Consider the following 72,089-nt stretch of genomic DNA (forward strand, 5'->3'; position numbering starts at 1 on the left):
CAAACACATCTGGTTTTCTTGGAGAATATCTGAACTGTGTATAATTGTCCAGTAGATCCCTTACTACAAAATATCCCATTTTAGGAACGAAAGAAATCCTGTCACCGGATATTATATCCTTTGACTTGGCAATTTTAGTCAGAATTGATTAGAATCCTCGGGGTCATCTGTAACACAGAACTCACAGTTTTTAATTTATCTGTAGTTACAGACAGAATTTGAGTGTTGTTTATATTCATCAAAAGGAATCAGTAAGTTTTGGTCTCCTGATTTAAGAGTAAAATTCCCTAAACCGACTTTGCCTCTTCTTCCCCATGGTAGTGTAGTTGTAAAAATCAGAAAGACAATACAACGGCATCTATTGTTCCTTCATTCCAGTTGTTAAGATCTTTCATCAACCAATTAAAACCCTCGCTCTGGTTAGATGTAACATCATTTTCGGAAGATTACTTGCAGTTGACTAAATTTTTCTACAAAAGCACGAGCGAAATTCTGTATCTTGGAGTGATTATGGGACTAAAAATATTCCACAAATCTTGGACTGCTTTCTTTGATTCAATTTCATTCTCAATAACTTTTTAGATTGCTATCCGTTTTAATCGGTCGTCGCTCGTCGTGCGTCATTCGTTAACATTTGAACATTTTCAGCTTCTTCTCTGAAACCGCTGAACCAATTCCAACCAATTCTATAAGGGGAACAAAAATTGTTAATTTCATGGTCCCTGCTCCCCTGGGGCCTGGGGGACGGGGCCAAAACCACTAATATTATTGCAATCTTTAAAAATCTTCTTCTTTACTCCTGGACATCAAGAAGTCAAACTGTTGGTATGATTGTAATCAGCATTGAGTCCTCTAACAAAATTGTGAAATTCATGGCCCCAGGCCTAGGTCAGGGGCTATATAAATATAGATATAGTGAAAATGCATGAGTCTTTGAAATTCTTCTTCTTTCCTCATGGGCATTACATAAACTAACCAAGTGCATAGTTATGTTAAATAAGGCTGCCTCTTCCAAAATTGTGAATTTCATGTCCCCAGGGTCAGGGGTTCTAATGCTAGGGCGGGACTATAAACATTATATAGTGAAAATGAATTTTTTTTTTTACATCTTTTTTTCTGCGCCTGGGTATCTAACCAATGAACTATGTACATAGTTATGAGGAGGAAGGGTGCCTTTTTTAAGATTTGTGAATTTCAGGGCCCCTGGGTCAGAGCTTCTTGTGTTAGGGCGGGGCTCTGATGTTTATATCATGAAAATGCATGACTTCATTAAAAATCTTTTCCTTTGCTCCTGGGTATTATGCCAATGATCTAAGTACATATTTATGACGAAGAAAGCTGCCTCTTTCACAAAATGGTTAATTTCCGAGCCCCTGGGTCAGAGGTCTTTAGAGGGGGGAGGGTACATAGTCTGAAAACAAATTAATGCTTTGAAATCCCCATTTTGAAATTAATGAACAATTTATTATGCACAACTGGTTACAAATTAAAGTGGAAACGCATTTCTCTTTGTTACTGTGATCTACCTCTGGGTAGTAAGTAACCAAAGTAAGCATGCTAAGTGTATAATTATGATAAGCAATGGTGCCTCTATCAAAACTGAAATCCATGGCCTCTGGTTTAAAACGCGAATCAAATTCAATTGTTGGAAAGTTGTTACGGTACTCAGGTGACCTATAAGGCCCGTGGGCATCTTGTTTGTTTGATAATCTAAGTATCGTATGTATTTCCTCAACATAAAAACTTGCATCTCACCAAATGAGAAAGTGTACCTTGTACATCTTTTCTTAATTGACGCCAACAACGTACAACTTTCAGATTTGTCTCAAGCTCAATGGCCTTTTATTTTCTTAGAGTGTCAAAGACAAGTTCATGGTGAGCTTGAACTTTTCTTTCATGAACCATGAACAGGACAGGAAAAAACAGGTTTTTTCTTTGAGAGCTTGGTGTTTGAACAAAACAGCAAATACATAAAAATCACCCATAGAGTATGTAGTGTCATAGCCCAGGAGTTCTTCATTTTTACTGCTTATTTGGAGACGGTCATTGAATTCTTTAAGCATTTCCTCCATTCCATTAATTGGAATTAGGTCTGGGAATGTAGCAATAAAATGAACAAATTCTTTGTTTTCATAGGCAATAGCTTTTAAGTTTATCAATGCATCTTTTGTTGGCCTTTCATCAAATTTCATTTTTTTCCTTTGTATAATAAATCTGGCGAACATTTCTTGGCATTTCAGTAATTTCAACATGTTCATCCGTATCAACGGATCCTTTAAAAATGTTCTGCGCACTTTTATTATTGGTCCTCACGTTTTCTTGAATTTTCCATGTCAAATTGAAGGCCGCAGCAAGTCTTTTCTTTTTTCGCGTATAAGATTTTGGACAAAGTCTGCTTCATATGATTACAAATAACGGGGCGCAATTGGTACCCATGGAAATTCCAGTAAATTGTTGGAGGACCTAGATCCAAAAGATGCTTTCATGATTGATATATACTAAACCAATATATGTTACACCTCGGGTATTCTTAGAATGATGTCTGCTTCTTTCTTGGCTGTTTACACTGACCAGCTTCCTTTTTGGGCTCTTTACACTAACCACGTCATTATTTGTCATCTTTAATCTAAAAAACGTCGCGTGTTTGAATCCCACTGTTGGACGTGGACACTGGTGTTTAGGATGAGACCGTAGAAACGGAGATCCCGTGTCGCAGTAGGTGCTGGCAAGATCCTTCCCTGCTCAATGGCCCGGAGTGCCAAGTAAAGGACATAATTTGCAGCTCTCCACCAGCAAGTGGTGGCGTCTCCGTATGAGTGAAAAATTCTGCAGAGGGACATAAAACAATATACAATCTAAAAATAAATCATTTCAAAATGTCATGGAGAAAAAATCGTCCATGTGCACCAGGTTGTCTTCACAAATCGATTGCTAACGATATTTAAGAATGATATTTGTTTTAAGAACGTTCCAGATTTGTTAACGATGTTTTTAATAAATGAGCACCTCGGAGGAAGCATTAAAGGGGCCTGGACACAGTTTCAGTCAAACATTTTCATACCATTTTTTATGTTTACAAATACTTAACTAAGGTACCGTATAAGTGGAAATTTTAGCGAGACGCAAATTTAGCGATTTCTCCTTAAAAAATGGTAATTTATTTTTAGCGAGAGGAAATTTTAGCGATTTTAAAATGCTTACTAACGAAGCTATTACAAATAAAATGCGACTAATTTTTAGCGATATCTAATTTTAGCGATCTCAGGACCCTCGCTAATAATGCCAAAATTAAATCCTCGCTAAAAATTCTACTTATACGGTATTTCGAATGATCAGCAAATTTTTGGATTTTAGTTGTCGAGTTACAAGACAGATTTTGAGCTCCAACCTTTGTTTTGTAAACAAGGCCCGAGCCATGTTTTTGTTTACATAGGTTAAATATGCTGATATGTGTTCATCAAAGCAGATTTTTTCAATAAAGAAATTAATTCTAAATACAATTAGACATTTTCTAATGTTTTGCTGAATCTCGTTTTGTTATAAACATGATTTCTAAATGTAAACAAAAACAAGGCACGAGCCTTGTTTACATTATGAAGAATTCTCAGTCCTTTATCCCCTTTGTAAATCAACAAATGATGTTCAAATTTTTATTGATCATTAGAATTGCCTTAGTTAGGAATTGTAAAAATTATAATTGGTAAAAAAAAAGATTCAGTTGAAACTGTGTCCATGCCCCTTTAAAACAGCTCCGAAAACCAATTGAAAGAAACGGCTGAGGGATTGTCTGATCACGAAGTTAGCGCACTGCCGACTCAGTTACCATAGCGACTTTTCTTTTAATTATTTATTCACAATGTAAAAAAACCCAGCAATAAGATGTGCATACCTTTAATCAGGAATATTATTTGCATCATGTAAATCAATTTAATACTCATTTGTACAGTATATGAAAGCAATGAGAAACACAACAACCATTGAAATCAAAGTTCTTAAATGCGTTCCTTAAAATTATGTGTCTTCCTTCTTCTGCAACACATGTACGATATCTCTTAGGCATATATAGAACGGATAAACTGTCGTATTCGGACTAAGCTTGCAGTTTATTTCTCCAGTCTGCATGCAATGCTGCTTTAATATTCAGCTGTCGACGTGTCTGTGGCTGCGAATGACGCTGTCTTACCGCCCTACCAATGCTCAATTGGATTCAGATCGGGGAAACACGCCGGCCATGGAAGCGTGGTAGTGCCTTGTTGGCGTAAGAAGGCAGGCGTTAGACGTCGCACATTTTCCTGCTGAAACTGAATGACATGACGATGGGCAGCAAACTAAAGTACGGGACAACTGCAGGCTGTGAAACCTCATTGATGTAACGCTCTGCAGTGAGAGTGTCATCAAAACAATGACGATAAGTGCACGATGACGAAACGATATACCAACCCATACCATTACGCCATCACCTCCCGAACACAATTTAACGTATCCGTCCTCACCATATACTGATACACCTATCATTATCGCTTAAATAAAAACGGAACTCATCCACAAATAGAACTTCTGCCCATTGTCTGTGTAACCATCGCTGACGCCATTGGGTCCACTGCAGTCGATTTTTGTTGTCCGATTACCGTCAAATTATTAGTCCCTAACGGGTGAAATCGGAGGTGACTATAGATTTCCTCCAAGTTTGTCCATCCGTCTGTCTATTATGTCTTACCTGGTTTTCCGCTCTATTAATGCCCCTCTTCGAAAAAGGGAGGGCATATTGCTTAGCTGCTGTCTGTCGGTCACTTTCCGTTCATTTTCTTCATAATTGCACAAATTGAAATTATATTTAGTAAACAGATTTATCAGATGAACATTTAGGTGAAATTCTGTTCTGGGTACGATCGCGCCATTTTCGACAGAGTTATGCCCCTTGGACTTAAAAAAATTCCAGTTATTTGCAGTTTCCGTTCATTTTCTTCACAGAGGTTGCACATACTGAAATGAAATTTGGTATACAGATTTATCAGATGAATATCTAGGTCGAGCTTTAGGTACGATCGCGCCATTTTTGACAGAGTTATGCCCCCTGGACTTCGAAAAATTCAAATTTAGGGGAGGAGGCATGTGTGTTTTACAAACATCTCTTGTTGTCTATGGAAAAGAATGTACTCTGTGTGGACTCGTTTATGTTGGTGAAACCAAAGGATCACTTAATAAAAAATAAAAGAATATCAGGTCATCGATTTCAAATAAATCATGGGGGTCAGCAGCTTTTATACAAGCTTTTAAATTTACTTGATCATTCTATTTTGGCAATGACAGTTAGAATTCTCGAAAAGATTTATCACCACACAAACAGTCCGTTATTGAGTACACCTTTCCGTAGACAACGAGAAGAATGTATTGGAAATCTTTCCAGTCCACAGGGTAACAATGTAAATGGATGGGACTTTTTAACCATACACAGAGACGTAAGCGTAGTCATGGGCGTCGGTCTTACAATAAACCTGTTATACACGATGTCTCTTTTGATTCATGACTACCTTTTGTAAATCAACAGTTAGGTCTAGATCATATTCGCAACTTAACTCTGTCCCATAGTCTTCTTGAAAAGGCCAAGGAAAGTCCAATTTTTGATTCCTCGGCACCAGAATAGTAGTATAGGCTTGGATCTGTGATTATGAATATTGCAAATCATAGGCTTTTTAAACTTACACGTTTTACTGAAGAAAATGCAGCTAAAACAATCCGCCTTTCCTTAAACTTCAATATGCCAACTAGTGCTAATTGTAACGGGGACCGTTACAGATGTTCCCCAAACGCTCCCCAACTCCCTTTTGGTGCCATATTCCCTGTAAGCTTCATTAAATAGGACAAACTCTATGCATTTGAAATTTTAACAAGATTTACCCAGAAGTGAACCAAGTTCATTCAAATTTTAGCATTGCACGCGTGCGCATGTGAATGCATATGCGTCATGACCATATCATCATGTCTACACAATCTGTATATTTTAATACACTGAATATTAAAGTATTTAATCCAAAATTATTTAAAAAATACGCTCATTCAAGTGTATTTTTGATTTTACTCATATCACGTGCACGCACGTGCATACATGAGCATGGTGACCATACCTTCTTGTAGAAGTCCATTACATCTATCTATGTTCTAAATTCCACCCCGCTTGATTGAGTTATAGCTGTTTAAAGTTTGAGCCAATCAGATTGCAGCGCACGTACACGCACGTGTATGCATGGGCATGGTGACCATACCTACTTGTAGAAGTCCATTATATCTATCTATGTTCCAAATCCCATCCTGTTTGGTTGAAAACCAAGAGAGTTATAGCTGTTTAAAGTTTCAGCCAATCAGATTGCAGCGCACGTGCATGCACGTGTTTTCAAGATAATTGCTTTATTTCATGTTGTAGGATATCATAATGCATGGCTATGTTCAAAATTTCAAAGGATTTCGTCAAAAAACAAGAAAGATATTGAGAATTTAGTATCAGCCAATCAGAGCGAAGCGCACGTGCATGCGCGTGAGATCTTGCTATTTTGACCATATCGTATTGTCTATGCTACTAATATATCATCAGATTATGAGTTTCAAAGCATTTCATCCAAAAATAGAAAAGTTATGGCTATATCTATTATATTGGTCATTTCACGCGTTGCACGTGCACGCTCTTGCAAGCACGTGCGTGCAAAATGACCTTCATTCCGCAAATCTACATAACATGCCTACTGACCCTAAAAAGGTTTTACCTAAGTCGGATGTGTAGTTTACAAGATCACTCCCGGACAAAAAAGTACCCAGGAAGAAGAAGAAGAAGAAGAAAAATAATAATAACTAGTGCTAATTGTAACGGGGACCGTTACAGATGTTCCCCAAACGCTCCCCAACTCCCTTTTGGTGCCATATTCCCTGTAAGCTTCATTAAATAAGACAAACTCTATGCATTTGAGATTTTAACAACGTTTACCCAGAAGTGTACCAAGTTCATTCAAATTCTAGCATTGCAAACATGCGCATCTGAATGCATGTGCGTAATGACCATATCATCTTGTCTACACAATCTATATATTTTAATACACTAAATATTAAAGTATTTAATCCAAAATTATAAAAAAAAAAAAAAATACGCTCATTCAAGTGTATTTTTGATTTTACTCATTTTACGTGCAGGCACGTGCATACATGAGCATGGTGACCATACCTTCTTGTAGAAGTCCATTACGTCTATCTATGTTCTAAATCCCACCCCGTTTGGTTGAAAACCAAGGGAGTTATACATGTAGCTGTTTAAAGTTTCAGCCAATCAGATTGCAGTGCACGTACACGTACGTGTATGCATGTGCATGGTGACTATACCTTCTTGTAGAAGTCCATTATATCTATATATGTTCCAAATCCCATCCTGTTTGGTTGAAAACCAAGGGAGTTATAGCTATTTAAAGTTTAAGCCAATCAGATTGCAGCGCACGTGCATGCACGTGTTTTCATGATAATTGCTATATACCATGTTGTAGGATATCCTAATGCATGGCTATGTTTAAAATTTCAAAGGATTTCGTTTAAAAACAAGAAAGATATTGAGACTTTAGTTTCAGCCAATCAGAGCGAAGCACACGTGCATGCGCGTGAGATCTTGCTATTTTGACCATGACATATTGTCTATGCTACTAATATATCATAACATTATGAGTTTCAAAGCATTTCATCCAAAAATAGAAAAGTTACGGCTATATCTATTATATTGGTCATTTCACGCGTTGCACGTGCACGCTCTTGCAAGCACGTGCGCGCAAAATGACCTTCGTTCCGCAAATCTACATAACATGCCTACTGAACCTAAAAAGGTTTTACCTAAGTCGGATGTGTAGTTTACAAGATCACTCCCGGACAAAAAAGTACCCAGGAAGAAGAAGAAGAAGAAAAATAATAATAATAAGAAACAGAGTAAAAACAATATGTTCCCCAACTTTGTTTGGGGAACATAACTAGTGCTAATTGTAACGGGGACCGTTACAGATGTTCCCCAAACGCTCCCCAACTCCCTTTTGGTGCCATATTCCTTGTACGCTTCATTAAATAGGACAAAATCTATGCATTTGAGACTGTAACAACGCCAAGTTCATTCAAATTTTAGCATTGCACGCGTGCGCATGTGAATGCATGTGCGTATAATACCATATCATCTTGTCTATACAATCTATATATTTTGATATACCAAATATTAAAGTTTTTAATCCGAAAGAATTAAAAAATACGCTCATTCAAGTGCATTTTTGATTTAACTCATTTCACGTGCTCGCACGTGCATACATGAGCATGGTGACCATATCGTCTTGTAGAAGTCCACTACATCTATCTATGTTCTAAATCCCACCCCGTTTGGTTGAAAACCAAGGGAGTTATAGCTGTTTAAAGTTTCAGCCAATCAGATTACAGCGCACGTACACGCACGTGTATGCATGTGCATGGCGACAATACCTTTTTGTAGAAGTTTATTATATCTATCTATGTTCTAAATCCCATCCTGTTTGGTTGAAAACCAAGGGAGTTATAGCTATTTAAAGTTTCAGCCAATCAGATTGCAGAGCATGTACACGCATGTGCATGTATGTGCATGGTGACCATACCTTCTTGTAGAAATCCATTATATCTATCTATGTTCCAAATCCCACCCCGTTTGGTTGTAAACCAAGGGAGTTAAAGGTATTTAAAGTTTCAGCCAATCAGATTGCAGCGCACGTGCATGCACGTGTTTTTATGATAATTGCTATATGTTATGTTGTAGGATATCCTAATGCATGGCTATGTTCAAAATTTCAAATGATTTTGTCAAAAAACAAGAAAGATATTGAGACTTTAGTTTCAGCCAATCAGAGCCAAGCCCACGTGCATGCGCGTGAGATCTTGCTATTTTGATCATGTGATATTGTCTATGCTACTAATATATCCTTATATTATGAGTTTTAAAGCATTTCATCAAAAATGTAAAAAGTTACGCCTATATCAATTAAATCAGCCATTTCACGTGTTGCACGTGCACGCTCTTGCAAGCACGTGCGCGCAAAATGACCTTGATTCCGCAAATCTACATAACATGTCTACTGACCCTACAAAGGTTTTACCTACATCGGACGAATAGTTTACAAGATCATTCCCGGACAAAAAAGTACCCAGGAAGAAGAAGAAAAATAATAATAATAACTAGAAAGTCTGCTATTGCAAGCAATAGCATATGTCGCCCCGTTTTGGACAAGACTTTCATTTTTATCATCACTTAAACAATGGTCCATTAGCTAAGCTTTGACAACCATCCAGTCGTATGATCAGTTCTTTCCGTTAGAAACGGAAGACCTTAATTGGGTACATCCCACTCATTATTTTTAGAATCTGTAGGAGAAGAAAGTAGTGCAGGAAAAAAATTACAAGTCCAAAATTGCAGACTTGCATACAAGAAATTGGGCAGATGTACTGAACTGAGTCTCATACTTGTTAATTGGCAGTATCTTTCCTACCAAAAATGCTTGGCAAATATTATTTATTAAGAAGATCAGCCGAATTATTTTGTGTATTAAAACGCCAGTGAGAATTCAGAAAATTCCCTACTTTCACTTTAATTTGTAGAGGTTCTGCCGGAAAACGAATCTGACATGCCACAGTCAATTCAAGCATTTCTGCACTGTACAGGTCTGATGTTTCTTATGAGATGATAAATCATGTGAAAACTTTCTCAGTTTAGCGGAATCATGAACATTTTCGGCGAGATGAATGTTTTGTTTACAGTAGTGATCAAGGCTTAGCGCACCTGTATAGGAGCGGATCCAAAGATTTATGAATGAATAAAAACTACGGAAATAACGTACCAATTTTCTAATTTATTCTTGCACTATTTAATGAAATTAATAATATACAAGTAATAGATATACCAAAAAACGCGAAATGCTAATAAATGAAGTTGACAATCGTTATTTTTTATATAGAAAAAACAAAATAATTATAAAATGTAGAGACAAGACAGAAGAAGAATGACTGTTGGCAAACTATCAAATCACATCAGGAGAACTGAATTTTATGAATGAAACTTTTAAAACGTTACCTGTAAATTGTATATGTAGTATCTGTGTATTCTACCTGGCAGTGCGCTTCAAGGGGGGGGGGGTTGTCTTGAACATAGTACCTTACGTTTGAACGGTAAGGGCTAGGGCTTTCGTATTTCAAATATGTAATCCTTGTGAAAAGAACTTTTATTGGACACCAAGAACTTTGACCCTTTGACCTAGACCTTGGAGAACACGTGTACATCTGAATCTTTTTTTCTGTTTCGTTTCTATGGCAACTGTGAGCGACTCATTACAATTTTTTTAAAAGTAGAAATCACTTTGACACATTGCAAGGAATAAACACTGAAAGTTTCAAAACGATTGCCTGCGTAGTTATTGAGAAAATCGAAATTAAAGAATTTTAACTTTCACCTGGTTTCCATGGCAATAATCGATTATTTGAAAATTTTAAATGCGAGTTGCATAACTACAGATACTAATCATTAAAATAAGAAAAGTTTTATGACGAACGTTTAAGGGACCAGAGAGAACACTCTCGGACAAAATTTGTCGCTTTTTACAGGTTTCCATGGCAACGGTAGACATATTGGAACTGAACAACCTCACTGCACAACTACAACCAGTGATCGTCCTTTGAGGAAAGTTTCAGGAAGATTGTCCCAGCCATCTCCGAGAAACAGCCTGGATAAAAAAAAACATGCGTACAATATCAATATGTCGTCCCCGACTTCGTTCGGGGCGACATAATAACTAGATACGATCTCGTTGCGAGCAACGAGAGGTCTTCCGTCAGAATCCGAAAAAAAAACGTAAAATCGAGTTGAAAAAGTAAAAAAAAAAATATTGCACACAAGGGGGATAGAATCCATGTCGCTGGCATGAAAATCCAACGCTAATGGGAGCTCTGCTCTTAATTATCTTCTTGTATATACTTCTGTATAACAGTGCTTTTGTCTTAGAATTATGAAAGGCTAGTTACTATTCATAATTTCGCGCCAAACGCCACGAGGTAATATTCGCGCCTTTTCTTTGGAATGTTCTATTTAATAGGTGTGATAGCTTCAATGAAATAAAAAAAAACCGTTCATATAGCCTAAAATTCGACGATTAGAAAGTATATTTAACACATTTTACAAATTCCATATAGTATGTAAGCAAGTAACACTAAAGCAGTGAAACGGCTATGAATTTTAACTTCTTTAATTTCCTGTTCATTGCCAAAGTGAACTATCCCGATAAGTTACACATTCATGAAGAGGTTGAAATGTTTCGCCGGAAAACATGACTCGCCTTACGACGGTCAAGGAACTGGATACCATTTGTGCTAAATAACTTGAATAAGATCTTTGAAACAATAATGTTAATATAAACTCCATTAAGCGATCTTTAAAAAAATGGTTATCTTATTTTGTCTTTTCTATTAGTTAATATGGCACGAGTGTGCATTGGAAGAACAGTGGTTAAGTTTTATACTTACTGTATTCATTGATATTCTTTCTTGAGAAACTATTACTTATAACAATGATTTAAGATCTGTTTTTTTTCCGTGGAGCAAATCAGAAGATATTAGGTATCGAATTTCATTTGCATATATAGTCTTTTCTTTTTCTATTTTGAGAACTAGCAAAAAAACTAATTATAGAAGACGTTTAAAAGAACTTATTTTGACAAAAAATTACAATGTAACTATGACTTGACAAACCAAGTATTCCTTTACATTTCATTTCTCCCTATGTTACTTTCATTCAAGCAAACGCTCGGCTGACTCCGTAAACCGCTATTGCGAAATGTCGGAGTTGACAGAGAGAGCCGCCATTTTGGACCCGCTTCAGATTTTTAAATGTTAATATCTAGAGTTTGGATCTATCAATATTCAAACAAATTATAAAGTAAGCATTATAAGAAGAGTCTCTATTAACATTCCAAAAATAAATGAAAAATATTGAAAAACAAAAAAGTTAGAAAATACGGACTTTTTAATTTCGCTTCCGGTAGCAACCGGAAGTACCGACGACACACGAAAAGGTGATTCGTCAAATCTCAAAGTCATCATCTATCATCTCAAACAGGTCTCCAGTTAATATCTTAAACCATTTTTGCAAAAAAGGGGGGACAAAATTGCATTTTAAAATCAGAAAACTGGCAATAACTTGGAACCAAAGGTGAGTATTCCAAATTTTCCTTGTCATGCCACAACTTCATATAATGACGCATAATTCCTGAAAGTTTCATTGAAAACCACTGAATAGTTTTCGAGAAATCGCGTGCACAAAATTTTGGGGAAAAAAATAATAATAATAATAATAATAATAATAATAAACAGTAGAATCACTAGAAGGTCTTCCGTGAAGACGGAAGACCTTAATAATAATAATAATAATAAGAAACAGAGTAAAAACAATATGTTCCCCAACTTCGTTTGGGGAACATAACTAGAAACGAAACTCGTTGCGAGCAACGAGAGGTCTTCCGTCCGATTCAGAAAAAAACAACGTAAAATCAAACTGAAAAGTGATTTTAAAAATCGGACACACGGGGGATCGAATCCGGGTCGCCAGCATGAAAATCCATTGCGGTACCCATTACACCTTTGGGAACCCGCTTCAAATTTAACATTCGAATATCGCGAGATTGCTTTTTTTTTATTCCAACATACATTACATTTTTTTAAAAATTCAGTTTGGAATTGTAAAATGACAGCCAGCTTGCCAAACTTTTGTCAAGATGATCACATCGGAATTTGTAACTTGAATTTTAACAGTAATTTTTAGGATAGATAATCTATTAATGATGAACAAATGATACAGTTTTCTTTCCTTTTTCGATATGTATTCAACTTTTTATCCCGTGCAACTCCATATACAGGCATGCCAATGTTATATATTTCTGCACTATTGTCGCCATTTGTCTACTACTAAGTCGGGTCATGATGTATTATTTCGTGCCAAACGTCACAAGTAGTTCTTAACGCTATTCTTTTGAAATGTTTGATTTATTTAATGGATGTGATAGCTTCAATGAAAATTAGAAATGTATGTTCTTATAACCATAATTTCGAGCGTTGGAAAGTACGAGAATATTTATCACATTATACAAATATAATTTCGGATACGGCCACAGGGACGTAGCATCCGGGGGGGCCAGGTCCCCCCCACTTTTTTCTCCAACATAACCTTTACTATAGTAAATGTTCATTGATGGGATGGTTTGCCCCCCCCCCCCACTTTATAACCATAGTATAGTGATAGCAAGGATTGTAAGGAAAAAATCTGAAGTGGTAGTAAGTTGGCCACTACCCCCCCCCCCCCCCCCCCCCCCCCCCCCACAAAATAGGATTTTGGAGTTTGGGCAACTTTTAATTTTCGTTTTTTTTTTCTTTGCTTGTCAACTTTTTCAGATAAGTAAAAAAAAATTTTCTCAGGTTGGCCCCCCCACTTTCAAAAACGATGCTACGTGCCTGGGCCAATTAACAATCAAGCTGTGAATTCGGTAAGATTTTCCATGAATTTTGTATCCTGTTTACCCCCAAAGTGGAGATGAGTTACACGTTCATGAAAAGACTTGAACGTTTCACTGAAAATAAAAATCACTCGTCCTCCGACGGTCAAGGAATCTGATACTATTTATGTCAATAACCTGCATTTATTACAAGAATATTCATATTACCTTTAATAAACAATCTTTTAAAAATGTTTTTCTTATTTTTGTCTTTTCTATTCATTTAATATGTCACAAGCCTGCGTAAAGAAAAATAAACAGAAGTCAAGTCATACTTCAGAAACATAGTGAATATTAAGTCAGGCAAGTTTCTTTAAAAGTATTATAACCATGGTTTAGGATAAGTTTTACCTGGTGCAAAATAAAAGACATCGTGTTTCCACTTGTAGTCATGTTGTATTCTACTTTGAGATGCAGACAAAAGCGATTTCAATAGAAGTTTGAGGAAACCTCGTGTTAAAAGTATACTCAATGCAACGTAATTGCGATGTAGCAATCAAAAGAATCCTTTACATTTCATAAATCTTTTTGGTAGAAGTTTCGTTCATCTAAACGCTCAGCTGACCTTCTAGAACCCGACTTGCTTAATGGTGGAGTTTACCGAGACCGCCGCCATCTTGGACACGCTTCAGATTTTTAAATGCGAATATCTAGTGTGTGGATTAATCAATTCTTAGATAAATTATATATTTGGCCTTTCCAGTAGGGTCTTAATTACCATTAATTATATCAAAGAAAAATATTGAAAAACAAAAAAAGTTGAAAAAGTGTACATTATGAATTTAATTCCTGTAGCGACCGGAAGTACTGACGACGCAAACGAAGGCAAAATTGCACATCTATAACTCATGGTCTATCATCTCTAACAAGTCTCCAGTTAATATCTTGAGCCGTTTTCGAGAACACTCGAAGACAAAATTGCATTTTAAAACCAGGAAATTGCCCATAACTTGGCACTGGTACCGAATTTTCCAACAAACGGAATTTTATATAAAATTCATATAATGACCTATATTTCCTGAAATTTTCATTGAAATCCACCGAATAGTTTACGAGAAATCGCCTGCACAAAATTTTGTCTAAAAAAAAAGAATAATAATAATAACTAGATGCGATCTCGTTGCGAGCAACGAGTAGGTCTTCCGTCCGAATTTTCGATAAGATGAGATATGATTTTGACTATGATCTTTGATAAAACATCATGGAATCATGCCTTTTCTCTTTTGATTAAATTCTTTCAATTTAGAGAATATCATCAATGAGTACTTAATTTGCACATTAATTCTTTTCTTTTTCTACTTTGAGAAACAACCAAAACCAATTAAAGAAGACTTGTAAGGAGACCTTGGATTATAAATGTAGTTTGACACAGAATTGCAACGAACCTACGACGTGACAATCCAATTATCCGTACACATTTCATTGCTCTTTATGTTACTTTCGTTCAAGCAAACGCTTGGTTGCCTCTGTTAACCGCTATTGCGAAATGTCGGCATTGACAGAGACCGCCGCCATTTTGGTCCCGCTTCAGATTTTTGAATGTTAATATCTCGAGTTTGAATTTATAAATCTACAAACGAATTATATATTCAGCCTAATAAGAAATGTTTCTATCAACTATACTAATATAATTTTAAAATATTGAAAAACAAAAAAGTTAAAGACGAGAGACATTTGGCCCCTCTTTGCCCCTAATTTGAAGGGTTAACCCCCATTTACTTGATACCAAATGAAAGGTCTTACTATACTGCACATTTTTTATTATATATGTCTTAACAAAATATTAACAGGTAAAAAGATATAAAAGAAAACGTATCAATTTTTGCGAGATGCGTATGAGCTTATTTTTCGAGCCCAGGCGAGCGTCAATGCCTTTTTACCTGGAAAGCTCTATATGCAAAATGTCACATCTACTATCCTTCCTCTACCTTCACTAAAAATCTCAAGTCGATATCTTAAGTCGTTTAGGAGGAGATCTCAGGACAAGCCGACCCTCTAAAAATCAGAAAATCGTCCATATATCACGACCGGAAGTGACGACGTACTTATAAAAAATTTCCGACAAGGTTCAGATAAATATCTATCAGATCTGAAAGTTTGGTGAAAATCGGTCCAGTCGTTTCCGAGAAATCGCGTGCACAAAATCGGTAAGAAAAAAAACAATAATAAAAATAGCCTAGTGGAAAAGAAACCGAAGAATAACAAGAAGGTCTTCCGTTGGAGACGGAAGACCTTAATAATATTAAGAAACAGTAGAATCACTATAAGGTCTTCCGTGAAGACGGAAGACCTTAACTAGAAACGATCTCGTTGCGAGCAACGAGAGGTCTTCCGTCCGATTCTGGAAAAAAAAAACTCGTAAAGTCGAGCTGAGAAGTGATTAAAAATTTTGGTCGCAAATTGAATCCAGGTCGCCAGCGTGAAAATCCAATCTGCTTTTTCCCCCTTTTATCCCCAACGCGCTAACCATTACGCTATTGGAAGTACTGCTCTAAATGTACTTGTGTATACTTTTGCTACAGTACACCTGTCTAAGAATTATAAAAGACGGGCCATTATTCATAATTTCGCGCCAAACGCCACGTTAAATCTTCGCGCCTTTTCTTTGGACTGATCTATTAAATAGGTGTGATAGCTTCAATGAAATTAAGAAAAAAGAACGTTCTCATAGCCTACATTTCAAGGTTTAGAAAATTTATTTAACACATTGTTCACATTCTATAGAAAAGTAACACAAAAGCAGTGAAATGACTATAATTTAATTTTTTTTATTTCCCGTCTCAAACGTGAACTATGCCGATTAGTTACACTTTCATAAAAAGGTTGAAATGTTTCGCCGAAAAACATGCCTCGCTCTACGACAGTCAAGGAATCAGATACCATTTATGTTCAATAACTTGATTCAGATCTTTGAGAAAAGAATGTTAATATAAACTCCATTAGACGATCTTATTAAAATGGTTTTCTTATTTTTGTCTTTTCTATTCGTTTAATATCACACAAGTTTGCATGGGAAAAACAGTGGTTATACGTTTTATACTTACTATATACATGCATCGATATTGTTTCTTGAAAAACTTTAACTTATACCTATGATTTAAGATCTGTTTTTCCGTCTTGCAAAACAAATGATAATAGGTATCTCTCATTTTGCACATTTAGTCTTTTCTTTTTCTACTTTGAGAACCAACCAAAACCAGTAACAGAAGACGTTTGAGAAGACCCTGGTGTGATAGCTTCAATAAAATTAAATAAATAAAACGTTCTTATCGCCTTTATTTTATTTCGACGTTAAGACGGTATATCTAACACATTGTACACATTACATATCGTATCTAGCCCAGTTAAACTAAAGCAGTGAAACGGAAATTAAGTTTTAAGATTGACACGTAATTACAACGTACTACTACGTGAAAGTCCAAGTAGTTTTTTACATTTCATGTATCCTTATGTCAGAATGGTTTAAGCAAACGCTCAGCTGCCTCCATTAACCCCTACTCGCGAAATGGCGGAGTCAACAGAGACAGCCGCCATCTTGGGCCCGCTTCAGATTTTCAAATATTAATATCTAGCGTTCAGATTAACCAATATTCAAACAACTTATATAGTAAGCATCAATGGAAGGGTCTTTATTAATATTCCAAAAATCAATAATAAATAATAGAAAACAAAAAAGTTAGAAAATAAGTTTTTTTTCATTTCGCATCTCCTAACGACCGGAAGTATTGACGACGAACAAAAGGTCGCTTCCTGGATAGTACCTATCACGATCTATAATCCCTGAAAGTTTCACATTGATATCTTTTACCGTTCTTGAGATTAACTGCAGACAAAATTGCATTTTAAAATCAGAAAATTGTCCGTAACTTGGCACCAGAGAAAAATTTCCAAAGAATCTCTCGGATAAAATAACTTCAGATAAAAACACATTGTTCCAGCAAATTTCATGAAAATCCATCCAGTAGTCTTCGAGAAATCGCGTGCACAAAATTAGATGGTCAGAAAAATAATAATAACTAGACATGAAACTCGTTGCGAGCAACGAGAGGTCTTCCGTCCGATTCAGGAAGGAAAACGTTAAATCGAGCAGAAAAATTGAAAAAGATTTGCACACAAGGGGGATTGAACCCAAGTCGCCAGCAGGAAATTTCAACGCACTAAATACTACGCCATCGCGACTTCTACTCTAAATCTACTTGTATATATGTACAAAACAGTGCTTCTGTCTTAAAATTATGAAAGGCAGGTCACGATTCAAAATTCAGCGATAAACGCCACGAGTTACTCTCGGCACCTTTTCTTTGGAATGTTCTTTTTAAACAGGTGTGATAGCTTCAATGAAGTTTAAAAAAGAACGTTCTTATAGTCTATTCAAGGTTTAGAAAGTATATTTAACACATCTTACAAATTCCATATTGTATATATGCATTTAACACTAAAGCGGCGAAACAGTTATGAATTTTTAACTTTTTCCAATTTCCTTTGTATCCCCAAAGTGAACTATCCCGATTAGTTAGTCGACAAAGGTTGAAATGCTTCTCCGAAAAACATGGCTCCTCCTACAACGGTAATGGAATCAGATATCATTCTTGCTCAATAAATCTGAGACAAGAATGCTAAAATAAACTCGATGAAGCGATCTTTAAAAAAAACATCTTATTTTTGTCTTATTTATTAGTTTAACTTGACACAAGTGTGCATAGGAAAAACAGTGGTTAAGATTTATACTTAAAATATTAATTGATATTCTTTTTTGAGAAAGCATTATTTAAAAGCATGATTAAAGATCTGTTTTTCCATGGTGCACAAAAGATATTAGGTTTAGAATTTCCTTTGCACAATTAGTCTTTTATCAATTATAGAAGACGTTAGTTTGACACAGAACTGCAACGAAACTACGACGTGACAATCCAAGTATTCCTTTACATTTCATTTAGCCTTATGTTACTTTCATTCAAGCAAACGCTCGGCTGACTCCGTAAACCCCTATTACGAAATGTCGGCGTTGACAGAGACATCCGCCATTTTGGACTCGCTTCAGATTTTTGAATGCTAATATCTAGAGTTTAGATTTATCAACATTCAAACAAATTAAATAGTAAGCATTATGAAGAGGGTTTCTATTAACATACCAAAAATAAATGAAAAATACTGAAAAACAAAAAAGTTAGAAAATACGATTTTTTAAAATTTGCATCTCATAACAACCGGAAGTACTGACGACGCACGAGAAGGTAATTCCGCAAAACACAAAGTGACAAACTATCGTCTCCAATAAGTCTCCAGGTCATATCTTTAGCCATTTTCGACAAAAAGGGGCGACAAAATTGCATTTTAAAATCAGGAAATTGCCCATAACTTGGCACCAGAAGCGAATTTTTCAAATTTCTCTTCGGATGTAACAACTTCATATTATGACACATATTTTGTGAAAGTTTCATGAAAAACCGCTGAATAGTTTTCGAGAAATCTACAGCAACAAAGAAGGTCTTCCGTTCTCCACTATTTATCTGTATGTATGAATTTTTATCTATGTTTAAAAGAAGGAAGATTCCTGATGTTACTTTAGACATTATAGTCTTAATATCATTTACAAAAAATCATTTTCAATTTTAATATCACTTCCTGTGATGACTGGAAGTGACGGCAGATGGATTTTACGCTATATCTGTTGCCCAATCTTAATGATTTATTATTCATATAAGTTTTGTGTCTTGATCTAGTACAGTTTAATTTAAGAGGTGTCGTCATATTAACATCTCATTTTGAGGGCAAGAAATCACGTGAAGTAATTTTTCAAAAGATATTTGAGGTTACTCTAGCCATTTCAGTCTGAATGACATGTCCTAAGAAAATTTCAAATACTCTTTTTATAAAAGATATTTATGGATTAGTATGATAATCAATTTATGCGGTTCTCTCTCATGACCGGAAGTTGTCGATTTTGTTTCCAGTGGGACTGATATATTTCAAAATTACAAATAAGATGCTATAATGTATTACTAAGAAAGATTCCATAAAGAAATATTGATTTTTTTGATTTATTTGATCACTTCCTGTGACAACCGGAAGTGACAGCCGCACGGACGATGTTAACCAAAATGGATTTGCTTTCTTATCAAGCTCTACCATTCCTATAAGTTTTGTGTCTTAATCTTTTACCGCTTTCAGGATCTAGTTATGATAACGTCTCATTTTGATGACAGAAAATCACACGACCGGAAGTGAATTTTAAAATGATATTTGAAATATCTGTAGACATATGCAGTCTGAGTTACATAACCAAAAATCATTAACAAATTCTTTATCTACAAAAAGTATATATATGGGAGAAAAAATAATCAAATTATGTAGTTTTTCTCTTATAACCAGAAGTTGTCGTTTTTGTTTCCGGTGGGACTGATATATTTTAAAACTACAAATAAGATTCTATAATCTGATGTAAAAAAAAGTTTCAAAAAAGAAAAGTTGAAATTTTCGATTTTTTTATCACTTCCGGTGACGACCGGAAGTGACGACAGACGATCTTTTCCTAAATGATTTATCCTACTCATCACGATTTACCACTTGATTAAGTTTGGTGTCTTAAACTCTTACCGTTTACGAGATCTAGCTATGATAACTTCTCATTTTGAGGACAGGAAATCACGCAACCGGAAGTGAATTTTACAAAGATATTTGACGTTACTGTAGACAGTTGCAGTCTAAATAACATATCAAAAAATCATTACAAATACTTTATCTATAAAAAATATTTATGTGAAAGAAAAAATACTGAAAATATGCAGTTTTTCTATCATAACCGGAAGTTGTCGTTTTTGCTTCGGATGAGACTGATTTATTTCGAAACTACAAATAAGATGTTGTTATCTGATGCAAAAAAAGTTTCATAAAAGAACAGTTGAAATTTTCGATTTCTTTGATCACTTCCTGTGACGACCGGAAGTGAAGGCGGACGATGTTTACCCAAATGGGCTTGCCTTTTAATTTTCAAGATCTATACTTCTGTAATCTGGTGTCTTAATCTTTTACCGTTTCTAGATATGACTCAGACAAAATTATTTTGAAAAAAGCGGAAATCGGAATAACTGACGACCGGAAGTGAATTTTGAAAAAATGAAAGAAACGCCTGGGCGTATTTTCATTCTCTATCATCCCTGAAAATTTCAAGAAAATCCGTTCAGCCATCTTTGAGAAATCCGATTTACAAGAAAAGGGAAAAAAAATAATAATAAAAAGAAAAATCGCGGACAAAAGAAAAAACAGTAGAATCACTGTAAGGTCTTCCGTCTGAAACGGAAGACCTTAATAATAACTAGAACAATCTCGTTGCGAGCAACGAGAGGTCTTCCGTCCGATTCTGAAATAAAAAACGAAAAATCTAGCATAAAAGTAAAAAAAAAAAAGATTTGCACATAAGGTGGATTGAACCCAAGTTGTCAGCATGAAATTCCTACGCGCTAAATATTACGCTATTGGGACCTCTGCTCAAAATCTACTTGTATATACCTCTGCAACAGTACTTCTGTCTAAGAATTAGGAACGAGTCACTTATCAAAATTTCGCGCTAAACGCCACGAGTTAATCTTCGCGTCTTTTCTTTGGAATGTTCTATTAAATAGGTGACTTACAATATTCAATGATATTCTTTCTTGAGAGAGCATTACATATAACTATGATTTAAGATATGTTTTTTTCCCTGACGCACAAAAGATATTAGGTATCGAATTTCATTTACACAATTAGTCTTTTTTTCTACTTTGAGAACCAACCAAAACCAATTACAGAAAGATGTTAGTTTGACACAGAATTATAACGTAACTACAACGTGACAATCCAAGTAGTCCTTTACATTTCATTTATCCTTATGTTACCTTCGTTCATGCAAACGCTCGACTGATTCCGTAAACCCCTATTGCGAAATGCCGGAGACAGCCGCCATTTTGGACCCGCTTCAGATTTTTGAATGCTAATATCTAGACTTAAGATTTATCAATATTCAAACAAATTATATATTAAGCATTATAAGAAGCATCTCTATTTATATGCAAAAAATGAATGAAAAATATTAAATAACAAAAAAGTTGAAAAATTGCATTTTTTAAAATATGCTTCCGGTAGCTACCGGAAGTACTGACGACGCACGAAAAGGCGATTCTGCAACCCACAAAGTCATGATCTATCATCTCCAATAAGTCTCCAGTTCATATCCTCAGCCATTTTCGACAAAAGTGCGCGACAAAATTGCATTTTAAAATCAGGAAATTGGCCATAACTTGGCATCAAAAGCGAATTTTCCAAAATAATCTACCGACTGCACAAGTTCATGTAATGACGCATATTTTGTGAAAGTTTCGTTGAAAACCGCTGAGTAGTTTTCGAGAAATCGCGTGCACAAAATTTTGTCAAAAAAAAGAATAATAACTAGAAACGATCTCGTTGCGAGCAACGAGAGGTCTTCCGTCCGATTCAGGAAAAGAACCTAAAATCGAGCTGAAAAAGTGATAAAAAAATTGGGTCACAAAGAAAATCCAATCGTCCAGCTTGTATTCAACCATTTTCAAGTTAAAGACTACACCTTTATTCCCAACACGCTTAAATTACGCGTTTTAGTCCACTGCTATAAATGTACTTGAATATACAACAATACACCTGTCGAAGAATCACGAAATGCGCGCCACTATTTATAATTTCGCGCCAAACGCCACAAGTTAATCTGCGCGCCTTTTCTTTGAAATGTTTCATTAAATAGGTGTAATAGCTTCAATAGAATAAAGAAAAAAGAAAAAAAAGTTCTTTAAGCCTAAATTGCGAGGTTTAGAAAGTATATTTAACAGCTTGTACATATTCTATATCTTATATAGGTAAGTAACACAAAAGAAGTGAAATGGTAATCATTTTTAACTTTTTTCTAATTGCCCGTTAATCCCCAAAGTGAACTTACCCGACTCTCTACACCTTCATGGAAAGGTAGAAATGGTTCGATGAAAGACATGTCTCGCCCTTCGACGGTCAAGGAATCAGATTTCATTTATGTTCAATGTTCAACTTTAAATATCTTTGAGAAAAGAATGTTAATATAAACTCCATTAGACGATCTTATTTAAAAAAAGGTTTTCTTATTTCTGTCTTTTGTATTAATTTAATATGACTCAAGTGTGCATGGGAAACACAGTGGTTACGTTGTGAAAAACTAATAAATTTTGAATACTGCTCTAAATATAGTTATGTATACAGTACACCTGCAACAGTACACCTGTCTAAGAATCATAAAAGGCGGGCCACTATTCATAATCTGGCGACAAACACTACGAGTAAATATTCGTGCCTATCCTTTGGACTGATCTATCAAATAGGTGTAATAGCTTCAATGAAATTAAATATTAAATAAAACAACTTCCACTTATCGCCTTTATTTTATTTCGACGTTAAGAAAGTAAATTTAACACATTGCACACACGTATCTAGCCCAATTATACTAAAGCAATAAAACGGAAATTAAGTTTTAAGATTGTCACTGAATTGCAGCGTACTACTAGGTGAAAGTCCACGTAGTTTTTTTACTTTTCATGTATCATTTAGTCAAACGCTCAGGTGCCTCCATAAACCCCTACTCGCAAAATGGCGGAGTTGACAGAGACAGCCGCCATCTTGGGTTCGCTTCAGATTTTCAAATATTAATATCTAGAGTTCTGATTAACCAAAATCCAAACAACGTGTATAGTAAGCATCGATCAAAGGGTCTCTATTATCATTCCAAAAATAAATAAAAAATGTTGAAAAACAAAAAAGTTTGAAAAATACGAGTTTCTAAATTTGCATCTCGTAACGACCGGAAGTATTGACGACGCACGAAAAGGCGATTCTGCAAACCACAAAGTCATGATCTATCATCTCCAATAAGTCTCCAGTTCATATTCTCTACCATTTTTGATAAAAGTGCGCGACAAAATTGCATTTTAAAATCAGCAAAATCGTCCATAACTTGGCACCGGAAGCGAATTTTCCAAAAACAATTACAGACTGCACAACTTCATATAAAGGCGCATATTTTGTGAAAAGTTTCGTAAAAAACCACTGAATAGTTTTCGAGAAATCGCGTGCACAAAATTTTGTCAAAAAAAGAATAATAAGAAACAGTAGAATCACTATAAGGTCTTCCGTGAAGACGAAAAACCATATCTTCTCTCCCCTAGGTTTAGGCTCATATAATAAACAGTAGAATCACTTATAAGAATTATATGAAAAAAGGTCTTCCAGTGTGAAGAGTGCCTTTGGATAATGGAAGACCTTGGACTGTGTTTCTAGGTCAAAGAAACAGAAATATAGAAAAATCGCTATAAGGTCTTCCTTTGGGTAAAGGGTGTGTGAATGACGGAAGACCAGAATTATATGAAAAATAATAAGAAACAGAGTCAATAAAACAGTGACCTTGAAAGTTTTTGTTCCCCAACTTCGTTTGGGGAACACAGATAAAGTGTGTGAATTGACGCGGTAAATATAAGTGAAATATTCTTAATCACAAAAGGGTCCAGTGACCTTCAGAGTTTGTATTCAACCATATTTCAAGTTAAAGACTACACCTTGTATTTCCTACAAATGAAGGGTTTGTAGTGCCTTGAACCATATTTCTAGGTCAAAGGTTAAGATTATAGCAAAATTATATGAAACCCTTGTTTGGACCATATCTTCCCTCCCCTTTGTCCAGTGTGGCTCATGCTTCACTCACAGAGTGCCATTGGTCAGGGAATGTGCAGTGACCTTGAACAAAGTTCCTAGGTCAACGTCAAAAATAGCCTTTCTATTTATATTCTTATTCAGAGCATATATTCTCTCCCCTTGGTCCAATGTGGCTCATACTTCACTCACAGAGTGCCTTTGGTTAAAGGGTGTGAAGTGCTACTGAACCCTGTTTCTATGTCTAAGGTTTAGGTCATCATAGCAGAATTATATGAAAAATCCTTGTCCGGAGCATGTCTTCTCTCCCCTTTGTCGAATGTGGCTCATACTTCACTAACAGAGTGCCAGTGGTCAATTGATATGCAGTGACATTGAACAAAGTTTCTAGGTCAAGGTCAAAAATAGCCTCTCTGTTTAAAATCTTGGTTCGGTACATAATTTCTTTCCCTTAGGTCCACTCATCCTCAAACAATTGACTGCGTATGGAACATTTGTGATTTTCCTTCCATATTATGATAGAGGATATGCAACAATTTTCATGATACATTTCTAAAAGTTTTTTAATTGTATTATTTTTCAGGGAGTAGTTACTTTTTGCCCCCTTTAATCTCGAACACCTTCATAATTAACCCTTTTCAGCTACCTTATATTTTCATGTTCGTTGCTAAAAGCGGGGCCCTTTGAAATGGCCACCTTCTCCATAATATCTAGTTGTTTTTTTAATACCAGTTAGACCTTAAAAAATTAAAGAGTCAAACATCCCCAGAGTGAATTAACCAGGTGTGATGTTTATAATGGATGCCGAACGAACGATGGCTGTCTATCGTAGATTGATTGATCGATTTTTTTGGTTGTTTACGCCCGAGTCGGCAACATCCCAGCCATATTTCGGTGGGAAAATTTAAATACTGGATGAACTTTTTGGTTTTCTCTGGCGGCCCTTAACGAGCCTACTCTTTTTCAAAACCAGAGAAACGATCTTTTGCGTGCCAAGGGGGTAAAACAAACTTCTAAATATTGTTGGGGAAATAAATTGAATTGGCTGATTGACCAAACACAGACATAGCCGGGGTAATATAATGGGTCTTCTTTTTTTCACCGAATTTAATCATGCATATGGCACTGCCATTTTATGAAAAACTAACTGTCCTGAAAGCCGAGTGCATTATTTTATCAAACACATTTAACTTCCGGAAGACCGGTCCTTCGAATGAGACCATGTAAACCGAGGTCATATGTCGCTGTATGTTATGGCACGAAAAAAAATCCCTCCCTGCTCAAGTGGTGGCGTATCCATATGAGTGAAATATTCTCGAGATGGACGTAAAACAACAAACAAAAACTAAATTCCTTTAAGGTCGAAAATTACAGGACTTTTGTAATATTTGCCGGTGGGACCGGTGGGACCGGTGGATTTCAAAAACTATGCAAGTTTATCAGAATCCAAGTTTCCATCCATAACTTCGATAATCTCAATGCAACTGAGATATATTCTCTTCGTGCAATGACGTGCATCTTGTACGAAAACAAACTGTCAATCGCTAAAAAATGTTCTTGAAGATTTCAGTTGTAGCTTTCACAGATTCTTTCACTTACTGCGGATTTGAAATTCTCCTTCTTGCAGTTTCTTATGGAATTCATAGATGACATTAAATTCATTTGAGATTCATATCCAGTTAACATTTCACCATGTGATAATATAATATTTTGTAAAACGAGGCTCAAAAATGCTGTGTATCGTTCCGCAGGATTGTTGTAATGTTGGGAATAAAACATCAACACTGTCTACCTTCTGCCAGGATTTTGATGTCACTTTATCCAGTCCCTCATTTTCAACACGTGTCTTCAGAAAATTGCTTTGTTTTGCTAAGTGCAGCATCTTGCAGCCAACAGCTTCATCTTCTTAAAATCTTGTGACCCACTGCTCAATGGCGATAGTACCTATTGCACAATACACATATTTCTTGGATATAATCAGCAGTGAATGGACTTTTCGTGTTCGGAATACCCTTTTCAAAGTATATCCATGATTTTAACCTGCTATTTACAGATTCTACGACCCAACGTATTGTTGTTACAATCATGGACAGTTCACTGCCCAAGAAGGGAAGAATTGGGTGCTTGTTTACTCTTTGTACTGCCTACAGGGACTCCTTCCTACACAACATTTGAAGGCCTGGCAGAAGCTTGTTTTGGCATGTAGAATAATTTGTCAGCCTGCCATCCCAAAGCAACGTTACAGATTGCCCATAGACTTTTTCTGAATTTTTCAAATGACGTTGAGCAGCTGTATGGACCAAAGTTTTTAACACCAAATATGTATCTACATGAGCATTTGAAAGAAACAATAGAAACGGTTACAGATTATCAGAATGGCAGTTTGTATGGATTCTTGGCCTTCAGTTTTGAAAGGTACATTTGTACAACGATATTTTAGCAGATTTTCCAACCAACAAAAGGTCCATAGAAATTCAAATCATGCGCAAATTTCAACAACTGGGTTTCACTGCTGACTTACAGTACAAAAACTTTGGTGAGAATTTAAATTCAATGTTTACTGATCTTGGTGGAAACAAAAACAACAACGTTTATTTGCCCTTCAATAAATTGCCAGCTCCACAAGTAGCAGTTCCAGAAGTCGAGAAATGTGTAAGCAGGATCTCTCTGGTCTCTAACTCAAACATGCAGGATACAAACTGGAATGTCTTTCAAATGCAGCTCAAGAGCACTTACTTTGTGTGTATAGGAAAATGTATGGAGATGAAACAATAAACAGGGAAGCTGTCACCACCGTTGAGAAATGTTATCTCTCTGTTCACCGGAATAACGAGTTGTTGGGATCCAGTAGTTGTAGAGGGGAAAATTCCAGTATTGTTCTTCCAAAGTGGGCAGCTGATGACTCGACCATTGATGATCATGGGGTGCAAAGATCAGGGGTTATTAAACATTTCATACAACACTCTGCTGTTTTAAATGACAAAATAGCCAGCCATCTGTTTGCAGCTGTGGATTGGTATAAACATTCAGAAGAGCAACAGGGATTTTTATGTTTCTGTTTGTAGCTCAGATCAGATGAATGATGGACCTGCAACCTTTCTACCAATTTAGAGGACACATTACAGGTGCGCAATTGCCAAAGAAAAGAGAGGAGCACAATCATTTATCGTTGTTTTCGCTTTTCCAGCTCGGGTGTTTGTGTGATAATTTGTACATATCAGAAACTTTCAACATGCCTCTCATCACTAACTGTGGATGCTATCAACACTACAAACTGCTTTGATTGTCTTTTCAGAAATTCAACTTATTCGTAATTGGAAGCATATTCATAAATATTGGATTTCATTTGCTAATCAATTGTAAACTATTTTCATTTTCAAAAACGAGCCCCTTTTTAATCTAAGAACTAATTTATAGTATTGTGAAGTATGGCATTCCATCGGAGCATTGTAGTGCTGCCATAAATATGGTAGATGAATGTCATTTTCCAATCCAATGTGACTCTGAAAACTTTACAGAAGTTAATGCATTTTTTTTCAAACTGGGGCATAGCATTGTTGTCATGTATAATGTAGATGAATTTTGCGTTGTCATATTTCCTGACTAAAATATCTTATTTAATCTAAGAACTAATCTATTTCATAGTATTGTGAAATATGGCAATCCATCGGAGCATTGTAGTGCTGCCATAAGTATGGTAGATGAATGTCATTTTCCAATCGAATGTGACTCCAAAAACTTCACAGAAGTGAATTTTTTTTAACTGTGCCATTGCACTGTTGTCATCTAAAGTAGATGCATTGTCATGTATTTTACGATTAAATATCTTTTTTGTTGTGATTTTATTTTGCAACTGTTTAAAAATGTGATAGTGTAACCATTTTTTGTATGTAATTTTTAATTGATTTTAGATACCACACAAGTATTTTGCATCCAAATGTATTCTATGATCAGTATTAATGTTTTGCTTTCTTACTGAATATACATTGCAGTTTAATTTCATCACTTTCCAATGCTGTTATTTTATAATGAAATTTTAACAAGTACATTTTTCAGTTTGCATGTTGTGTCTTTCAACAACAACAAAAAAAAAATGTCAATAATTTCAAATTATTTTGTCATGTTATGTATTTCAAATTTATTAGAAATGTAGCAGATAAAAAACAAACAGAACCAGTGGCTAAATAATTAGCCTTTACCAAAATATTGTCGAGCATAAGTTTAATTGCAGCATTGAACAGAAATATGGATGAATACCAAAGGAAATATTTTGACATTTTCATGCTTAACTTATTCAATGAAGATATTCATTTATTTATCTATATGCATACAGTAAAAATATAACTTATTCTGATACATGTACTTGTTATTAAATTCTATTTTTATGTATTTTTATGTCTGTGCTGAATGTGATCTTAATAAACAAGGAGCTGATTTGTTTACTTATGAATGTGAATGAATACATTAATGAGATTCTTTACACAGCCATTATAACAATTAGGAAGAGAATGGGGAAAATTGACACAATTCATAAGATTTTTTTAGTGGAGACTGTCGAATTTAAATATTTCATACAATTCAATCTTTATTAGCTTTTTAATAAAAAACAGGTTGACGGGTTCCGAACATGAAAAATGTGATAGGAACTACAAGGAAAGTTTGAATTCTAAAACATTCTTCTTTGGGAAACGACAGGTTAATCATTTACAAAAAAAAAGAAAAAGAAAAAAATATAATTAGAAATAAGTCACCAGGCAAGTTTGGACAGGATATGGTACCTTCTCTGGAATCAAAAGGTTGACATGTAGTGTCCAAATTTAGGAAATGTGGCGGAAACTACCACATGAGTTTCCATAAGATTCCCACTCGGGGAAACAAAAACCTTTTTTTTTTTTTTGGTAAATGATTAGCCTGTCGTTTCCCAAAGAAAAATGTTTTAGAAACTTTCCTTGTAGTTCCTATCACATTTTTCATGTTGGGAACCCGTCAACATGATTTTCATTAAAAAATGGCCACTATATGGAAACTACTGATGTCACGATTCCCATTGGTTTCCACCATGTATCCAAATTTGGGAAACCTGGTTTTTCACCCTGTGAAGGCGAGATGAGTTGCTGCTTTCTTTAGTTAACTGCTTTTGACCTCTTTCTAAAAAAGGAGGGCATTTCTGTTCTCATTTCAATGTCTTCCAATTTATTAATGAAACCGCGAAAATCACGACCCACTATGAAGACATCTCCGTCCTGCATCCATTCAGTCTATAGTAAAGAAATGATGCATAAATTTTGCCTCAATCTTACAACTGTCAGCCATGTATGGACCCATCACACTCGCATAATACCCTGTAGTCGTCACGAATACCATGAGTTTTATACATGTAAGAGGTCTATGTTTATGTAGACTGTATGATCTTCCCTGAATAGAAAACTGGTTACTTTTCTGTAGGTATAGGTAGGTACCATCTATGACAAGAAACACTGGAAAATGGTCCTCACCAAAGAGTTTGCGCTAGGGACGGGTTTGGTCTTGGATAACTTGTTCTCGTGTGAAAAGATTAAAACCAATGTTAGAAGGAACAAATGTCTGCTTCAAGTTTTTTTATGACCTTTGATATGGCTCGTCTTATTGAATCCTTTGAAGTACAGAATATGGTTGATAAAAGTTTGCTAGACATTCCAGTTTTCATTTTTGTAAATTTTCATTTCCTAAGTATGTTCTTTTTGTTCTAATTTGTGTGTCACGAACTACAGTTTAATAAGAAAGCAAATTTTGAAATGACACTTTATTCAGTCCTGTCAAATTCTTAAGGTTTCGTCAAAGGTCAACATGTCTAAAAAAATATTTTTACAATAGCTCCAAAACTATGTGTGATATAAAGTCAAAACGTTTACAGTTTATAAATATATCATTGATTGATAGATAGCATATTTAAAGAAAAATGCACCCGCTTAATTCTGTCTTTTTTGTGATAACCATCATTGCAGAAATAATATATGTTTATCATTGAAGGGCAAGTTGGACGTGAATGGTCTCTGAAAGGCTGTTATTGAAAGTATGACATGTATAAAGACAAGACCCCTATAGAATCCGCCATTTGCAATGTACTTTCACTTTTAAATCTAACATTTGGACAAAATAAACAGGGAAAACAACTTTCCAGAGGCTATCCAAGTCCAACTTGCCTTACATTGATAAACATATTTTGTTTCTGCAATAATGGTTTTCACTAAGAGCGCGGAATTAATTAGGTGTATTTTTTGAAAATATATGCATTTTTAAGAAGAATTTTTCTCAATGAATATTTTTTCCAAGTATTTTTTTTATCAAGTGATACTTTCTATCTGTTAATCAATGAAAAATTTATAAACTGTAAAAGTTTAAACTTTATACCTCACATAGTTTTGGGGCTATTGTAAAAATAATTTTTTGGACATGTTGACCTTTGACGAAACCTTAAGTCGGAATCACTCATTTGTCTGTCCAAGTTTATATGAGGTTAAGAAGTGTGAACAAGTGATGAAAGGATTGATTGATTGATTGTATATTGTTTAACGTCCCTCTCGAGAATTTTTCACTCATATGGAGACGTCACCGTATGCCGGTGAAGGGCTTCAAATTTTGACCTTTACTCGGCACTCAGGGCCATTGAGCAGTGAGGAATCTTTATCGTGCCAACATCTGCTGCTGACACGGGGCCTCGGTTTTTAAGGTCTCATCCGAAGGTAGGAGAACCAAGGTAAGGTGTCTCATTAAGATAATATATATTGGCTAATCGACCCCAAGGCCCGATGCCAATTCATCGACAACTAGTGTGTGTGTGTGCGAAACCGACCGCAACACGGCAGGTTGTGCTGCGGCATGTAAAGACTGTGGAATCTATGGAAATTTCGCAGGACGCTACTGCTGATTTTACTATGAAAACTGCATGGGATGATAGGTTTTTCAGAAGGCTTGGAGATACAGATTTCAAAGTAATCGAGAATTGACATAAAAGCGATGCAATTAAAGAAAAAGGTTACAGAACTCAATTTAAGATTGTAGATCTTAAGAGTCGAAGTATGAGAGACAAATTATTGTTTCTTGGCCTTGCTGAATACCGTGGTAATGGAAGAGAGAAGTGAAAGACTCGTAAATGATTTTGTTAATTAAACTGTTAAAATATTTCAGGAGTTGAGAGCTTCATTGAGTGTATCCATCAATTAGAAAGATGCAGCATTCGATCAGTATGGCCTATTGTTGTAAAATTCTCAAGCTTTAAGGAACTAGAGAAGGTTAGGATATGTGCATTTAAATTGAAAGATAGACTTTGGTGTTAAAGGACAGTTTCCGAGTGAAGGCATAGAGAGGCATAGAGCATTATGCCCGGTCATACAGAGAGCCTTACGGAATAACAGACACGTAATGTTGAGGGTTGATAGGGCGCCCATACACGGACGAAGGTGAGGAGGAAGAGGCTAGAGCAGATAAAGTTATGCTAAGGATATGGAGACACTTAATGAAGACGAGCGCGATTAGGGTGCGATGAAGTTAAAGCTTAAAGTTAAAACTTAACTCGTAAATAGGCTTACGCCATTTCAATCTAATACTATCTACGATATCAGCTATGAGCATCGGGATATACTCTTCGCATTCGTTACACCTGACTGCTTTCTTGTCACGGGTGTCCGCGTGAAATGGCGACCCGTGTTCGTGCTGGTTTTCTTGCATTACCTTTGTCACCCCTGCTAATGTGTTCGGAACCTTTTATTTGTCGGTGTTCTGCATATCATAAAACCCGATGAGTTCAAGGTAGCTCTGACATTGGCTCTGGCGAGAGCTAGCGAGACTTTGTAAATAATTCACGGAAATGTGGCTAGGAAGTGACTAGCACGTGGAGACATGGTAAACAGAAAAGTTATGTTGTGTTTTAGTTTTCACCACCCTATAATATCATTCTGTAGAAATGTACTTCAATCGATCTTTCTTGAATTCATTCAAGTTTAAATTATTTTAAAGTTTTTTCTATGATACAATTTTCTGCTGTCATGAATTAGAATTTCTTTTTAGACAAATATTTTGCATGGGAACCGGGACTATATTTTTTGGCGTCAGATTAGCAAATGGGGCACCAATGTGACTTTAACTGACAAATCAGATGAATGAGAATTGCATTATGGGTTACTATACGAATACTACAGGAATTTTACGCTTGATAAATTCCTTTATTGTACTATCGGTGAATACAATTGCCAGGTGGATTCCCTTGCCAACACACGTGATCACGAGTATACATGTATAGTTATGTAAAAAATGTTTTGTCCATTTAAACGCATAGGAGAAGCTGCTCGTTTTCCTTATCCTTGAATTGCTGGTGTTCTGTGACACGAACTGTATACGTTTTATTAAGCATATTTTTCTCTATAGTCATTAACAAATTAAAAACGCCAGTGATATTATTAATAGTTTCTAATGTTTCATAGGAACATTTTTTTTACTTTGCACTCCATTGATATGATCATAGATTTGAACCACGTGTTCGAAGTAACATGTAAACATGTATTTGGCGTTGCTCTGGTAAGATCCTCTGTGCGCATTAATAGCAATAGCCATATAAGGCAAACAAAGGTTTGTCAGTGTAAATGATATTATACATTTTTTACAAGCATCTCGGTCGCTAGTGAGCTGTAATTTTTGCAGTTAAGTATAAGATGTATTAATTGTTATTTACCACCCCCCCCCCCTTAAGCCATCCATTTCTGTTGAAAATCATGAAAGTCTTTCAGAAAGGTGTGCAAACACACATTTTTCACAGGACATGTTTCAGAAGAAACAGACTATAGCAATTTCCTGTTTACTGCCAATTTTATTTATAAAACCGGATCTACCCTATAACCTTTGAATAGGTAAATCTAAACCACGTGTCTTGAATTTAAATCACAATAACATTAGTAGGGGTGTTTGTTTATATTTCATTGCAGTTCCGCATATTTGTGTTTGTTTGTAAACTGCACTGAGCTGTGCAACTGTTGTTAGTGTCTTTGGAAGAAGTACACACAAGTTATTTTTGTCGCTGCAGTGTTGTATAGCATACGTCCGTGTACGCCGCTGACAAATTCTTGTTACAAATTGTGTTCAGCTTTAATTCCTTTACAGTTATCAGCTGGAATGTTAATGGGGGTTTCTCGTCCTAGTTTAATTTGGATCCTTTTTTTATACCTCCCCCCCCCCCGCGCTTGAAAAGTGGGAGGGTATACTGTAATCGGTATGTCCGTCCGTCCGTCTGTCTGTTACGCTTTGTGGTACCCATCTCTTATCCGCAACACCTCTTATACCACTGAGTGAAATTTAATGAAACTAACACAGAATCATTATTATTGCCATTGTGCACCTCCTATTTTACTTTTTGATCCGACATATATTTTGGGTTTCCCGGCCACAGCAAAACATGGACTTTGCTATTATAACCACATGGGAGGCGGGGGGTATCATTAAATGAGCTCATTGCCCACAGTACCTCTAGTTTCTTCTCAAAGCATCCTTCAGTGAATTATAATTAAACCACTGCACACTGTTACTTGTCTTATACACATATGTCAGTATTATTTTGAATTATGGATGTGATAATAAATAAAATTGAGAACAAAATTTAATATGAAAGAAAAACGTCCAAAAATTGCAGAATCTGGAGAGCGACTCACGAATACCAGCACAATAAAAGCCGTGTTCAAAAACGTTGAGAGGAAAACATTAAATGACTCTAAGGAAATGTCTCAAAACGTTTATGAAAATGAAACCGTATGGGATAAATAGAACATCTATAATTATGTGATTAGACGCGTAAAAACTTAAAGAATACGATTCGTAGGTGGAAGATTATCTTGTGATTCGCCAGCTGTTATATGACCTAGCTTTGCTACGTGCACACACATACCTACGTCTTGCATTGTCATTAGACAATTTCCTTAGAGTCATTTAATTCAATCGATGATGCAATCTGTTACTCGCTTCTTTGCGCTTACTGTCTTTCAAACGTTCAATTAACAGTAAAGAAAAAATAAAAATACATATCACTGAATATAGGCCTTAAATTAATGTGTTTTACTTAAGATTTATCTTTAATGCCTTACTGTTAAAAACGGAAAGCTGCAACTCGATTTAAACATGGGCCACATCGCTCACCTGAGCACATTGGCTAGTGAAAAAACAAGATAATGTTTTCCTCTCAACGTTTTTGAACACGGCTTTTATTGTGCTGGTATTTGTACATAACCCTCAAGCGGTTCCACTAACCTCCATCGCGGCACCCTTGGGAAACTAGCAGGCCCCACAACATCCAAAGGCAAATCGGAATCCCCGACTCCCCCCCCCCCCAGATCCCAGACCAAGGGGCCCCACACACGATTCTCCCCCCATGATACAAGCTCCCGCACCGCAGACGAAAAACACAACCACAAGCAGGACTATCAACATTTGCCCCCAATCCCATAATATACTGCAAGGCAAGTCTAACTCCTCCCAAGCCAAGAAGCGGCCCGCTGGCCTCAATACACAAACCGTCCACAGTAGAAGCCCGAACCTCTCCCTCCCCTCCCAGATTGACTATCTTACCTTGATTTTGACGTTTGGCCTATTTTGAAAAAAAATGACCTTTGTCACCTTCTGAACAGTTGGAGTTAGGACTTGAATACATTACGCTAAATTAGTACTTTTTTACGAAAGGGCATTCCCCATTCTTTCATTGAATATATTACGTTAACTTAGTACTTTTTTACGACAGGGCATTCCCCATTCTTTCATTCATTTTACCCTTGACCTGGTAAACTTTTTAATAGTTGGTGCTTATGCGTTTTTATATTTTAAAGTAAAATTCACCGAAACAATTCTTTTTTTTGGGGGGGGGGGGGGGTAATATCATTTCATTTTTTTTTAATTTCTTGACCATGGCGTTTAACGTACAGCATTAAGAAATTTCAATCTTCGCCAAAAGGTGTCATACGGGGGCATTCGTGTTCCACCAACATATATTTTTCTTTTAATAATACATGTATATGAGTGCTGCATTTTAAACCTTTCCAAAGCAAAATATGTCAATCCTATGCCACTCTATAAAAATGTTATTAATCAAGATATTTATCACACCATTTATTAAAATCGGGCATATCTTTGTCTTAGATCAGTGTCATTACGTAGAGAATCAAATTACCAGAACACCCTTTAATGTTGTGCAATTGTTCTTGTCCGAATTGGAACTATTTAAATAGCCGGGTAAATGAAAGACATAGAACAATGTAATTAAATTGATAACATGGGCATGCTGTATATTTCGTCTGTTACTTATTTGGTTTTACCTTTAATTCATAAAAATGGTAAGTACGGATTCAATTTAGTACATGTATATACATTTTAAATCATAGGTAATGCTGCATTTTTACATCTTCATCTTTTTCTCTGTCGTTGTTATTACGAATTGGTTATCACAGTCCCAAATAATTTGTATAAAATAATTTTCTATCTAGTTAATTTCCTCGTTTACTGATTAATTTTTTTTCAATGAAAAAAGTGAATACTTCACATTTACTTGAATAAAAATGATTAAGGGAACTCGATCAGTTTTCTTATAAGTAAAGACATTAAAGTTTCTACGAGTTTGTCTGCTTTGTGAGGGTTTTGTTACCAAAATAAGTTAAAAAGTCGATTCATAGCCCGTTCATTAGGTTAAGTATTGTAAGATTGTAGAAATAAATATTATATTAAAAAAATGATATATCAGGGAATCATCTCTTTTTTAAGGAGGAAATTCAGTCACATCAGTATATCCAATAATTAACGTGATCACGTGATCAAATCCTGTGAAGGCCGAAGGCCTTCTCAGAAGATTTGATCACGTACCAACCCACTTCAATTCCCACTGAAGTTTATAAACTTGTTATTTATTACTTATATATACATTTGAGACAGACAAATGAATTTTTTCGAATTAAATTATTGCACTAACCGTCCGTCGTAGATTTTGAAAAGTGACACAAGGTGTAAATCGGCTTGAATGGCGTTTACGCTTCGAATTCACCAGGCTAAGGATTTTATTTCTAAGGAAATATTTTGTGAAAGGCTACTTTTGATCGGTAATAGTGAACAGATTGTTGTCTGGGAATATTTGTATTCGTGAAAACTGATAACCAATGCTGAAAAGACAACACGTCCGATTCGAAGATCGATGATAAAAAGTTGGAGGAATTTCGCCTTTTCGGTCGCCAGAAAGGGATGGATGGATCCGATGGATGGGAACACTTGACCGAGCCAGTTAATTTGCAATCAATTGAATTTGATCAAAAACATTTAATATACGATTTCAATGAATAAAGGCATATTTATGATGAAAACACGGAGATACTGCGACAGCTTATTGTTACGACAACTCCGAAGTGTTTGTCAGCTGTTTGTGGCGTGATTGCAATGCTTTGATATTTTCCAACAGATTTACACATTTATCGTGAGTAGAATTTGATGAAATTATTATAGTTTTTCATGGAATGTGAACCAAAGGTCTACCCAAAAAATTAGGATAAACTTTAGAGACTGTGCAGCTGACAAAAGTGTCATAAAATTTGTAAGTAAACGCTAAGTTTTCATGTGTATATTCTCTGTATACGCAGGTTAAATCGATAGCCAAAAAATGTATGAAATACTCGTTTACATTGCAAATAAAAAAAATTATTATTTTACTTGCTTATTTTGTTTATTTCTATACATGAAAAGCAAGTAGAGCAAGTCATTTTGTACCCGTAGCGATCATTGCACCCTGTGAGTAGGTCACGTATTGACCTCTGACCCCTGACAAACTTCATACAGAATTGAAGATATTTGTTCTCTGTATGTTTATATAATGGAGAGATACCACAAATGTATATATTTACGTATATTAGGTCTGAAATGCTATGGTAACATACAAGTCATGAAATTATACCGAAAATATCATCTCCAAATCTATGTCCACGCAAAAAGAATCTTTTTGTAAAGAAAAAAATCATTAATAAAAGGCACTTTTAAGAAAACAATATTTTTCTAAAAAATAAAAATCATTTACACAAGTATTCCTTAAGGCATCTATAAATCACATCAATTTTAATTCTCACACATTAACTCTAAAATTCGGGTGGTATAATAAATCTCCACTTAAATCGTTGAGCATACCTTATTGCAATATGTTACTTTTTTATTGCTATTAAAATCACACGGCACACTTTCTACCCTATTGCAACAACAATTGTGCTGGTAGCGACCCCTGTGCATATAGTCTGACGGGCTTAGAGGAAGTGGTGATCAAGTTGACTGAATACAATATTTTGTTTTGTTTGTTGTATAACGTCCCTCTCATATGGAATTTAAGTAACAATTTACCGGTGGAGAGCTTCAGAATAACCGATGCTCGGCACTCAATTAAAAAGCTGCTGGTATGAAAAAGATCCTAAAAATAAGCAACTCGTTATGAACACCGGCAAAAAGTGGCATTTCAATATTGCATTTAAAAAATTTATTAAAAAGAAAAATGAAGTGATGATATACAATCAATCTGACGTTGTATCGTATACGTAATAGGACCGCTACTTAAATTTCAAAATAAATATAATTTCGCAAGAACATTTAATTTATTTCTGATTTCTTCGTAAATTCACCGCGTCGTAAGTCGAAAAGGCAGAAATATTACCATTCAGATATTAATTCTCACCTGTTGGGCATAGAAACAGCCTATACAAAAGAATACCGATAAGTACGTAATGAATTATAGCGTGTTACTAATTAATATTATTTAAATTAATATTATATATTTTGTAGTCTTTTATGATTTGTTGTTAAATGACATCCTTGGAAACATTAAGGGTTACAGGTTGCAAAACGTTTGAAATTGGATGTTTTGTAAATTCTAATCAATTTGTCTTTGAAAAAAAAAATTAACACAGAAAATTTATTCTGTAGAAATCTAATTAACGAATTTCATTTGTATCTGACATCGACTCAAATAAATATCAGGTTGATTTATCATTTCAAGAATATTTCTTATTTGTCATTCAGAAATAACCCACTCATAAATACAATTTGGTCAACTTTAATAAGCCTGGATGCATACTTTTTATTACATATCTTATGTTTTTAGAAGTGCATGTACTGATTCAACGCCCGTTTGAAGTAGATGGTTAAACGATCCATAAATCATTTAAAATTGCCAGTCTAGTGTTGTTTCTTTACACGTCAGGAAACTGATTAAAAAAATTACGGAATTTTGTAGGCATTTCTTGTCATGTTTTCTTTTTACAATACATATTTGAAAAGTTGCAAGACCCTTGGATAGGACGTTAAATGGTGCCCTGTGTTAAATTTTATAATTCCTTTCGCAAAAAAAAAAAAAAAAGAAAAATCAAACATTAAATAAATGACCCCATTTTCAACCCTAAAGAGAGTAGACGGGGGTTTTACAGTGTGAGAATTTCATGAATTACAACATGCGTTTGTGAAACACTATGCGCCCGGTGGCAACAAAGTTCCAAAACTATTTTTAGCATATAGGTCACAGTCAAGTCACAAGGCCATTGGCCTTGGAGTCATTTGAAAGAGCTTAATTAATGTTGCATGCATACCAAATGTGAGGTCTCGATCTCTCATGCTTCAAAAGTTATGGCCAAATTTCGAAAAAGCTATTTTTAGCTTATAGGTCACAGTCAAGGTCACAAGGTCAATGACCTTGGTGTCAATTTAAAGAGCTTAATTATTGGTGTAAGCATACTAATTATGAAGTCTTTATCTTTCATGGTTCAATAGTTATGGCAAAAGTTCGCAAAAGCTATTTTTAGCATATAGGTCACAGTCAAGGTCGTAAGGTCATTGACCTTGATGTCATTTGAAAGAACTTTTCCAGTGGAGTATGCATACCTAATATGAAGTCTCTATCTCTCATGGTTCAAAAGTTATAGCGAAGGTTAAAGTTGACAACAGACAGATAGACAAACAGATAAACAGACAAACAGACAGGACAAAAAAAATATACGCCTCGGATCTATCGATCCGGGCGCATAAAAATTTATATCATATGTTACTAACATTGACTTCAGTGTAGATTTCAAGTTAAGAAAAAAAAATCATTAACCGTCCAAGTAGTTTTAAGGGACCGTTTCAAAATACAGGTACACTAACTAGTATGTAACAATATGGGATACTGCCAATTTTTTCGTACTTCGAAGAAAATTATTTCAATAGAACAAGATACTTAATACAAATAATGTGTGCTGAGTAATACTATTATAATATTTTATGTAAGAAGATATTACCGTCTGGTTTTCAGAGGGAGGATCTCAGAATTTTGATTAAATTTGCCTGTTTTATGCAGTTATTAGTTGTATAAAACTAGTTAGATTTTTGAACATGTGGTTTCTTATATTATATTTTTTATTGTTTTATGTAAAGATAATTGATTTTAAACACAAAAGAGACTTAATTTTATAATGATGCGTGAAGTATTGCGCAACAGAAATCCAATTCAGTACCCCTTTAAAGTGACAATATGGCGCATCTCTTCAAAAACAGACTTCTTAAAATTTTCCTGTAGGATTTGGAATTTTTTTCATACTCATAAATGTATACACTTTCAGAAAATTACAAATTTCATAAGTAAATAATTCTGATTATTTCATTAAAATTAATAATTATTTATGGTACATAAATATATACATCGCAACGTGTTCGAGGTTCCACATTCCATGCTATACACACAATTCATGCGTATTGTTTTCATAAACAAAACAGCATGGTAATAGAGGGAAGCCCGGTAGGCCTGCTACATTGACAAATCGACCAAAACGAAAAACAAAAATAGGGCTTGAAATTAAAAAGCAACTTTCCTGACAAAAATTTAGCTGGGAGATTAATAAAATCATTGAATGAAGAAGAAACTGGATATCGGCGACATTCACGTGGGGCTCGCGATGGTTCTACCCTACAGGTTTGTTGATACATGCTATCATTTCTCGTATCTCCATGGCTTTCAAAGAAAACAAAATCAGTGTAAACTCAAGATAAAAATGCACTCATGACATATAAAAATTACTGCCATTTGAAGTGCAAATTGTATTGGAACTGCAGAAAGATATTTTGTTTTGACATTTTGCCGCGATTACTATAATGATTTGGTGGATTTTCCTTTCCTGCACCCCAATACAAAAAACGTCAACATTTGTACTTAATCATGTTAAATTCGTCTGAATGCAGACTAAAATGTTAACTATTATTAATTTACCGGAGAGTTAAGATATTTTGATTCTGAGAATTGCTTTTACCTAATATTCCATTATAATTGTAAACCTTACATTGTATGCACGTGCCATTTTAGAATTCACGTGGTACAAGTAAACAGATCTAAGTTGTACGACCCTTGATTTTCCGGCAGATTCTAACTACGTTAATTTTGTATGAGGAGAGAATTTTTATTAAGGCTTTTCGCTTTCAGGCGAAAAGCCCTATTGTTATCATCTTGTTTTATTATTATTATACCTAACACTTTTATGTCAAGGGTTTAAAGAAAACCATTGGATATATGTAATTTATAACAATACCATTTGACAGCGTATCAAAAAGTCTCCGGTAAGCAAGGTTTTGTACTTCCGGGGACGTCACTTCCGGTATTTATAAGTCAGAAACTAATTTTTTTTTCGAAAGCCAAAACATTCCTAATTTTACATGCAATTTGGTTCCAAATTAAGGAATATATTCCTTAAAGTAATATCTACAAAAAACTCATCGTTAGGGTTCTTGCACCTATGGTACGATTTTGTGATATACGGTTCGAAAGTAAAGAAAAAGGGGGATTGAAATTTTAAAATTTAAAAACAACGTAGAAAATTTATTTTGAAGACTACATATTGTTTATGATAGTAAGTAAAGGTTGTGATGTAAGTTTCATTTCCATCAGAGCAGAACTTCCTGTTCAAAAAGTCTTTTTAATTTGTCTATGGGAGTTTCTATAGTAAAAAAGAATCATGCATGTTCCATTATCTCAAGAAAGAAGCAAGCATTTTTTGTAATATTTACAGGGAATAATAAATTCAGCATTGTCTTCAGGTGATTAGGTAATGAAAACAAGATCCCTGAAAATTAGAGATTTGTAGGGGTCATATTTTAAAACGGCATTCTCCCTGTAACTTTTTTATTTGTCAACCAATCTTCAAACTGATTTCAATTTTGAGTTAAGCATAAGAAGGGCAATTTAAAAATTTTGGTCCGTGGGGTCACTTTTTGACCCCTTATAGGTGTTTTAGAGAACTGAAAATTTGCATTTTTAAGTCATTTCAAAAATAATTGCATAAGAGTTATCTCTCTTTGTCCATCATCTTGGAGTCTTAAATGCTCTCTATGTTTCAATTTTAGTATGTATATGAAGAGTACTTCCGGTTCTGTGAGTTGCCTATGGAGATTTCTATGTTAAATTTGAAATCATGCATGTTCCATTATCTCAGAAGTCAAGCAAGCAATTCTTGTGATATATATCATAAGAATAATGACTCTAGCATTGTCTTCAGGTGGTTAGGTTATGAAATTTATTAAAATAAAAGGGATTTTAGGGGTCAGTACAGAAAAATAGTTTTTTGCCTGTAACTTCTTCATTTTCCAAACAATCTTCAAACTGATTTCGGTTTTGAGTTAAGCATAAGAAGGGCATTTTAAAAATTATGGTCCGTTGGTCACTTTTTGACCCCTTATAGGTGTTTTAGAGACCTGATATGTTGTATTTTTAAGTAATTTAAAAAATAATTGCGTAAGAGTTATTTCCCTTTGTCAACCTGTTTGGAGTCTAATATGCTCTCTATGTTCAATTTTAGTATCTATATGAAGAGAAGTTCCTGTTGTGTGAGTCCCTTCAAATTGCCTACGGAGATTTCTATGTTAAATTTCAATCACGAATGTTCCATTATCAAAGATGTCAAGCAAGCAATTCTTGTGATATTTCACATGAATAATAACTTCTGCATTCTCTTCAGGTTCTCAGGTCATGAAAATTTTTTTTTTTTAATAAAAGGGATTTTACGGGTCTGTACAGAAAATAGTTTGTTGCCTAAAACCTTTTTAATTACCCATCAATCTTAAAAGTGATTTCGGTTTTGAGTTAAGCATAGGAAGGGCAGTTTAAAAACAATGGGCCATAGGGTCACTTCTAACCCTTTACAAGAGTTTTAGTGAATTGAAAAACAGTCGTTTTTCGCATATTTTGTATAATCATGAAAGAGTAAAATTTCTTTGAGTAGCCGTTGATGAATAGAGTGACTTGTAATGTCTCAGCATTGATATCATCAGAACTAAAAAACATAATGAACCTTTTGAATTTTTATTGTGTAATAACCAATTCACTTTAAGTTCCATAATGTTTTTGGGGTCGAAAAGCCCTCCGTTTTTGTTGAAAGACAAAATAGGTCTAGTTTTTCTCAAAATGCTTACTTCAACTTTTTACCTTATTCCTGAATGATATATAGGGTAAATTTGAATGAAAAAGCACATGTTTTGCTGCCGTATTGCCGCTTTAATATAGGTGAAAAACTGCTTGCTCGGCGTTAGGCAAGAAACAGCCTGTTTTCCATGTAAAAATCACTTTGCTACACTAAAAGAAGAATTACTAACAGACTCCAACATTATTCGTAGGAGTTCCAAAACACAAAACTTTGGAACACAATGCAACGTTTTTTTTTAATAGATAATATATATAAATGGTATACGATTTAAAACATGTATCTTCATGTATATTTTTCCCTATGGACGAGAGAAAAAGCAAAAAAATTCTTCATATGACTAGCCTGAAACATGACTATGTTATTTTTTTTCTTATTTTAGATTGTCTTTCTATGTCAGAAGGAGGTACCACAACAAGATCATGCTCTTCGGGTCGATTCCTAACCATCACGTCAGGGACTTGGTCATGTAATTCCGTTTTAGGTTTCTGTACTGGTAGTTCGTCTGCCACTTCCAGAATGAATTCTCAGTGTGGGTACGGCTCCTCTTGTACAATAAAAGCCACCAACTCCTGGCTAACTGGAGATCCGTGTTCAGGATGCGGAAAAACACTGTATTGGTCAGATAGCTGCCCATGTAAGTGTATTATGTTTCTTGTATAATCTTGCCTAGAAATGTTTACAGGTCCGTTCATTAAAACTGCAAAATGACATTAAATGCTAGTACTGTAAATAGACAATGGTTCTATGGCGTCTCCATACGAGTGAAAATTTTTCGAGAGGGACGTTAAACAATATACAATAAATTAATCTGTTAGAGAACTGTTAGAGAACAAGTGACTCACGGAAGGAGGAAATATTCCCCAGAATAATTATACATCATAGGACTGCATAAATTTGAGATGTTTGTGAAACACTTCTGCCCCCTTGATATTCATGCGAAGAAAATCAACTGGAAACTTCCCCCCAAAAAATCGAAATTCAAGGGGAATAACTCTGGTAAATATTTCTCGATCGTGCCCCAAACAGAACAAAACCAAACATAATCACGTTTCTGACGGATAAAGATCTTTTCTATCTTAAACTTGTGCGCAGTACGACTTTCAAATCAGAGAATGGTGCTTCATTTTTAGGCTTTTAGCTCACCTGAGCCAAAGGCTCAAGTGAGCTTTTCTGATCACAATTTGTCCGTTGTCTGTCGTTGTCGTTGTAAACTTTTCACATTTTCGACTTCTTCTTAAGAACCGCTAGGCCAGTTTCAACCAAACTTGCCACAAAGCATCCTTGGGTGAAGGGAATTCAAGTTTGTTCAAATGAAGGGCCACGCCTTCATTCAAGGGGAGATAATTGGGAATTAATGAAAATTTGGTGGTATATTTTAAAAATCTTCTTCTCAAGATCCACTGTGCCAGGAAAGATTATTGGGAAACATCCTCAGGTAGTGTAGATTCAAATTTGTTCAAATCATGACCCCCGGGGGTAGGGCGGGGCCACAATGGCCAATCAAAGTTTTACATAGACATACATAAGAATATTCTTTAAAAATCATCTTATCAAGAATAGCAAAGCCATGATTGGTCATGGGACTACTTTTGGATATAAACTATTCAATAGTAATTTAAAACAATTTCTACTTTTCCTCAGCCACAATGCTCAGGTGAGCGATGTGGCCCATGGGCCTCTTGTTTTTTGTTTTTTTTTTGGTTTTTTTTTGGCCTGCAAAACCCTAAGCCGCTTTAATAGATTAATTTGCCCCTGTCTGTGAACTGGACAAGTCGATTATACTTTCTTGTCCTTAACAAATTGTAAGATAAATTGTAAGATTCCGGCCAAAATCAGGTGGATTGACCTGGGTGAATATTCTATACCATCTTCTTTCTCGTCTCCATCACGAACCGTTCTAGCCAGAAACTTATTTGTTATGAAGTCAAGTGATTTAGGTCGGGGATATTGTCTTCGTTCCTTGTCTGTCGAACAAATTGATTGTCTATTTTTGTATTGATATTTTCTTGTTTTTTAGCTCTACTGGTCAGAGACTTACGACTTAAGACCAAATCTAATTCTTCATATAACTTTTTAAGTAACATTGTATCAAAAATTATTTTAAACTTTTTAAAAGGAAAGTAAAAAGAAATTTTTACACAAGCAATTTCAAAGAGAATTATAAATTTTGCAAAAATTTACAACGATGTGAAGTTTTTGGTCTAAGTCGTAAGTTCTTTTGTAAAACTGGCCCCAGAAGAGCTTATGCGATAGTAATGCGTCCGGCGTCCGTCCGTCTGTCTGTAAACAATTTTTTAAAACGCTACTCCTCCTACAATTTTAGTCTGATTTCAATATTAATTGGCACACAAGTAGACTACACTAAGATACATAGAATAGTGCATCGGTTCTTAATTTTGATGTTCGGTGTTGCCATGGTTACTAAAAATAGAATTTTCTGTGAAATTCCTTAAAAACGCTACTCCTTCTACAGTTTTGGTCTGATTTCAATATAACTTGGCACACAAGTAAAATACACTAAGATACATAGAATAGTGCATCGGTTTTTGATTTCAATGAACGGTGTTGCCATGGTTACTAAAAATAGAATTTCCTGTGAAATTCCTTTAAAACACTACTCCTTCTACAGTTTTGGTCTGATTTCAGTATAACTTGGCACACAAGTAGACTACACTAAGATACATAGAATAGTGATCGGTTTTTGATTTCGGTGAACGGTGTTGCCATGGTTACTAAAAATAGAATTTTCTGTGAAATTCCTTAAAAACGCTACTCCTTCTACAGTTTTGGTCTGATTTCAATATAACTTGGCACACAAGTAGACTACACTAAGATACATAGAATAGTGCATCAGTTTTTGATTTCGGTGAACGGTGTTACCATGGTTACTAAAAATAGAATTTTCTTTGAAATTCCTATAAAACGCTACTCCTTCTACAATTTTGGTCTGATTTCAATATAACTTGGCACACAAGTAGACTACACAAAGATACATAGAATAGTGCATCGGTTTTTGATTTCGATGAACGGTGTTGCCATGGTTACTAAAATAGAATTTTCTGTGAAATTTCTTTAAAATGCTACTCCTTCTACAGTTTTGGTCTGATTTCAATATAACTTGGCAAACAAGTAGACTACACTAAGATACATAGAATATTCCATCGGTTTTTGATTGCGATGAACGGTGTTACCATGGTTACTAAAAATAGAATTTTCTGTAAAATTCCTTTAAAACTCTACTCCTTCTACAGTTTTAGTTTGATTTCAAAATAAGTTGGCACACAAGTAGACTATACAAAGATACATAAAATAGTGCAATGGTTTTTGATAAGTACAAACCAGTAGAGCTACAGTCTCGAGAGAGACTTCTGGTTTAATCAAGTTTTATATGTCATCATCAATCACCGGTTTATCAAACCGAGATTCGCTTGAAGTGATGCCCTTACTTTCGATCAATTTTATCGCATAATTGCTCAGGCCATGGGACAAGGAGATTCTTCACAAGCAGCATTTTCGAATTGCAGTCTCACAAACTTTTGAGGATGAACTGTCATTGATTTTAAATGTTGATTACGAACTTGGCAATGTCGATTGACGGCAAGTCAAGCATGTCAAGTTACTTCCCAATTCAAAGATTTCCATCATGTTGCTCTGAAATCTTTCTTAATATATTATGTTATAAGCTTATCAGATTGGTTAAGCAGTGAAATATTCTCACCTTATTGGAGCTTTTAAAACAAATGCGCCATTAACGGTTCAAGTCATTTAAAGTACTCTTTTCCTATATATTGTGTCAAAGATACAAGGCCGGGCTAGGCTGTGAACTATCACTCTTGCCTTTAGCCCCTACGTGTATCTGATATACCGTTAATGGAAAACTCGTACTCTAAAGACCACAGAAATTTAAATATACATGTAAATGGAATGAAGTTGTTGAAAGCTACAGTACAAAATGTACATGTTGTGTACAATCCACAAAATTAAGTGTTGTATTTCCAGTGCTTTGGTCTTCATGGTCATCATGGTCAGCATGCCCCTCTGATTGCATAACACAAAGTCTACATAGGAGTCAATCCTGTCAAAAGCCTTCGGGGTATAGTTGCGGAACAGCTCCGTCACAATCCATATCTTGCCTACTGATTGGTTGCACATGTAAGTACCAATACACCCTTATTTGATTATTTCTGTTGTTATTTTTGTTCAGTAAATTATCTTAGATCATATTCACACTCTCGATCTCAAAATAAATAGGGGTATTCTTTAGGCCATCGTCAGTTGATGTTTAAAATAACACTGCATAACCTCGAAGACTTCTCGAGACATTGCGCGAAATCGAAAGTGTTCAGTATAAGAAGGGGACAAAAATATATCCGTTAAATTAGTTTGAATCGCTAGAATATATACATGAAACATGTGGAGATAACGTAGAGTATTCAAGATCAAAAGTAAAAAAAAAACATATAGGAGCAGAGCAAACACGGACCTTTAAACATCAGAGGTGGGATCAGGTGCCATGGAGGAGTGAGCATTCCCTGCCGACCAGTTATACCCTCCTTAATTGTCATGATCGGGGAATAACGGAAAATCCGGTGTATAAATAATGGACTAACAATTAGTATGAAAAACGTCAGTCAGCATTAGACTCAATGATTAATTTATTTGCAAACAAGGTCATTTTATCGACCAAAGAACGTTCGAAATGATGACTTTCAACGAGATTGTTGATATTGTTTCATCAACTTGTTTGTCAATAATTTATCTCATTTTAGAAACTGCTCATACGTAGAGCATGCTCTTGCGTATCGAAACAACTGAATATATAATAACTGTATGTGCAAATATTTTTTTTTACATTCTTAAGCAGCTGAATGTATTCTTTTAAAAAAAATTCTAGGTTTAAATGCAAATACACCGACAACGTCTAATCGAAAACAACATATTCCGTTTCATTCCTTTATTGATTCGATATATTCTATAATATGTACTTGAAATTAAAGACGTTATAGAGTATGAAACTACTGGTTTGTATTTAAATGTTTAACTGGGAAAATGACATAATGCCAATGCAACAATTAAACTTAATGATAAACGTGATAATAATTCATTTAGCTTCCTATCGTTAACTTCCCTAATTTTTGTAACAAAATCCTTTCATCAGTTGCATATGGGAAATATGCGCGTATTGTCCATTAAGATTATTTCTCAAGATTTGAAGATATTGGGCAAAACTTTTATTTGAGAACGTTAAAATTAATAATTTCTGTATAAATTAACTACAGGTAAGGTATCTCACCTGTATTTTTTCGAGCTTTCCAAACCAATATACTTCTTTTCAACAGCTTCTACAGAAATCAGTAGAAGCACGCCAAACGACCTGGTTTATAGAAGTCTTACGTCTAACTGTTTTGTGGCCATGAAAAGGACGTCTTTCACCTTCAGAGCCAGAGCAAACAATGACCTCCAGCTTGCCTTGGGTACTCACGATTGTGATGACTGTGGTACACATTATGAATTTATAATTGGTGGATGGGGAAATACTAAATCTGCAATGTACTATGGATTATCTGGTACACAATGTGCCACATATAGTCAGGCTATTCTCGACCAAACGTTTTTCGACAGTTTCTGGATTTCATGGGAAGGGAATAATATTCGAACGGGCAAAGGTGGTACAGTCGACAGCAACGTTATCATGACTTGTACACGTTCAACTCATTTTGAAGCAAATTATATCTTGATCAGAACAGGATATGGTTCAAGTGGTGAATGGAGATTCCCCAATGGTTAGTATATTCATACTGATAATTTACTTTCACTAAATCACAGATCTTTTTGAAATTGTTGATCTCTAAATATGAAAGTCATACTGACCATATTTATCAAACTGTTCTTGTCAGATGTTGCATGCATTCATGAAAGAAACGGCAATGTTGACATAACTGCTGACAATACCGGCTGCAACGCAGTCAGCACATACGCATGTGCGTCTGGGTATAAACAAACTGCAGGAAACACGCAACGTACCTGTGGGTTTGGGCAAATATGGTCGGGATATCCCTTGGTCTGTTCAGGTCAGAGTGAAACCAAACGCTACTGATTCCTTCTCGCAGAACTTTGTTTTAAAGTGACTTTATTTGAATATCAACTTAAAAATCTTTTCTTTCTTTGCAGATCCAACTTGCAAAATTGATATTTTATTCATCATTGAAGCATCCTCACATACATCTTCCATTTACTCAGCATTAGTATCTGCCATTGGTGATTTGGCGGGCGCGTTGCAAATTTCAGCTAATGATATTCAGGCTGGTGTTATCACATTTGACGACACAGTGGACAAGAATATCAAGTTTAACGCCTATTCTTCCGCATCTTCATTGGACAGTGCTATTACATCATTATCAATATCAAGTGCATCTTCGTCCGTGGACCTGGCCGAGGCTTTAAGAGTTGGATTTTACGAGTTCTTTACATTGTCCAATGGAAACAGATATGAAGCTTACAGACATTTTGTTCTTATCTCTAAAACACATTCTCAGAACGGCTCGGTTGTGGCAAATGCTATTCGACAAATTTCTAAGAATCAAGTTTTTACAATCGGTAAAGTAAATTGAGCACATTCCTATTTAATTGGGATGGGAAATATTTCTTCTCTAGTGGCTGTATAAAATTACAAATGTGGAAAATTACAGAATAAGTTGGAACTATTCGAAGGGCATGAATTCCTATTGATTTTCTCTTAAAGAGCTATCTACTTCAGTTTTAGGCCCACTTCTGTCAGACTTAAAGTTGAATGAATTTTCAATACATTCATTATTTGTAATGGATATATAGACTTTTCATATTTCCTTAGAATATCTAAATAAGTCTTTACATTTGCTGATGCATATTGTTGTTAACTCATCTGAGTCTTTTTACCTTTTGAATTTTGAAACCTTCCAAACAGTATTCTAATTATGCAATTGGTTTGTAAAACACCTTTTGATTTGCTAATGTGCTTTGTTTGAGGCAGTAAAACGAGCATTAACGAGAGTGAAAGCGTTTCATTGTGACGTCATAATAGAGCGACGCAAAAACACAATGCTCCGTGACGTATTTCATATAACGAAACTCAACAAAATAAGACGTAAACGATAAACAAAATGCATGGATTGCATTAGAATGGGAATAACATAACTAATCTTCTAATTTGTTATTTGCGACTGTTAATGCTGATTTAACGGTCGCAACCATCCGTTTTACCATCTCCGCTTACGCGTCGCCGGTAAAACTCAGTTTGCGACCGTTAAATCAGCATTAACGGTCGCAAATACCAAATTAGAAGATAGTTATTCCCTAATTTATTTCACATATTGATAAGAGGATATTTAAAATTCGTAATTTATTCAAGAAATGAATTTAATTTTTGAAGATTCATGAGGTTATGAACTACGACGCGTCACGCCGGCATATTTCATGAAGCTCGTTAGCGCTTCATGATAAATATGCCGGCGTGAAGCGTTGTAGTTCATATACCTTATGAATCTTCAAAAAATTAAATTTATTTCTTATATTTACATTATTTTTCTGATGACTTGCCATAAATTTACACCGTTCAACTGTCATTTTTAAAACAAAACTGCGTGCACTATATTTGTTGACTTTTTGACGTCAAGAGCGGTATTATGACGTAACAATCAAGATATTCATGCTTATTCGTGATGCATACCTAATGTAGTTCATGTGAAAATATACTGCATTTTATTTTGTAAAGAATCAATGGGGAAATTTATTGGAAATGTAAATATTTTCCTACGAACGTCTGATACCACTATACTATATACAATTTTTTGGATGAACTTGTGATGCCACATTTTAAATTCAGATAATTTACAACTAAAGAAAATAATGTAAACATTTTATTTTTAATTTTGATGATTATTAATTGAGATGAGATTCTAAGATCGTTTATTCTAATGAAACCGAATTACAGGCATTGATCCTTCCTCAGCTTTGATCACCGACCTTAAGGCGATTGCTGGAGATGATAGCAGATACTGGGAAGTGAGCTCCCCGGCAGATCTTTATCCTAAATTCAATGAAATTCTACAGAAAATCGCCGTTTGCCCAATAACACCTCTCCCTGATCCCGTCACCGTAGGTATGTCAAAATATTAAGACCTTATCAATACAACTTATTGTATATCGAAATATATCACGTCATTTTAGCCACAATACGTTTATTTAAAAAAAAAAAATTTTTGGCATTAAATAAAGCAAAACATTTCTTTGCAAATAAGAATAATTTATCCAAATAAGTTGTATCTCTATTGTAAAACAAAATTAGTTTACTTGTTATTTAATTCATATCTATAGATAGGGAGAGACATTTGAAAAGTTAGAACTTTCTGATAAAATGTTAATTGTTTAAAGGAAATGAGTCACTCGGTTTGATATCAATGGAAAGATCAGAAGAATAAACACATGAAGACGCCGTAGAAAGGCGTCATTTGTGAAGTTTTTACAAGATGAAACACGTTCATTTAGCTTTATGGCTTTATGGTGACAGGTCCCAAATGATGGCTTAATATTGTTGTCTATCAGTCTCAATTAAGCACCTTTACGCTACCTTTAAGCAATAAATACACCACCATTAATTTGCCAGTAAGTTATTTCGAAGTCATTAGTGGATGCTTAAATGTAGCTGAATGGTGGCTAATAGGTGCTTAATGGTAGCTCTTGGACAACCATTAAGTCTCCATTTAGCCTAAACATAGGTGCTAAATGTCCAATCCATTAATCTACCATTAAAAGTGAAAAATTATTTTTATAAAGATTTATTCTCACAATTCATAAAAGTCAAGCTTGCACATTTCTTAATTTGGCAAAAATAATGGAAAAGAAAACAAGCAAACAAAAAAATTATCTCGAACACACCCAGAATCTTTAGACTAAGGGGCGAACGCTTTAACCTCGCAGCTACCGCGGCTGTTAATTGATTTGGACGGGAAATATTAAATCTTTATTTTTTGAAAAGTTTGTATGGACATGTACATGTATTTTTATGTTACTCCCATTGAATAGGGATGAGAGGCATGTAGAACAGGACAAGTTTCCTGCATGAACAAAATTAAATGTATATGCTGGTGCCCCCTCAATAAGAACGACTGATGACCTATACTGAAAATGTTTGCCTATGCCCCCGTCTAAACTGAAATTGCTCTCTACGGACCTGATATACAATGCACACTATAAAATACTTGTATTGCTTCCTTTTCGATACACTGTAAAATTTCTACGATAATATTATTCCTAATTTACAATTTCACAATTTTTAAAATTTCATTTCAGACTGCAAACTTGATATTACGTTTATAGTTGAGAGCTACAATATGCGTTTTTCAAAGACGCTTTTGGCTGGACTGATGGAGGATATTCCAATATCTTCGGATGGAGTAAGAGTGGGCTTTGTCACATATGATTCTGGGGCAACAAAGGAGTTTGGGCTTACAACTTACACAAGTTCTGAAACTCTCAGGGGAGCAATCGAAAATGTGCCCGACAGAACTAGCTCTGATCACTTTGTGTACCAAGGATTAATAAAAGCTCGTGACAGCGTGTTCATAGGCACTGATGATCGAGAGGATGCCAATAACCATTACGTTTTTGTTGTGGGACCATTTTACAGTGAAACAGCTGCTGTTTCGCGCGAGATCAGAGGCAGCGGGAACAACTTTATCTTTGCAGCTCGTAAGTCTCTAAATTATAAAACAGAAATATTTTACTGTTTGAATTTTTTTATGACAATTTAAGGGTATCAGATAAATAATATTATATATATATAAGACTTATGATCAGTTAACCAAAATACATGTACTATTTTTGCAGATGTCGGTTCCTCTTTTCAATCTGAATACCAGGAATGTGTTGATTCTTGTGGTGACTACACGAGGTACACTAATACCGATTCATATGATAACATGATGAACATCAGGGAACAATTTATACAGAAAATAACGTCGTGTGAAGCAATCATTGAAATAACCCAAGGTATTTCTGTTTTATTTTGGACTCAAAAGTTGATTTTCAATTGCTTGTTAAAATTTCTATTCGCCTGTTTGTAGAACAAATTTGGACCAAAACGTTTTGAATATTACGTTTAAATACTTCTTGATTAACTCAGAGTATGCTATGCATGTGATACATATGGCGTGAGTCGAAAGCTGACATATTCATTTGTCGATTTATTACAGTTGAGTATTGGACCAAAAAAGGTCAAATTGTCCCTTTTTCTCTTAAATCTAATACAATGAAGGATATGGAGATAACGAACTGTATTCAAGATCAAAGTCCATAAAACAATACAAAATAGGAGCAGAGCAAACACGGACCTCCAGTGCCATGGAGGAGTGAGCATCCCCTGCCGAACGGTCACACCCGCCGTGTGCATCTTGTCATGATCGCGAAATAATGGAAAAATCTTAAAACAGCGAGTGTTTTGAGAACTACAAGGTCTAACACCAAATCTTGCGGCACGAGTATTGAATCTAAGGATGCCGGCTTCTCAGAAAATATGTACCAAAAGTATACGATAGAGCTGGGACAAAAGGGTCGTACATGCCCCTGAAGATTGCTTTCGCCCTTCAACTAGTTTTTCAATGAAACATTCATCTCGTATATCATAGAGCTTGGTTGTTAGATTACCATTAACATCTTTTTCAAGTAAAATATCCAAATATTGATTGAATGAATTTTGCTTGACGTCCTCGAGAATTATTCACTCATATTTAGACGTCACCGTATGCCGCTGAAGGGCTTCAAATTTAGACCTATACTCGGCACTCAGGGCCATTGAGCCGTGAGGGTTCTTTATCTTGCCGGCGCCAATCGTGACACGGAGCCTACGTTTTTAAGGTCGTATCCGAAAACTCTGTGACTATCAATTCTGATGCCGAGAGCTTGGCAAAGGAACAGTTGCTACCTATTTTTACGTCTTAAGTTTGACGCGGCGAACGAGAATCGAACCCGGGCCTCCCGATCACAAAGCAAACACTCTACCACTAGGCTACCGGGAATGGTAAAATATCCAAAAATCAAACAGATATGTCAGACTTTGTGCGATATTTAGTACAATTTTATTTCTAAGTAAGTAACGAAAATTTTGTGTTCCTGAATATTATCTACGTCAACAAGTAATTTAGAAATGTATTTTTTTGTCCAAGAAAGAAATAAAGGATTCCGATACAAAAGTTATACGTTTACAGTACTAGCAAATACAGTAAAGCAACTTGAGTAATGCTTGCCACAATCGTATCACAAAGCAGAAAATCTATTATATAAAGAAGCTGAGATAATGTTATTCTGGCAATATTGAACAATGAAGAGAAAATTAAATACTTTTTCATGACTAATGGTGAAAATCTTTTTCAGATTGCAAAATTGACTTAGTTTTCATAATGGATGACACGGACACAATCAGCACATCTAAATTCCAGGAAATGAAAACTTTCCTCGTTAGCCTTGTCACCAAAATAGTAGTTGGTGACGATGCAGTTAGAATAGGAGTCGTGACATATGGTGACGATGCAATCACCGTTTTCAACCTTAATCAGTATTCTACTGCCTCCGCAGTGAAAACTGCAATTAATGGTTTAACTCAAGGAAATGCAGCGTACGGAAGGGATCGCCGCATTGTGGAAAAGGCCCTCTTGCACACCCTCTGGAACGTCTTCACAAAAGAGAACGGAGAGCGTGAAGATGCCAAGAATTTCTACGTTGTTCTAACATATGGAGGTTCCGAGGGCATGCAGGTGTCAGACTATGGAGCAGCACTCCAGTATAATTCAATGATCGAACTTTTCATTCTTGGTATTTTTTCATAGTTCCTTTGGGTATTATACGTCTACAAAGTGTTTAATTCCACGATCTCAAGTCCATTCATGTAATATTTTGTCAAGCTTTTACCTCAAAATAATATAAAATTTGTTTCAGGTGCCAATGTCACATCCAGCTTTGACTCTGATTTTGAGGGTGCAGTGACTGAAGGAAGGTACATGTCAGCCAGCAATTTCATAGAGCTACAGTGTAACAGCAAAGGGTTGGTCTCCAACATTACTGAGTGTCCAACAGAGGACCCTGTACCACTTGCTACTCCTAGTAAGTCTTTTAACTTAATCCCCTTTCCCATCTTTGCTGAAAAATCAAGTAATTTCTGATCATCTGTTGTTCAATGTTCACCAGCCAATCTATCAATATGTCCTTTACACACTTTCTCAGACTACCTTCAAGATCAATTCAAACCACATGCAAAGTTCTGTGCCTTTTCGAAAGTCAGAGAAAAGAAAATGTTAAAAAATGGAAAATGCTAACTTAAAATATACTACTCGGTAGAAAAGGATAAACCTGCATGTTCTTTACCCCTGGAGAAATTCCGTAGACAATGATTTGAAACTATTGACCTAATATTTGTATGAAAAGCCTCAGGTATCATTCGTCCTAATGATAGATTGAAATTGCTAAGTTTCAGATCGATCATTATGATAGAACTTGCAAAATGATATCTTTAACTAGGCTGTTGATATCCTTGTATCATCAATTTATTGTCAAAAGCTTGCCTCGTTTCAGGTATTGTTCGCACCTACAGCGGCTCTTTGGTATCCAATCATCTTAGAAACTTAAAAGAAGTATCATTTTAATTTTCTTTTAGGCAAACGGGATTACATGAAAGTAAATGTAAATGCTCCTAAACGGGGCAAAAAGTCTTTTCTGCAAAATAAATTATGATAACAAGCATGTATTTGTAGTGAGAAACGCATAGAGAACTCTGGACATGATGCACAAAGTTGAGGATAATTTCTATGTTAAAACTGATTTGATCATCTCATTTATGATTGATTGATTGTATATTGCTTAACGTCCCTCATCTCATTAATGAAGATTTATAGTGTGTATATGTAAAACGATTCAAGTTTAAGTTAAAAATGTGTTTGTTCTTATAAATTGCAGGCTGCAAGTTGGATATACTATTCATACTGGAGGCATCTAGTTCTTCTGCCGGTGCTAAATTTGTCTTCCTGAAAAGCTTCTTTGCTAACTTGGCGCGGAAAATCAGTGTCTCCTCGGACACAGTCAGAATTGGTGTCATCACGTACGATTATAAAGGATACAGACAATTTGATCTTAAAACACACACGACCAATGATGACGTTAGTAATGCCATAATGAAGATACCAGAAGGTTCGGTACCCAAGAACCTACTAGATAAAGCTTTACTGTATGCAAGGACAACCTACTTCACAGAGGCCAACGGGGATCGTGCAGACGCGGCTAATTACTTTGTCTTCTCTGTAGATGGAATAAGGGCTGGTTCTGCTATTCAAGGAGCTGTTATCAATGCTAACTGGCCTAACCAGGTCTTTGCCGTTGGTAAGAACTAATTTTTCATAATACATACTATGCTGCATATTTTAAAGGAAGAATAAAATATCTGCACGAGAAACATGCACTGACTATATATTCAGACGATTGAAAAAGCTTGACTCTAATAACTTATTGATATTCAAAAAATATATTTAGACGATTGAAAAAGCTTGACTCTAATAACTTTTAAAAATCTCTGACATCCTGTCATCTATATTTTGATTTCCTCAACAAGTGACTGCTATGTCACTGCTTTACGGTCATATTTGATTTTTAGAAAAAGATATTTGTGTTATGTTTTTCTCTGCAATTTAAGATATAAACAGTACCTACGCGCAAGAATATAAAGATGCTGCTGGGGACAATAGCCGTTATTTCTTTGCCCCCTCCTACCAGAACCTGTCCTCTATTGAAGCTGCCGTTTTAAAAGCCATTAGCAAATGTCCATCGCCACAAATTACAACCACCACTGGTGTCTCCCTAAGAAACAAGGCCGTCAGTAAGTACAAATGAATTTACACATGTAACTACAGTGCTTTTCATCATCATGCATTTTGAATGGTGTAAGCTTTGGTCTGAACACTTTTAATTTGTGAAATAAAATATTTGATTCTTTTTTTTTCTAGCTGCTCCTTGTCTGAACAGTTTGATTTACATGTACCCAAAGGATTTGACAGCATATACAGGGGGATCAAGAGGTATTTTACAATATGTGATGATATTAATTTATTTATGTGTGAAAATTTAAGTATTATTTAATTACTGAAGGAAGTAAGGATTTGTTTTAGTTTCGTTGCTTGTTTGCTCTACAATTTCATGCATTGACTATTTACAGTGTTCATCCGTTCAGTTTGTCCGCTCACATACATGTACAATGCATTTATGGAAGCAGAATGAAGGATCTGGTTTTGGTTGTAGTACTATTAAATAATATTAAAATTAAAATTAATACTACTTATAATAAATTGAATTTAATTTTAGTGTTAAAAAATTTCTGAAATCTCGATTTACAGATTTAAGTCAAAACTTAGTACATGTCCACAACATCAAGAAACAGAGTTAGAATTAAGTCAAACTTCCAGTAATCTTTATTGTTTTTAGCTCACATGAGCCAAAGGCTCAAGTGAGCTTTTCTGATCAAAATTTGTCCGTTGTCGTTGTTTTCACATTTTCATTTTCATCTCATGAACAAATGGACCAATTTCAACCAAACTTGTCAGAAAGTATCCTTGGGTTAAGGGGAATCAAATTTGTTCAAATGAAGGGCAAAGCCCTCTTCCAAGGGGAGATAAATATGAATTAATGAAAAATTAAAGGCATCTTTCAAAACTCTTCTCCAGAACCACTGGGCCAGGAAAGGTGAAACTCATGTTGAAGCATCCTTATGTAGAATAGATTCATGTCTGTTCAAATGATAACCCCGGGGGTAGGGCGGGGCTACAATGGGTGATCAAAGGGTTACATAGGAATATATAGGTAGAATTAATCTTTAAAAAATCTTCTTTTACAGAATCATTGGGCCCGGAAAGATAAAACTCATGTGGAAGCATCCTCAGGTAGTGTAGATTCAGGTTCATGATAGGGCGGGGCCACAATGGTTGATCAAAGTTTTACATAGTAATACATAGGAAAAATCTTTTAAAAATCCTCTTCTCTAGATCAGGAAAGCTATGATTGGTGATATTAATGTGGAAACATCCTTAGTTAAAGTTAATTCAAGTTTGTTCATATCATGACCCCTGGGGGTAAGATGAGGCTAAAGTGGGCAATCAAATCTTTACATGTAAATATAGAAGAAAAATCTTTAAAACTCTTCTTCTCAAGTATGACCAAAGTATACCTGTATGCTTTATTGATAAAGTGACATGTTCAAGTAATACAAAATTCACACACACAATCCCCAAACAACTAAACTTTTCAATACTGAGCTGATTTGTGTTTTTTACTAGCCCATGTGATTAGGTAAGCGATGTTGCCTATGGGCCTCTTGTTTAACTTCTTATATGAACAATTTAATTTCCATATAAAAGCAGTTTGGTGTTGAAAGCAATTTTAACTTAAGTGATCTTAGCACCATTATTATGGTCCTGGGGCCACTGGAAGATAGTGTAGCATGAAAATTCACTTTATTCTCTTTTATCATTAGGAATGATGTACCTGATGACAGATTATGTATTTATAATAACCACCTGCTCACGCATTACGTCGTGGGAGTTTTCCTATTCGAGGTCTGGATGGATAGATTTTATGGTCTGGAGACCTTCTGGAAATAACTATAAGCTCGTTGCTTACAACACAATTTATGTTGAAGGTACTTTTGATTTTCACCTGTTTAAAGGTAGTTCTATACTTGACACGAAATCGGTCAATCTTACACGTCTGGTGCGGTTATTATTATTTTCCGTTAATATTGTGAGTTTATACGGTGGTATATTTAGGACACACAATTATTTTTTTTTAAATACCAGAAAAAAATTATCTTGTGAAAACGACTTTTTATCTTGTGAAAACGAGAATTTATCTTGTGAAAACGACATATTATCTTGTGAAAACGAAATAATATTATCTTGTGAAAACGAGATAATATCTTGTGAAAACGAGTTATTATCTTGTGAAAACGAGTTATTATCTTGTGAAAACGACTAATTATCTTGTGAAAACGAGATATTATCTTGTGAAAACGACATAATATAATAAGTCGTTTTCACAAGATAATTTCTCGTTTTCACAAGATAATATCTCGTTTTCACAAGATAATATCTCGTTTTCACAAGATAATATCTCGTTTTCACAAGATAATATCTTGTTTTCACAAGCTAATAAGTCGTTTTCACAAGATGATATCTCGTTTTCACAAGATAATAAGTCGTTTTCACAAGATAATTATGTCGTTTTCACAAGATAATTTTTTCTGGTATTTAAAAAAATAATAATTGCGTATCCTAAATATACCACCGTAATTTTACTTCTAAAGTATAAAACATTTAATTTAAAATGAATATTTTATCGAACCCTGTATTTTTATACTAGAGAGCTCATAACATTGTACATTTTATTTGTTTAAAAATAAATAATAGTAGTGCAACTATCAATTTTAATATTTTTAAGGTGTCAATTCGACTATTTACACCGTTGTGGAATACGAAAGAATTGCTGTTCTAGAAAATGACGTCATTGGATGGTAAGGTGTATTTGGTAAAATGCTGCTGCTTTACTTATATTTGAATATTAAAATTTGTTTGTAAATGTGCTTTTCGTTTTATAAGCAAAATAGATAAAATATAAAGCGATGAGATAACGAATATTATTATATAGTCTATTTATAGTCCGTATATAATCTATATAAAAGCAAAAAGTTCATAACACTACATATTCACCGGATTTTAGGCCGTATTCACCGGAGGGTCAATGCGCGTGCAACGGTATTGTGACGTCACAATCAAAATATCAAACAACGTTGTAAACGATGGTTGCAACGGCCGCAGCGAGCTACGTATCTGTGCAGGAAAAAAATTATTCAAACCTATTTCAGGATTATTTTTTAACATTTGGACGTCTTACACATAGCGAAACTTGGAAAGGAAAACACGGAGGCTACAAACACTTATCTGGAGATTTTTTTTATTTTTTAAAAATGGAAGAGATCACAAATGAAAATGGTGTCATCATACAGCCTTCAATGTCTTATCTATTCAAATCCCGACTATATAATAAAACAATTATGGACTCTTTTGGTGTTGAATATGGTTTGTTATTCACCAGAAAAATATCCATATTGACCTCGGCTTCGGCTCGGTCAATATGAATATTTTTCTGGTGAATAACAAACCATATTCAACACCAAAAGAGTCCATAATTGTATAGTAATTTATAGTAAACTCTCATCAAGTAAAAATGAGAAATCCTAAAGAGCATTTAAAAAGAAGCAAATAGAAATATCAGAGGTATGATGAGTTGCCAATGAAATGGTAAGTAATTTCTGTCAACCTTTTTGAATGCTGTCTAAGTAGTTTCGATGTAAGGTTTCTTTTTTGACGGAACATTTAATATTTGTCAGCATTCAAAAGATAGTAGGCCTACAAACAGTGGCTCACAAGTGGACGCACCACCTTTCGGACGATATTTCTTTAATTTTTTTTTAACCTGTTCTGTCTTTTTAAACCAAAAATTCGCGTCTTATGCGACGGCGAGCTACATGTAGCAGCTGCTTTAGTAGAGCTCGGAGACTTGAGCATTTTTTTTAATGTTTAAAGGATCTAAAAATAATTTATTGTTGCTTCCATTTGATGCCAAAATGGAGGATATAGTCAGAATGGCATATTCTAGGAAAAGTGGGAACCCTAAAATAGTGCAGAATACCTATGGCGAGAGTCTATATATAGAACAGGTGTGTAGTTCCAAACACAAAGAATTCATTCTGTGTTCCATGCTTGAGTTTGAAGCAACGATCAACACGTGTGACCGACCTGGACCAAGCTTATGCAAACTGTCAGTCAGATGTTTTTGATCGATTTTTGAGAAAAGATGTATTTCTCCGGACGATTTTAATCGGACCGTTCACGGTAGCCTAGTGGTAGAGCGTTTTCTTCGTAATCGGGAGGCCCGGGTTCGATTTTTTCGCGGCGCCGCATCATAAACATAGTGACTGTTCCTTCGCCAAGCGCTCTGCACCAGAATTGAAAGTCACGGGTCTTTCGGATACGACCTTAAAAACGTAGGTCCCGTGTCACGGTAGGCGTTCGTACGATAAAGAACCCTCACTGCTCTATGGCTCAGAGTGCTGGGTATAGGTGTAAATTTGAAGCTCTTCACCGCGGCATACGGTAACGTCTCCATATGAGTGAAAAATTCTCGAAAGGGACGTTAAACAATATTTACATTACATATATTTTTTGCATATAAAATGAATGGAAATCTATTGCATTCAAAACACCATAACACAGACAGGGTACCAAGAGGTTAAAACATGCGTTTTAGTTTGACGTCATAATCGTTGAACGCCGAGGAAGTGCAACGTCACAAGCGAAAATCAAAAAATCACGTTCAAATTGACCGGAAGCTGTTACGTTGGCTGATCCATTAAATGTAGCTTACACGAAGGATAATACATAGGTTTTTAAATAGAAATCACATTTGCAGTTAAGATAGAAAGTTTAAAAAATGTAAATATAAGCAATGAATGATTATTTTTTGAGTGATATAGTTTCATAACTGCAACGGTGTGTGCAAACAAATTGAATAACGCGCGTTACCGTTGCAGTTATGAAACAATATCACTCAAAAAATAATCATTCATTGCTTAAATATACAATCAATTAATCTATCGGAAGGGAGGCGTCCGAATTAACGAGGCGCCACTGTATATATCTGTATTGAATACTGTAGTGCAGTTGTGTATTTGCCGTCGGGTTCGGCGTGTCAATAATTACATGCATGTTGTTCTAAAATTAAACTCTGAAGCTGTTCTTGTCTTCTCCCGGGTTTTTGGAGCCACCTGGTGCCAAACTACGACCCACACCATTGCCAAAGCACCACATTGGTGTCAGAAGTGTTCATTAATATCATATATTTTGTGTATCCTTTATTGTTTGGAGAAAACGCTGTTTCTCCGTGCTGAGCCAGACCACGTGTTTACGTTACAGAGAAGTGTGAACCCGTTCTCTGTCGGACACGCCTGCATCGTACTGGATGAAGCCAATCTGATTTATAAGTTGTTATTAAATATCAGAATTGTGTGAATCCGCATTCTGTTTATTTTTCAGTCACTGGTAAAAAAAAATCTTTAAAAAAAATGATAAAATAAAAATTGCTATAACAGTATTCTTTATAAGTCATATATATTTCAGTTATCGGTTTTGTGTTACACATAAATTATCTCCAATTTGATGAGCTCAAAAATCATAACAATTTTTTTGGGAAAACTTAAGGTGCCATCAACTTCCTGTGAAAACTACCAGTAATCATTTCAGACAGCCTTGGAGATACACTGCGAAGAAACAGAAATTCTTCAGGAATTCCTCTGCAGTTTCTTACGTACCCGGGGGCAACAACTTCAAGTGCTATCGACAAGGCCAATCCGGAACATGAAAAATTATTCCAGGAAATAGACCACTTGTTGTTTATGTACTATTAGGTGTGTGTGACATTACACAGAAAATTGGACAATACAGACATAAACATAAACAATTTATCATTTATTATTCATCATTTATTATCAAGGAAGTGGATACGACGACTAGAATTAAACATTGTCAAAGAGTGTTGGAGTGACCCTACACCTGACGTGTTAACAGTTTCAGTGGACCCACAGGAGTTGCTCAACTTGTAAAGATGTCAAAAACGAGGCTAGTCAGGAGGATACAACAGCACAGAAGACTGGTATCATAGGAGAACTGCAGGAAGACAATAATACATTAATGCCACTAGTGGAAGAAAAGACCATTGCTGTACTAGAGAGGGTTGAATCGGAATTAAGGGGCCTCTCAATTCATGTCAGAGAAATGACCAATGCTTTACTACGGAGGCAAGATGAAGCAATGGAGAAGCAATCTGAAATGATGCGAGAACAGGTACGGCTTTTCTCCGAAATGACTGAAACTTGCACACAACTTCTAGAGAGCTCAATGAGCCGAGGGGACAGCCCCAGGCAGGCGCCAATACCTAGTCAAAATCTTATGTCGGGACTGATGTGCAGTCGAGGGAACAGCCCCAGACTGTCACGACAAGACCAAACATGCATACCAAGAACCTCAGGCATAATGTTAGGCCACAACTTAAGGCCAACTACCTCTACTCCTGTACCTGGTTCAGGTAGTGTGCCATTTCAGCCAGTATTGGACACTATCAGCAATTTTGAGACAAGCCGTTACCCAGCTTCTGTAAGACTATCTCCTTCTTGAAGATAACTGCTTGTTTTACTGTTGGAGATTTCCAGAAGGAAATAGAAAGTTGTTAATTGTTCCTGATGTGTTGAAGAAAGAGATATTGGAGATCGCTCATTGCTCCCCATTGTCTGGCCACCCAGGTATCAAACGTACCATACAACGCCTGAGACAAAGCTTTTACTGGTACAGCATGACAGATTACGTAACCACCTATGTGAGATCATGCGAAAAATGTGCAGTGAGTAAAAAAGCAAACAAAACCAACCGATCTGCGTTACAAGAGTACTCTGCAGGTTCCCCATTAGACAGGGTACAATTAGACATCTTGGGTCCCTTTCCAATATCTAAAAAAGGAAACAATTATATTCTTGTATTAGTAGATCAGTTCACCAAATGGACTGAGTGTTACCCCCTCCCTGACCAAACCGCCGAATCCATTGCTGAGATACTGGTAAAGGAGTATATCGCACGGTTTGGCGTACCTCTCGAAATACACACAGATCAGGGGCGACATTTTGACAGCGAATTGATGAAAAAGCTGGCTTCACTGATGGGATGGGCAAAAACGAGAATAACTCCGGATCATCCGTCCTCCAACGAACTGGTAGAACGGTTTAATAGAACCCTGTTACAAATGATGCGGTGTTTTGTTGCCCAAAACCAAGATGATTGGGACACCCATCTCCACAGGAAGTCATCTTCGGGCTACATCCATCTGAGCAGCATTCTGAAGCAGATTATGTCGAACAACTGAGGATATCTATGAAGAAGTGCGAGGATCTTGCTCGTCAGAACTTGAAGAAAGCAGTGAAAAGTCAGAAAAGATTGCATGATTTGAGGCTGTATGAGAGAACATATAATATTGGTGACCTCGTCTACATCAAGGATGACGCTAAAAAGATAGGGAAGAGCCCAAAACTTCAGCCTCTCTGGAAAGGACCAGCTGTTGTTTCCAAAAAGTTGGGACCAGTTTTGTATAATGTGATAACGAAAAAAGGTTCCTCCACCCTCCATCATGATCGTCTGAAGCCATGTCAAGTTGATAAACTGCGAAGATGGATTGCCAAGGTTCGTTAAAATATTGTAACGACTTTGATTAACTTTCTAAGGAATGTGCAGATGGAGTTGAGGATAGGCGAGGAAACGATGAAGTTGCGACAACAGAATCAAGCCTACAGATTGAAGAAAATGCCTCCGAATGTGCAGATGGAGATAGGCGAGGAAACGATGAAGTTGCGACAACAGAATCAAGCCTACAGATTGAAGAAAATGCCTCCGAATGTGCAGATGGAGTTGAGGATAGGCGAGGAAACGATGATGTTTTGACAACAGAATCAAGCCTACAGAACGAAGGGAAAGCCTCCAAGAAGGATGATGCATTAGCACCTGTCACAAAGAAACCAACGGATCAAGGGGAATTCACTAGGAGTGGGAGAGCGGTGAGACGCCTACAGTGATTTGACAATTAAATTGAACAATTTGTTTTGTACCTGTACTATTTGTTTTGTGTGTTTGTTGAAAATGTAACATTTTCTTTCTTGGGAGGGGAGTAGTGTAGTGCAATTGTGTATTTGCCGTCGGGTTTGGCGTGTCAATAATTACATGTATGTTGTTCTCAATTAAACTCTGAAGCTGACGGACGTGTTCTTGTCTTCTCCCGGGTTTTTGGTGCCACGTGGTGCCAAACTAGGACCCATACTATTGCCAAAGCACCACAATACTATTCTTTAAGTCTCTGCATGCAAATACTTATTTTTTAAGCTTATTTAAACCTTTATGGATGCTATAGAAAAAGAAATGCAAGGGTCCTTTGAGCGCTCGTTTGAAAATGCATACATGATATTGATAAAATGAACTTTTTATTTTGCATCATTTAACAGTACTAATAAGTACTTTTATCGTCATAATACTCGTAAAAAATCAACTTATGAACACGAAAAATAATGTTTCATAGGCGCTCTCTCGCTGACAACGATGGCGGTAATATTATCACAAATGGAGACTGCTTAGATGAGTGTGCTTTTGGATACCAGGCTTACTCGGCCCAAACTTTACAGAGAGGAGACGAGTTTGATTGGAAAACGTCAGGAACTTTCATAAATACAACAGCTTATGCTATTAAAGCTTGCCTTGAAGACAGTAAGAGTATACATAAAATCTATCAGAGATCACTGTAAGTAAGAATAAAACCTGTCTTATCTAGAAGCTGTGTAATCTGTAAATCTATGATACAATGTTTAGGACGTTATCAGTTATCTCCACGTAATTCAGTTGTTTAAAATGTTTGGACCGATATGTCGCCTTGATTATATCTGGTCAATTTATTTGAAACCAGTTGTGTCCAAGTTTCACTGTAGAACAAATAGAAGAAATATTGCTGCATATCTTTGGTATGATGTAAAAACTGTTTTTAAAGTAATATCAAGTTATCTAATGCACATAATATTATTTACGTTCGTCTTTGTGTGCACTAGAATAAGTGTGAAATCAATAATTTTCAGGTGGGTTAATTTTTCTTTTTATTTTTGAAATATTATAAAAATACGTTTATGTGATTACACATATATTTTTAAGATTACACATATATTTTTAGGACACCTGAATAAACTTAGGTGACCTATTGCTATCCGTTTTCGTCCGTCGTCGTGCGTTAATATATGAATATTTTCAGCTTTTTCTCTGCAACCACTGAACCAATTGCAACCAAATTTTACACAAAGCATCTATGAGTAAAGGGGAACAAACAATGTGAATTTCATTATCCCTGCCCCCCTGGGGCCGGAGGGATGGGGCCAAAACCACTAAAATAAATGCAATCTTTAAAAATCTTCTTCTTTTCTCCTGGACACCAAGCAGTCAAACTGTTTGCATGATTGTAATCAGCATTGAGCCCTCTACAGAAATTTTGAAATTCATGGCCCTGGGGTCAGGGGTTCTAGTGCTTGGGCGGGGCTAAATAAGTATGTAATTGCATTGTTATGATGAGCAAGTGAGCCTCATCTTTGTATATGTAATATTCATGTATGCTAAAAATGTAGTTTAGTACAATAATTCTCTCAAAAATCACTTGAAATGTATCTTCATTTTTTCCAGACACAATTATATCCTTTAACAACCCCAATCAATCGGCGGAAATCCCAGACCACTTACCCCCAGGTTCTTTTGTGATGGTGCTGGAGGTGGGAGGGGCGGACTACGCAGAAAACGTGACATATACCGTCATGCAACACCCCTCCTCTAATTCCTCTGCCGAATTTTTCGTGGTGGATGAAATAGGTACAATAATATTAATGCTACATGTACTTGTATTATGCTTACAATTTACGCTGCAGTTATGCAAAACCCGAGAAAAGGTATGTTTATTTAATAGTTCCACTATTTTTAAAGTAGTGTAACTTCCAAGCAATATTTTCGAAACATTTTAATTAAATTAAAGGTCACGGGAGTTCAAAAAACTTTATCCGGAATGGATCATTTTAATGTGGCATAAGAATCATTTGGCTTTGTTTCTAAAACTTAAGTCAAAGATTGATTGGTTATTATAGTTTGTCATCAAGTCGGCAATATTTCAGCCGTATTTCGGCGATACTAAATTAAAGAAATTACTAGTTTTCAAGAATTTTTAAGTTAAAAAAAGATTTTCATCGACAGTATGTTTCTAGTTAAATTTGTATGTGTATACAAAGTGAGGAAATTTTCTAACTGCATCAACATTTTAACCCTAATAGATCTTTTCTTTGACCTTTATCTTACTTTCCTCAAATTTGTGCTGATCTTAGTTTCAATGAAACTATTCAAAATATATTTTATGTAAGCTTAAGCAAAAATACATTTAAATATGTGAAGAAAATTTACCATCGGTGTCATTTCTTTAAAACCTGACATTCCTAAAGACTTTTGACTGGACTTGTTTATTCATCAAATTTTAAATGTTAATACAAATGTTCCTGCTGTTTTACTTATATTGACTGACTGTGTGTTGTTTTACATCCCATTCGTCAATTTTTCACTCATACACTGTTGAGAGACGTTACCATTAACCGTTGAAGAGCTTCAAAAGTTGACCTAAACTCGACACCAGAGGCCATTGAGGGTTCTTAATCATGCCAAAGCTTACAGTGACAATTTAAGGGACCTGAATTATTAAGGTCTCGTCCGAAGGACCCGCAACTTTAACTTCAAAGTGTTGAGAGTATGGCAAAGGAACAATTGTCATCCATTTCTTATAGACTTGAGTCAGTCGCGGGCAAGATTATAGTTCACGGTCACAGCGAGCGCCCTACCGACTGAGCTACCGTGACTGTTTGTATTTCTTATAAAGTGTGGGTGGAGTAGTCATGTCCAATTATTGAAATATATGGAATATTCAAGCTCAAAAGTCTATTAAATAACAAAAAATAGGAGCAGAGCAGTCATGGACAAACAAAACATCAGATGTGGGATCAGGCGCCAAAGAGAAATGAGAATCCCTTACCGACCGGACAAACCTATCCCGTTCTCCTTGTCATGATCGGGAAATAATTGATGGAATCCCCTACTGACCCGTCAAACCTATCGCATTCTCCTTGTCATGATCGGGAAATAATTGATGGAAAAATGTGTCGATAATTCAATGTGCAATTGCCTATCAATAAGTATGAAAAACTTCAGTCAGCATTTGGCTTAATCATAAACTGTATTAGTTGATAGGGTCATTGTATATATTAGAAGTTTTTAAAGTTTCTTCGGGGTCTTGGGTCTTTTAAACAAAACTTAATACATCTTGCAAATCTAATTTTCTTTTCCAGAATATGGCTTTAACTTCTACATTTTAATTGAACCATCTTGATTTTAATGGAATTTAATGTGTCAAAACAGTGTCATTATCAACGTTGTAAGAAACAAGAAGTCTTTGAACTTGTGCTTACTAACAATACTCCCGCTCTGATGTGAACATACACTATCATGTTAATATACACATCTTCAGTGACGGACAGACACACAAGTAACATAAATTAACATCAGAAGTTAACAAAAACGAAGCATCATATGACCTGCCTTAAACAAAGAATGTACTAAAATTTAAAGCATCTGCGATGGGAATTGATATGAAAACTGCGACGAAAAATTTGTTATGTATGAAACTGATAGACGCATTGATAAAACGGAAGTTGAGAAAAGATTTGATAAAAAATATATCTCACTTTACGGCATGCCTCACCAAAGAAAGTGCGGGTTCAAGTACAAAATAAGACGAAAATAGTCCCATCCACATAATCAACAGTAAATCGGTTTTGTTATAAAAAATATATTTTTGAAAGATTATAAATATTCATGTATAATTATATCAACTATTTTCTTATATAAAAATGATAAATATATGTACAAAACAATAAATGCAGATTACTTTTTAATGAATATTTACAAGCACTTTGATTTAAAAAAAAATAGTATAAGAAAAACCAAGAATACATCTAAAATAACACAAACTTTTTTTTTTAACAATTTGACAGGTGGACGGGTAGACTGGTTGACAGGTCGACAGTTTTTTTTATAATTCAATGTATATTTATTTAGTTATATCACGTCAAGTATCAAATTAGGGGGGAGGGGGGTTCACTCATATCATAAGATACATGTACATTGAATGCCTTAAAGTATTATTTTTATTTTCTTTTCATATGCGCGGTGTCTGATAACAGTTAGATGTATATATCTGATAACAGTTAGATGTATACATCTCCATTTGACAATCCAAACAAGACATGTTGACAGGTCAATAGAATTACATATTTGAATAAACATGCCTACCTGTCTACCTGTTAAGCAGACATAGTAGCATTTTAATAAACAGATGATCTTTTAATTTAATTCATATGCAAGATAAAAATGTTGTTTGGTACATTTAAGATCATTTTGATATTATAATTGGTTGAAAATATAGAATGCAATAAAGAATGCAATTGGTTGGTATAACTAATTCACCAACAACGACAAAATGGAACTTTTTTTCGTTCTTTTAATGCACTTGTGCCGAAAGTGCTATAATTTGAGGCATCTGCGATGAGTAATTGATGAGGAAACTGTTATAAATGAAACGGACAGACGCACGTTGACATTGGATTTGATCAAAAATCAACATCATATGGCATGCCTGATATATTTTGTTAAAATTTCAAGCATCTGCGATGAGCAGTGGTTTAATAAACTGCGATGAAAAAATTATGTAAAATACGGACAGACACACAGAAAAACAGGAAGTGGAGTTAAACAAAAATGAATCCCACCTCATGACATTCCTCAGAGAAGATTGCATTAAAATTTCAAGCATCTACGATGAGTATTTCCTGAAAAACCTGCGACCAAAAATTTGTTATGGATAGACACATAGACTGACAGACACACATGGGTAAAACGGTATACCCCTCTCTTCAGCGCGGGAGTAAAAATTAAAATATTCATTCAATGAAAAGTAATACTAAGAATTCAATTTAGTCTGAGCAGATCAACACAGTCCTAAAACAGAGTTTGGATAAGGTGGTTTGGAGAAATAGGCATCAAATGTTTGTTGCATAACTTCCCTTTTGCAAAATTTTCACTCACAGGAAGACATCACCGTCAACATTGCCGGTTGAAGGCTGCAAAGTTTATTGCGACTCGGGGTCTCGTTTTTTACGTTCTTAAGTTGGCAATATGCGGATATCAAATTCAAATAATTGCTTATTAGTATAAGAAAAATCGAGAATACATCTAAAATAACAACACAAACTTTTTTTTTACAATTTGACAGGTGGACGGGTAGACTGGTTGACAGGTCGACAGCTTTTTTTTAATTCAATGTATATTTATTTAGTTTTATTATACTTTCATGTTAAATACTAAAATCTGATTGGTTTAGACGCAGTTAACAATCCGTTCGATTACCCTGAGCCTTAGCAACACACGTAACAACGGGTAACACAACGGTAATGCCACATGCGTGGAAATTATGCGCGTACGGTTCACCGTAGAATTCTCAAAACGTCAGTTGCGCGTTTGAAAGAACCGGAATTAACTTGACGTCAATAAAAGCTTGCGTCCGATATAGCTTACTTGAAAACAACAAACGACAGACGATACATGCTTGCGAGTGTATGAAACATGCTTACGAGCCAGAAATAATGAAATTTTATATGATAAATGACTCTAATTCGAGTATCAAACAAACAATAAGGAGATTAGTGAACCGGTGAGTGTGAAAGCTTTCTATACATGAACGTAAAGACGATCGACAGTTTTTTTATTTTGCTGACGTCCTAAATCAATAAGACATTCAGTATAATAAAATAAATGGTGCCTGTTTTGGAGGGTAACATTTGAAATTGACACCCCTCGGAAAACCATTGTCAACCTCCGCTGACGCGTCGGTTGACAATGGTTTTCCTTGGGGTGTCAATTTCAAATGTTACCCTCCAAAACAGGCGCCATTTATATAATATCACGTCAAGTATCAAATTAGGGGGGAGGGGGTTCACTCATATCATAAGATACATGTACATTGAATGCCTTAAAGTATTATTTTTATTTTCTTTTCATATGCGCGGTGTCTGATAACAGTTAGATGTATATATCTGATAACAGTTAGATGTATACATCTCCATTTGACAATCCAAACAAGACATGTTGACAGGTCAATAGAATTACATATTTGAATAAACATGCCTACCTGTCTACCTGTTAAGCAGACATAGTAGCATTTTAATAAACAGATGATCTTTTAATTTAATTCATATGCAAGATAAAAATGTTGTTTGGTACATTTAGGATCATTTTGATATTATAATTGGTTGAAAATATAGAATGCAATAAAGAATGCAATTGTATAACTAAATCACCAACAATGACAAAATGGAACTTTTTTTTCGTTCTTTTAATGCACTTGAGCCGAAAGTGCTATAATTTGAGGCATCTGCGATGAGTAATTGATGAGGAAACTGTTATAAATGAAACGGACAGACGCACGTTGACATTGGATTTGATCAAAAATCAACATCATATGGCATGCCTGATATATTTTGTTAAAATTTCAAGCATCTGCGATGAGCAGTGGTTTAATAAACTGCGATGAAAAAATTATGTAAAATACGGACAGACACACGGAAAACAGGAAGTGGAGTTAAACAAAAATGAATCCCACCTTATGACATTCCTCAGAGAAGATTGCATTAAAATTTCAAGCATCTACGACGAGTATTTCCTGAAAAACCTGCGACCAAAAATTTGTTACGGATAGACACATAGACTGACAGACACACATGGGTAAAACGGTATACCCCTCTCTTCTTCAGCGCGGGGGTAAATTAAAATATTTATTCAATGAAAAGTAATACTAAGAATTCAATTTAGTCTGAGCAGATCAACACGGTCCTAAAACAGAGTTGGGATGAAGTGGTTTGGAGGAATAGGCATCAAATGTTTGTTGCATAACTTCCCTTTTGCAAAATTTTCACTCACAGGAAGACATCACCGTCAACATTGTCGGTTAAAGGCTGCAAAGTTTATTGCGTCTCGGGGTCTCGTTTTTTACGTTCTTAAGTTGGCAATAGGCGGATATCAAATTCAAATAATTGCTTCAAGCATCGCAGTTTTAAAGATGTGAGAATTTAAAGCTTGGAAAGAACACAACTAATACGCGTGTTTTATTTTTTTTCAGCTCAAGTAACTCTCGCCAAAAAGATGCAAAGGGCTACTTTTAGGAAGGACTATCTTTTTCTGGTAGAAGCAAAGGATGCGTGTAATACAAGCGCTACAGTGACAGTCTCCATAGAATCACAAAATATGGCAAGTCTGTGTTTTTTAAATGGCCTCTGCATTGTCTACAATATTATTGGCACCCCAACTTTCAGAATGATGACATTTCGTTTCAGAGATTGATTCAATTAAAACAGTGCAAGTAATACATTGAAAGACAATAATATAATTTCTCGATAAATTTAATTATTCGAATAAGTTTCCTGAAGTAGGATCCAGTTGAAGTTGATAAATACATGTACATATATGAATACTAGTAGAACAGTTTTTTTTTTTTCAAATAAAATTTTACTCGGTTCAGAGAAACTCCGCCAAAACATGGCTAAAAAATT

General features: G+C 35.4%; 1 protein-coding gene across 1 annotated transcript; it reads left to right on the plus strand.

The window, feature by feature from the left end:
- Positions 1-43,093: 43,093 nt before the first annotated feature.
- LOC134270399 (collagen alpha-5(VI) chain-like) lies at positions 43,094-59,289 on the plus strand. The gene is made up of 15 exons (XM_062752631.1): positions 43,094-43,343; positions 46,709-46,861; positions 48,049-48,492; positions 48,607-48,780; positions 48,881-49,306; positions 50,679-50,846; positions 52,037-52,435; positions 52,574-52,735; positions 54,116-54,553; positions 54,677-54,841; positions 55,691-56,110; positions 56,421-56,603; positions 56,731-56,802; positions 58,251-58,415; positions 59,213-59,289. Exons 1-15 carry the CDS (start codon positions 43,100-43,102, stop codon positions 59,287-59,289), a joined length of 3,690 nt encoding a protein of 1,229 aa, XP_062608615.1. The 5' UTR covers positions 43,094-43,099.
- The last annotated feature ends 12,800 nt before the right edge of the window (positions 59,290-72,089 follow it).

This window comes from Saccostrea cucullata, unplaced genomic scaffold (assembly GCF_032062105.1).
Source record: "Saccostrea cucullata isolate Sc308-1 unplaced genomic scaffold, CSIRO_AGI_Scuc_v1 ctg2371, whole genome shotgun sequence".
Lineage (NCBI taxonomy): Eukaryota > Metazoa > Mollusca > Bivalvia > Ostreida > Ostreidae > Saccostrea > Saccostrea cuccullata.

Bases quoted from the DNA above. Each gene is read 5' to 3' on its own strand.
- LOC134270399 (XM_062752631.1), top strand. From the start codon at position 43,100: ATGTCAGAAGGAGGTACCACAACAAGATCATGCTCTTCGGGTCGATTC. The intron at 50,847-52,036 runs GTATGTCAAAAT...ATTTCATTTCAG, and splicing joins CCCTGATCCCGTCACCGTAG to ACTGCAAACTTGATATTACG. The intron at 54,554-54,676 runs GTATTTTTTCAT...AATTTGTTTCAG, and splicing joins GATCGAACTTTTCATTCTTG to GTGCCAATGTCACATCCAGC.